The sequence below is a fragment of the Lactuca virosa genome, chromosome 2 (genome assembly GCF_052849685.1).
Source record: "Lactuca virosa cultivar CGN04683 chromosome 2, Lactuca_virosa_CGN04683_v6, whole genome shotgun sequence".
NCBI lineage: Eukaryota > Viridiplantae > Streptophyta > Magnoliopsida > Asterales > Asteraceae > Lactuca > Lactuca virosa.
Genome location: NC_136427.1, coordinates 138132454 through 138204542, shown reverse-complemented (window position 1 = coordinate 138204542; position 72089 = coordinate 138132454). Strand labels below are relative to the sequence as shown.

General features: G+C 35.8%; 2 protein-coding genes, 2 long non-coding RNA genes and 1 other non-coding gene across 6 annotated transcripts; 2 read left to right on the top strand and 3 right to left on the bottom strand.

The window, feature by feature from the left end:
• Positions 1-34222: 34222 nt before the first annotated feature.
• On the top strand, positions 34223-34329 carry LOC145161967 (small nucleolar RNA R71). Its single transcript, XR_013738822.1, has one exon. It is a non-coding gene; the product is annotated as a small nucleolar RNA R71 (small nucleolar RNA).
• A 1705-nt stretch (positions 34330-36034) lies between these two features.
• LOC145159535 (uncharacterized) lies at positions 36035-37519 on the bottom strand. The gene is made up of 3 exons (XR_013737772.1): positions 37303-37519; positions 36586-36708; positions 36035-36402 (listed from the first exon to the last, which is right to left on the bottom strand). It is a non-coding gene; the product is annotated as an uncharacterized LOC145159535 (long non-coding RNA).
• Positions 37520-38045: 526 nt separating this feature from the next.
• Positions 38046-39071, bottom strand: LOC145156535 (uncharacterized). Its single transcript, XR_013736770.1, has 3 exons — positions 38805-39071; positions 38396-38472; positions 38046-38178 (listed from the first exon to the last, which is right to left on the bottom strand). It is a non-coding gene; the product is annotated as an uncharacterized LOC145156535 (long non-coding RNA).
• A 3085-nt stretch (positions 39072-42156) lies between these two features.
• LOC145159534 (transcription factor FAMA-like) lies at positions 42157-44202 on the bottom strand. 2 transcript variants are annotated; one of them, XM_079078540.1, is made up of 4 exons: positions 43926-44202; positions 43154-43849; positions 42632-43069; positions 42157-42537 (listed from the first exon to the last, which is right to left on the bottom strand). In XM_079078540.1, exons 1-4 carry the CDS (start codon positions 43950-43952, stop codon positions 42448-42450), a joined length of 1251 nt encoding a protein of 416 aa, XP_078934666.1. In that variant the 5' UTR covers positions 43953-44202; the 3' UTR covers positions 42157-42447. The 2 variants fall into 2 exon arrangements, with proteins under 2 accessions (XP_078934666.1, XP_078934665.1); XM_079078539.1 differs by having other exon boundaries at positions 43154-44202.
• A 3075-nt stretch (positions 44203-47277) lies between these two features.
• On the top strand, positions 47278-54463 carry LOC145157805 (uncharacterized). The gene is made up of 11 exons (XM_079076795.1): positions 47278-47354; positions 52013-52082; positions 52488-52527; positions 52644-52737; positions 52819-52946; positions 53022-53106; positions 53319-53454; positions 53575-53741; positions 53855-53945; positions 54032-54205; positions 54386-54463. The coding sequence occupies exons 1-11, from the start codon at positions 47278-47280 to the stop codon at positions 54461-54463; spliced, it is 1140 nt and encodes a 379-aa protein (XP_078932921.1).
• Positions 54464-72089: the final 17626 nt, after the last annotated feature.

The following is a 72089-nucleotide window of genomic DNA, read 5'->3' as shown; positions in this document are numbered from 1 at the left end:
TTCCATTTTAGGCCCAATATGGCCCAAATGTTAAATCTCATGAAGGTGGGTTAAATTAGAGCCCAATTACGAGTTCTAAGCCCAAACTAGTCAAATTGGAGACTTATTGGTCCATTAGGCCCAATAAGAAAATCCTAGTCCATATTGGACTTAACCGGGATTTTTAGGGTTTCCAATCTTTTGTTGACTATTTGAAGTGTTTGTATAGAGGGTTTGATGGAATTTTGGTGTCATTGAATGAACATCATGCATGTTTTCAAAATTTTGGTTACAAATGTTATCATCATTATTGTTACAAAAGCATAGAATTCCTAGTTGTGACAGTTATGTAGTCATATTAGGGATAAATATAGCCTGATCAACTATATTTATTAAGAATATGACCAACATGTGTTCGGGAGTAATCATAGCGGGAAATGAATCCAAAAGCCTACCTCACTCTCTAATAACTCTAGGAAACCCAAACTTAAATAACTAAAAATATACTATAGGGATAATTAAAACGTGATTTATTTATGCACTCTCGTGCGGTCAGTATGGCTGGTTTCCACCTCCCTGGAGATCCTTATTTTCCCTATCAGGGAAATAACGGATGTCTAGAAGAATCTGAAGAGGAACCTGAAGAGGACCCTGAGGAAGAGGAAGAACCGGAAGAAGAAATTGAAGAGGAACCTGCGGAACCTGTGGCAGATGTTGGAGAAGAAGAGTCTGGGGACGACAGCGATGATGATTCGGACGCGGAGTCCATAGTCATCAACCCACCGTACCTAGTGAGGGTGCCAACTCACCGAATGGGCCCTAGTGGCCCTACACCTCCCTGGGGTATCGATATTTGGAGGGGGAACAGACAACAGGGACAACGACCCCCGTTTGGCATGGCTCGAGAGTTCTATGACTTGAGGGATGGAGGATCGGCTAACCGAGCACTTCCAGTCATGGTGAGACGATTGAGGGATACTGGCGATCTGGCTCAGAGCACCACCTATCAGATGCACCAGATGCGAACTAGGGTTGCGAGGGAAGAGCAGGAAACGCGAGAGGTTATCCGGTAATTCCACAAGAGGCAGGTGAGGTGGGAGGCTCGACATCGAGACGCGGAGCGACAGGCGGCTCGCCTTCAGGGAGCATCCACTTCCTCAGCACCACCCCCTGGCACATCCCACCATGACTAGGACCAGCCGTATCTTTCGTTAGTATTATGTTTATGTGATCTATGCTATGTACTATCGACTCTATGTTTAAGTGACCACACTACTCATAGGGTCGTCATGCTGCCGAATTTTATATTTCCCCATGTAATGTATGCCTTCTGGCAAAATTTCATGTATCAAAACTATTAGTATTAATGAAAATGCTCTATGTTTTATCATGGCGTTGTCATCTGCTATGTGTTTTAGTTCCTTGTTTTATGTTAATGCATAAAATTAATTAAATACACACACTATACGCCTAGTCTATGGGATTCCAAACTCGCAAAACAATAGGCACTCAACATCTTTCCGTTCCATGACAGAAAGATGCCTCAAAGACCCAACCGTGGAAACAACGCAACCCCGACCCCACCTGAGATAAACTCGGTTGCATTCCAGGCAACAGTGTCTGCTGCGGTCACTGCAGCACTTGCGCAGATTCGCAATGGAAACAACGGAGAAGGCAAAGGGCAGGGAGCCGGAAGCACAAATGAAGGAACGAACCACGAAGCCGCTCGAACATGCACCTACAAGGACTTCACCAACGCCAAACCTCGAACCTTTAATGGGACAGGAGGCGTAATAGCCCTGAAGCGATGGATTGAGAAAGTAGAATCCGTTTTGGAAATCTGCGGGTGCCCAGATGAGTGTAAGGTCAAGTTCGCAGCCTGCACATTCTTTGACCAAGCCCTCTCCTGGTGGAATGGCCACATAGAGGCCATGACACTCCCGGTGGAAAACGCGATACCCTGGGAAATCCAGAAGATGGAACACAAAGGGAAAGCAAAACTCGAAATCATCTAAGAAGCAACAAACTGTGACAGTCCATGCTGCAACTCAAGCTACCACCACACCACATGCTCCAACCTCATCCATGCCAAATGCTCCAAAGCAGTATTCAGGAAATCTCCCCAAGTGTAACAAATGCAACTTCCACCATCACGGGGAGTGCAGAGAGATGAATTGCACAAGGTGCAACCAGAAGGGCCATACATCAAAGTATTGTAGGGCTCAGCTTCAACAGAACCAGATGACAAACAACAACAACAACAACAACAACAACAACAACAATAACAACAACACCAATACTGGGGCCAGTTATACCTGTTATGGATGTGGGAAAACCGGGCATTTCAGGCGAAACTGCCCCAACACAAACAATCAAGGGGCAGGATCAGCAGGGAGAGTGCTGACAATGGGTCAGGGTGAAGCAGTGCAGGACCCAGCCGTTGTCACCAGTACGTTCCTACTTAACAACTCGTATGCATGCATCTTATTTGATAGTGGGGCGGAACGAAGTTTCGTTAGTAATAAATTCAAATACTTGCTAAATCAACAACCCCAGAAGCTCAACGAAGCCTTTACGGTGGAAATGGCTAATGGGAAAACGGAAACAACCAAAGATATCTATATAGGATGTACGTTAGCACTAAACAACCACTCTTTCCAAATAAATTTGATGCCAGTAAATATTAGGAGTTTTGATGTGATCATCGACATGGATTGGTTAAACCCCCATCATGCCGATATTATGTGTCACGAGAAGGTCGTTCGCCTTCATCTCCCTAATCTCGAAACCCTAATAATCTACGGAGATAAACCTGGTGCAAACCTTCGCCTTATCTCATGTATCAAGGAACAAAAGTGTCTACAAAAGAAGAACTACACATTCCTTGCTCATGTGGTGGATAAAACCAAAGAGGAAGCGAGCATTCACAACATCCCAGTGGCGTGTGACTTCCGGGATGTGTTACCAGAAGATCTTCCGGGAATACCCCCAGAACAACAAATCGAATTCCGAATCGATCTAGTGCCTGGAGCCACTCCAATAGCCAAATCACCCTATAGGTTGGCTCCTGCTGAAATGCAAGAATTATCAAGCCAACTAAGCGAACTCCTGAGTAAAGGATTTATCAGACCCATCTTCTCGTCATGGGGAGCTCCGGTTCTTTTCGTTAAATAGAAAGACGGATCCTTCAGGATGTGCATCGACTATAGGGAATTAAATAAAATCACCATCAAAAACCGGTATCCACTTCCACGAATCGATGATCTATTTGACTAGCTTCAAGGGGCTAGTTACTTTTCAAAGATAGATCTGAGATCCGGTTATCATCAACTCAAATTCCGAGATGAGGACATTCCTAAGATTGCTTTCCGAACTCGTTACGGTCATTACGAATTCATCGTAATGCCCTTCGGTCTAACAAATGCCCCCGTTGCATTTATGGACCTTATGAATCGAGTCTGCCGCCGATTCCTTGACAAATTCATAATCGTTTTCATCGATGATATTCTCGTATACTCTCGAAGCGAAGAAGATCATAGCCAACACCTCCGACAGATTTTAGAAACCATGCGGGCTGAAAGGTTATATGCGAAACTCTCCAAGTGTAAGTTCTAGCTCCGCAGTGTGAACTTTCTGGGCCATGTAGTCAGTCAGGAAGGGATACATGTGGACCTCTCCAAGATCAAATCAATCGAAAACTGGGCAAATCCGTCAACGCCAATAGAAATTCGCCAATTCTTGGGTCTTGCAGGCTACCACCGAAGATTCAGTCAGAACTTTTCCAAGATAGCCAAACCCCTCACCACATTGACGCAAAAAGGCGTACCCTTCAACTGGACCAAGAAGCAAGAGCTCGCCTTCCAAACCTTGAACCAAGCCCTCTGTAGTGCGCCAGTGCTATCCTTACCGGAGGGAACCGAAGATTTCATAGTTTACTGTGATGCTTCGAATCAAGGTCTAGGATGTGTCCTTATACAACGCGAGAAAGTAATTGCATATGCATCCAGACAACTGAAAACACATGAAGTAAATTATACCATGCATGATCTTGAACTGGGGGCAGTGGTCATCGCCTTTAAAATTTGGAGGCACTACCTATATGGTGCCAAGTGCACCATCTTTACAGACCACAAGATCCTCTAGCACATTCTAAATCAAAAGGAACTAAACATGAGGCAACGGAGATGTGTTGAACTGTTAAACGATTATGAGTGCGAGATCAAATACCATCCATGTAAGGCTAACGTGGTAGCCGATGCCCTGAGCCGAAAGGAGTATTCAAGTCATCGTGTGAAGACTCTGTCAATCACCATCCAATCTCATCTAGCCTCACAAATCAAGGAAGCCCAATTGGACGCATTAAAGCCGGAGAATGTCGCTAGTGAATCACTATGTGGAATGGAGAAGGAGCTCGAAGTTAAAAACGACGGAAGTTACTATTTCATGAATAGAATCTGGGTTCCCAAAATTAGGGGATTCAGAGAGGTAGTCATGCATGAAGCCCACAAGACACGATATTCTATTCATCTGGGGTCAGATAAAATGTATTTGGATATCAAGCAGCATTATTGGTGGCCTAATATGAAGGAAGAGATAGCCACTTTCGTGGGCAAGTGTCTTACTTGCGCCAAAGTGAAAGTGGAATACCAAAATCCCTCGGGACTATTGCAACAACCGGTGATACCCGAGTGGAAATGGGAAAGGATTACTATGGACTTCATGACCAAATTGCCTAAGACAGCAGACGGATTGGATGCTATATGGGTAATTGTCGATAGATTAACAAAATCCGCTCATTTCCTGCCAATAAAAGAGCCCTACAATATGGAAAATCTGACCCGAATCTACGTCAAGGAGGTTGTAAGACTCCATGGAGTGCCAGTATCTATTATCTCAGATCGAGATAGCAAATTCACTTCAAGATTCTGGCAATCTCTTCAGAGAGCAATGGGAACACAGCTAGATATGAGCACTGCCTACCACCCACAGACGGATGGTCAGAGTGAGCGCACCATCCAGACACTCAAGGATATGCTCCGAGCTTGCGTGATTGATTTCGTAAAATCATCGTATGCCCACTTGCCTCTGATCGAATTTTCTTATAACAACAGTTACCACACGAGCATCAAGGTTGCTCCCTTCGAGGCTCTTTATGGTCGTAAATGCAGATCGCCCCTATGCTGGGCCGAGGTGGGTGATACTCAACTAGCAAAAGGGGAATTGTCGGCCAGTGCTCTTACAGGACCCGAAATCATTCGTGAAATGACCGAAAAGATAGTCCAAATCAAAGCTCGACTTCAGACATCGCGAGACCGAGAGAAGAGCTATGCTGACAAGCGGCGAAAGCCATTAGAATTTCAAGTCGGGGATCGCGTGTTGTTAAAGGTCTATCCTTGGAAGGGAATGATTGGCTTTGGGAAACGAGGAAAATTGAACCCGTGATACATTGGACCGTTCGAGATTCTTGCCCGGATTGGTCCAGTGGCTTACAAGCTGCAGCTACCTGCCGAGCTCAGCAACATACACCCAGTGTTCCACGTCTCGAATCTGAAAAAGTGTCTATCAGATGAAATCCTTGTCGTTCCTTTGGAAGAGATTGAGATAAACGAGAATCTCTTGTTCGTCGAAGAACCAGTCGAGATTATGGATAGGGAGGTGAAGCGTACAAAGCAAAGTCGCATTCCAATTGTGAAGGTTCGATGGAGCACTAAACATGGACAGGAATTCACGTGGGAACGTGAAGACCAAATGAAGCAAAAGTACCCTCACTTATTCTTTCCTTCACAAACCTAGTTTTCAAAAGAATTTCGGGACGGAATTCCCTATAACGGGGGGGATGATGTCACAACTAGCATTTTAGCTAGGAAATTCTATTCTTGTGTAATCATTCAACCATTATAAAACATATACTCTAAGTAAATATCACCTAGTGCTCATTTAAATTCCCCTCTCACGTTCAACAAAGAGTCTGAAAACCCTAAGAATCCCGGTTTAAGTCCATATTGGATTAGGATTTCCTTATTGGGCCTAATGGGTCAATAAGCATTCAATTCAACTATTTTGGGCTTGGAAACCCTATTTGGATTCTAAATGGACCAAATTCACATATCTATAACATTTTGGACCATTTGGGCCTAGAATGATTCATTCTAACGCTAATGGGCCTTATTGGGCCATAACTAATCCAATTAACCCTAGTAAGCCATAAATCTATTATTTTATGCCATTTTGGGCTGTGAACTACCCTACAGGCCCAATGGGCCGAAAACTTCTCTATGGGCCTCATGATTTCGAGTAAGGATCAAGATTGGGCCAAAAATAATTCATCTTCTCATTCTTAATTTAATTCTCGGCCCATGAGTAAAAAAAAAGAGAAATGACTAATTAATCCAAATCATGACACATCACTTTTGTTTAAAGGATAACAAAGCTTAATACATCACATACATCTAGACAAGTCCCATATATCCATGCACACTCTTCTCTTTCCTCTCTTCTTCTACTCACGGTCGAGAGGCAAAACACACACACACACACTCTTTCAAATCCTCTCCAAACACTCTCCAAGATCATCCTCCTTCCTCCAAGATCTCGAAATTTTGCTTGAGTTCTAAGGATCTTCATCAAGTAATTCCAATCTTTGGTAAGTTATTATCAAACACAAACATCTCCTTTCATTTTAACATGAAAAACTCCTTCTTACATAGCTTTATTCCATGGTCACACCTTAGAAGCTTCATAAGCTCGAAAACTACTTCAATGTGTTGCTAGGACCAAAAATCTCTTCATCTCTTCTTCAAAACCGAAACATCAAAGCAAAGGTGAGTTCATACCCCCTTGTTTTCGGTTTTTACATGATTTTTGAGGGAGAATACAAGTAAAATGTGTAGATCTATGTGTTATATGCGTGTCTTGTGTGATTTCTTAGTTTATTTTGTAAAAATGTGTTAGATCTTAACATATCTCGACCCCTTAAGCAACATTAAGTAAAAAGTATATGAACTAAGACATCTTATACATCATATTATCAAGCTAAAAGTGTTCATATGTTTAAGACATAAAAACTTAAGGCAAAAACCTTGTTAAGGGTCAAAATTGTCAAGAAAACAAAAGATAAGGACAAAAAGTGACATTTATGTTTTTATAAGGATCAAACAGGTCCTAGTTGTATAAAAATGGATTTTTATGATAAACATGCTTTCCAAAGGGGCAAAAATGTAAATTTTAGCTTGATGGGCCAAACATTTGGGCCTCACGGTTTTAGGCCCAAATTTGAGAAAAAATGAAAGTTTTGGGATTAAAAGTATTATTTGACCAAAGTTTGAGTCATAAATGTAAATAAACCAAATTTAAGGGTGAAAATAACATTTATTTCTAAATTGGACCAAAAATGTAATTTTTATCAAAATTGGGCCGAAAGTGTCAAATTTTACAAACAAGGGGCTGAAAAGCCAATTCTCTGCATAACTGGGCTATAAATGTCAAAATATAAAATTTTCGACCAAAACTGGGAATTTCTAAACATTTGGGACGGAATTACAAATTTTTATAAGTTATGGACTATAGTGTTATTTTTACAAAACTTTGGGCTTTAATTGAAAATTTGAGGCTTATTGGCCAAGAACATCGTTTTTACAAAAAGAGGACTTTCTATAATCAATTTGGCAAACTTTGAGCTAAAACAAACAACGAAACAATAAAGAATTGACGAAATACATCGATAACAATTTTATTGGGCCTAATATTCACATTACATGGCCAATGGGCCTTAAGGGCCCATTCAAATGTATATTGAGCCCAATATCTTCCATGACATGTTGATTGGGCCTTGCGACCCATGTACATGTTAATTTGGGCCTGAGCTATGGGTCACATGTTTGTTGGGCCTTGGTGGTCCATTTACATGCCTATTGGGCCCAAATTACCCTCTTACATGTTATTGGGCCTTTGTGGTCCATTTACATGCTAGTTGGACTTGGATTGAAATTCACATGCTTAGTAGATCGTAACAATACCTTTGCATAATTATTGAACTTCGTATACTTATATATGTACCTTTTGAATATGAAAACATACAACATACACGTGAACATTAAACATAGTACAAACGGTTGAGAATCTAGTGAGACGTGTCGTTTGGCACCTTTGAGTGTACAATCGTAGCCTGTAGTTATAACTAGAGTTTCCTGGAGGGAGAGTGGGAGTTTGTGTAAAAATCTATACGGGGTGACCCCCCACGCCTTAACTGTTCGCTACAGCTAGACTAGGCCAGTCTAGGGTGACAAAACCTTGAGCAAATACCAGCATTTGGAAAAATGCCAAGACAGGCAACCTAGTCATTATCGTGTATGGTTATAACGACTCATATAGAGATCCAATATCAATTTAACATTTCGGAGATTAACCCTTCGATTGTGTCAATACAAAAAAACTTTTTTAATGATACCAGAACCTTGACAATATTATAAATCAGAAAATATCGGATTTTCTGGGGAAATATTAATATTCAATTATCACTTACTTACAATACAAAGAAATCTAAACTACATTCATATATGTTACTACTATGAAATTCACACATGCATCTATACTTGATTTTCACATCATTTTCAGACATTTTACACAAAAATATCGAATTTTCTGGGTTTTTACGAACGATACAAAGACTTTTATTCAAACATACTTATGAACTCACCAACATTATATATGTTGACCGTTTATAAAATAATGTGTATTCTCAGGTAATCGTTAAGCAGGAAGATTTTCAAGTATGTATGGTTTCATTTTATGTAACATCGCTCATCGTACTATTAATACTTTGAACTTATGTAATTTATAACAATGTACTTGATGTGAACAATGTTGGTTGTTATATGTAATGTTGGTGATGAATGTGTTATGCTTCATGTATATTCATTGTGATGATAATTCAATTGTTAGTCACACGAGCCCCCAGACGTTTCCGCCGTCTGGTTCGGGGGTGTGACAAATATATATATATATATATATATATATATATATATATATATATATATATATATATATATATATATATATATAATAACAAGCCAGTCTTACCATTAGTAGGCCTCATTCACGAAGTCGGTCTATAAGGGGGGTATAAGGTTGTTGCCTATAAAATGGCAGCTTAATTGGTGTCCACTCTCACCCACCGCTTCCTTGACTGGTGGAGGGTTGTTAGCCGAACGGGTAGGACAAGGACTATAATTCTCATTAAAAGTATAATAATAAATATAAAGTAACTAAATCTTTTCTAAATTCTCAATCTTAGTTACTTTAGGAAAATGTGAAATTGATGCTAACCCATGAAATTACAGTTTGCACTTTGCTAAGTCGTTAGTGGAGGGTGTGTGGTTAACCGGCACACTAACTTGGACTAACAAGGGTGGCAAAGGGTGGCTTAAGGTTTATTACAGATCGGTGGAGCGTGTGTGGTTAACCGACACATCGATTAGGTGATAAAATTAAGAGTACCAAGTTAATTTGCATGGTTATTCACACCTTGTTTGTGATCCTCGGTATCACAGTCACAAACTTGAAGGACATAATCGAGATTTAAACATGTCATTGAATTGTTCAGTGGATCTCAAATGATCTAGGAGTTTCAATCCAATTAAAACCTAATAATTTGTTTCGTTTTTCATGGTGGAAATTGGTAAATCATCATTTACCTACCTTCAAATATTTTGTAGCTTGGATTACGGCATCCCTCTTCCAAGTTATAAAATATTGTGTTGGGCCCTAGCCTTAATATTTCATTTGGGTGTCTTATTAAGGACTCTTTATCTAATCTAAACTTGTCTTTCTTCCTTTTCAGATATCTTCCAAAAATGCTTATGGCTCAAACCCTACTGGCTCCTTTTCTCTCATGAATCTTTGTGGGAGAGTCGTCTTTGATGGGACTAATTTTAATGATTGGATTAGGAACATAAGGATGGTCACTCGCTATGAAGACAAGGAGTATGTCCTTGATAAGGAGCTAAAGGTTATTGATGAGTCTTCTGCTACTCCAGAGGAGATTGCTGAGTACACTTCCCATGAGAAGGATGCCACTAAGGTGTCTTGTATCATGTTGGCTAGCATGACAGCAGAACTCCAGAAATCCTATGAAGATTTCTACCCTTATGAGATGCACCAAGACCTGATGGAAAGATACCATCAAAGTGCTCGTCAGGAAAGGTATGAAATCATCACCTCCATGATAACAACGAAAATGAAGGATGGAGAATCCTATTGGGTTTTAGTATACTACAACATCCTATGGTGCACATACAACCCTAAATACCTTGGATCTATGATTTCTATATTATACATGCAAATGGTTTCCAAGGCATTAAACTTATAACTAGCATGCATTTGACATAAACCATATAATATACTAGTTAGGGAAACATACCTTTTATGTGGCTTGAAGTCTTGATGTATTTGGCCTTAAGAGCTTAGCACCAATAGTATGAAATGCCTCAAATGGAATCACAACACACCTAGGACAAAGGTGGCTCTTGAGAGAGAATTACATGCACCAAAACACCTCCATATTTCTCTAAGAAAAGAAGTGGTGATTTTGGCTATGGAGTAACCTATTTATATGTAGGATTCCAAGGGTCATGGGTATAACCCATAATCCATACCCATGGGTTTTATGATCCATGGTTCATGTGGCCCAACTCTTTATGTATCCATACATAAACTTGGTCCAACATGGATCATAAGCCCAACACATATAAATATAACTAATTATCATAATTAGTCCCCATAGATTTAATTAGTCTCTTTTGATCACTAAATTAATTCCAAATTAATTCTTGATCGATACTAATTAAAACATATGATTTCATATTAATATATTATAACTTATAATATATTAATAAACCATAAATAATCTTCTCTCAAAAGTCCATCCTAACAAATTGTCCTGATGATATGCAACCCAAATGGACCATGCTACTCTCGGGTCAAGTACATACCAATAATAGTTATGGGCTTAGACATCTAATCCAACAGTCTCCCACTTGGATAAGTCTAAAACTATTATTGCAAGTACGACTTCATAACCCGACTAGCAATCATAGCTCTTAAAGCCGCTGTCGAACTCTGAACAAATCAATGACGCGTCCATTAGATAAGGGATCATATATTCCTCCATTCTAGATATCATATGGACTGAGACATGGATTATAATCATTCTCTCTATCCATTTGTTGTTTCCCGATTTTCGATTTATGATGACTGACTGATTGAACAAATCAAATCAGTCCTGGCTTGGCCAAGCACTCACATGTGTCATCGCTAAATCATCGAGGGGCCCACAGATATCGCTTTTATCCCGAAGGAAAAAGGAATGGATAAACTTCGACTCATATGGCTTGTTCTACTACTTGTTGAATCATACACAAAGGCACGTTTTATAACATCGAGTTACCAAATGCGTTTTCGTGCAATCAATGTATAACCAACTCATAGTAACAACTCATATCTCTAGGTTTGAAGAATATAAGATATTATCGTCTCATGATCACTCGTGATAAAATCCATGAAGTGATTCAAATGAGCGCGGGTTGAATCCAATACTCAGAACTTATGAGCACTCATGAGTGTTGTAGCACCACTTTGTCCACCAACTTGGACCTCTACAAACCAACCCATGACAGTCTTGATTCATATCTACTTCCAACATATGACCGACTATGGATGGTTTGAATAACTTAATCATTCAGGAAGAGCGACTTAGTTATTCTGGAAGTCAAAACATGCAAAGTGAAACACAAGAATAAATGAATCAAATATGGTATCAAACCCTATGAATATAAATAAACACTTTTATTTATCACCCTACTGATTACTCATTATTCATTGTTTCGGTTTTATCAACTTTATACTTGAATTAAAAACACTAGTTGTCCCATGCTCCAAGCATGTACACTATGTTTTTCTTAAACAATAGCTTTGCCATACACCAAGTATGCACTCTATGTTTGTCTATGATCCTTACTTTGTGAAATAAACCAATTGAACATAATTTCAATGATTCTAATTTCACACTCCCAAATCCTTATCGAAAAATGTGAGAATTTCAAATTCCTATCATTTATCGAAATCTGTTTAGATTTTAAACTTATATGCACTGACCCTCCTGTAATGAATATGTACAAAGTCACAAAGACTTGTCAACAGTCATTATAAGGTATTCCAATGGAGATCAACTCCATGGAAACTAAGTCTCATATTCACAGTACATTTCTTTGGACATGCTTCTTGCATTAAGTTTTCTAATCTTACACAGATAACTTCCACCTATGGAGACAACTCCATATTCTCATTTTGACTATCACTTCTGAATAAGAGATGCCTCTTTTCAGAATATGTCAATATGGTCCTTCCAAAATTAGCACTATACTTCCAACTGTCCCTGAGCAACCAATCTTTGGTAAACCTCAGATTGTCCTCGACAATTGCTTAATCATTTTAGTCATATCTAATTCTAGACCTTTTCCCTTCTTAATGCCTCTGGGCATTTGGAAAAATTTAGAAATGACAAATATTATAGCACATGCAATCGATCCTATACCCAAAGCAAATGGTACACGATTCATGATGTCTCACATAGGTCTCAATCATAATCGAATTTTGAGAACGCAATATATAGAATTTCCTTAAGTTGAACCAATCCAACATGAAATTCATATATATATTCTTGACTAAAGATGATTAAGGTCTCAATCTAAGCCTTTAGATCTAAAATGAAGTATACATCCTCTCCCTTAATTATAGCAAAACAACTTTTTCAATCCCTGCAGCCTCACGAATTGAAACTTTTGTTTTCTATAATTAACATTGCTAACTTGCAACACTAACAATAATTATCATGCTCCCACTAACATGATGATTATTAGCATAACACTTATGCTCCCACTAGCTTTGACATGTACTCAGAAATCAGCTGGACTTCTAGAAATCAATACTTTATTGACTTTCTTACCAAAGTTCAGATTTCTGATACGAGATGCTTTGATAAAACTTTATCAAAATCATACACCTTTCCTTAGATAGCATGCATGTGTGTCTAAACAATTTCAGAACTATGAAAAGGGATGTCGTAATCATAGTCTCAATTGTTTAGACCTTTTGCCATCTGCTTCAAATCTACTTGGTGGAAGTGTTTCCTCACCATCATTTTCATGAATCGGAGAGAAACCTTATGACCCTTAGATTTTACGGTGTATGTGTTCTTATCCATGTGAATCGTCAAAAGCATAGTCACAAGACAAGGATAATGACAAATCCAAACTCATATGGACTGAACTTATGCAATCTTAACTTCTTGCCACCTGGCAGTACAGGGCCTGCCATTGCTTCCAAGTTATTATGCAACCAATTGAGAACTTTCAAAACTCCTATGCAAAGCCAACTTTAGCTGGAATGGGCACAGAATATGTCAACACGATAGGTTATAAACCTCAAGTCGTGTGCTAGTGAAGAACCTCAGATTTTATTCTTGATTAGTTCTTGAAATTCTTTTTAGGATCTTTAAGACTCCCACTATCCTCTTGACGTATAAGACTATCTTGCCAAATATTCAAGAGATAGTGCGGATTCTTTATCAAGACAAACACTTCACACAATTGGCCTTAGTTGGTCTTTGTTTTATCCAAAACATCACAACTTACCAATTTCAAATGTACAAGAGTAGGACACTTTTACTCTTATATTTGACAAGTGTTTTAAACCTTTCTTTAAGATATGTCACTCAAGTTACAATCTTGGAGTATGACTCTAAGAATTGTTTTGGAACGAAGTATGACTCATCTTCCTGATCTAACCATTTCAACAATTCATGACTCCTCTTCTTAATCATAAGAATGCACTAAGATGACCTTTAGAGGACTAATTGTGATATGATTTCTAAATCATTAAGATGATCACAAACATGATACTAAAGTACTCTCCCATCTTTTCAGATTTGAGAAAATTTTATCTTTCTGCCTAATTTGATTCTTCCCATTCGTTCTGCCATACATTGAGACTTTTCCAATGTTTCAGAATTATACTTAAACTTGTAAGTATAACCATATTTACTAAACTTTAGTAAATCAAATAGTCTTAACGAGCTTTGTGGTGGACATGACCAATGCACAAGAATGTGTACTCGATCCCTTTATTCCTTCACTTGACTCACACATCCATGTGAACAAGTAATTAGTCTTGATTTTCCAATGCTTGAAAGTTCTCATTCATCATACTATTCAACTTGCATGATTCCAAGTTTCGGTCCAATTGAAACTTGGGCGATGAGGAACTTTACTGATTTGGTAAATTTTGACACTACCACAAACGAAAATTATAATAATAGTATAAGGGTTGAATTTTAAACTTTTAAAATTCTAAGGTCTAGTTTGGAATTAAAGTATACATGGGGGGTAACTTTACAAATTCCAAAACTTGAGGACAAGTTTTGAAACCTTTCAAAACTCTTGGATTTTTCATAACTTATGAGTTTAATTAAGGTTTAATGTAAAAAAAAGTTCAAGTTCCATAACTTGAGGACAAGTTATGGAAGACATTAAATCATTTAATGATGACATTAAAAATAGTGACTCTTCTATTTTCATAACCTATGAGACTTAATGACACTTTAAAAAGAAAAACTCTTCACTTTCCATAACTTGAGGACAAGTTATGGAGTTCATAAAAACCATTAAGATCAAATATTCCAATTAACACAATAATCAAATAATTTTTCTATGATCTAGATGAAACTCATAAGTAAAGATAACTCACATAAACAATTTTCAATAAATTAGATAATCATATAAACTAATACAAATCTTGAAACTTTGACAATTATCCTTTGAAGACTCTTGGAATTCATAACCTAAAGAGTTAATAAATGAGACATTTCACATCCATAACTTATGGAAGTTTCAAAACTCTTAAGATCATAACTTTAAAAAAAACTTTTGAGTTCCAAAATTTTATGACAAAATTTGTAACTCCTTAAAACCATTTAGATCAAACTTTTAAAACAAATAAAATAATCATATCATTCTATCTTTTAATAAATTGACCTAATTCAACTCTTGTAGTAAAGTGACTCAAATTTTATAAATAATTAGTTTTTCATAAAATCAAGTAATTATCATAAAATTTGACAAACTTCATGTTTTTTTTTCTTTTTTTTTTTCCTTCAACTTGAAAAAAAAAATACATTTGCATCAAATATAATAGAAAACAACCCACGGCTCTGATACCACTGTTGGGTTTTAGTATATTACAACATCCTATGGTGCACATACAACCCTAAATACCTTGGATCTATGTTTTCTCTATTATACATGCAAATGGTTTCCAAGGCATTAAACCTATAACTAGCATGCATTTGACATAAACCATATAATATACTAGTTAGGGAAACATACCTTTTATGTGGCTTGAAGTCTTGATGTATTTGGCCTTAAGAGCTTAGCACCAATAGTATGAAATGCCTCAAATGGAATCACAACACACCTAGGACAAAGGTGGCTCTTGAGAGAGAATTCCATGCACCAAAACACCTCCATATTTCTCTAAGAAAAGAAGTGGTGATTTTGGCTATGGAGTAACCTATTTATATGTAGGATTCCAAGGGTCATGGGTATAACCCATAATCCATACCCATGGGTTTTATGATCCATGGTTCATGTGGCCCAACTTTTTATGTATCCATACATAAACTTGGTCCAACATGGATCATAAGCCCAACACATATAAATATACCTAATTATCATAATTAGTCCCCATAGATTTAATTAGTCTCTTTTGATCACTAAATTAATTCCAAATTAATTCTTGATCGATACTAATTAAAACATATGATTTCATATTAATATATTATAACTTATAATATATTAATAAACCATAAATAACCTTCTCTCAAAAGTCCATCCTAACAAATTGTCCTGATGATATGCAACCCAAATGGACCATGCTACTCTCGGGTCAAGTACATACCAATAATAGTTATGGGCGTAGACATCTAATCCAACAAATCCATCACGGTCTACCTGCAGAAAATGCAAAGATTTGTAGACTGTTTGCTAAAGTTAAATGTGAACTTTGACGAGGAGTTAGCAATAGATATTATTCTATACTCCCTACCCTTCTGTTATGATTCGTTCCGCATGACCTATCATATGAACAAGGAGGAGGTCACACTTAGCAAACTTCAAGGACGTTTGAGGACTGCTGAAAGTAGTCTCAAAGGTAAGAATGTTGTTAGCACTCCTACCACCGTCCTTGTTCTAGCAATCAGGCATGGTATAGGGAAAAAGAGGAAGACCCCTTCGAAGGGTACCAAGGGAAATTCTCTTGATGGCTCCTCTTCGAGTGGAACCAAAGGTGGTTCTGCCACTCCCTCTTCCAACCCGAAGGATGCACAATGCTTCTACTGTCAGGAAAAAGGGCACTGGAAGCGAAGCTGCCCCAAGTACTTGCAGGATCTTAAGGATGGAAAAGTGAAACCCACCCATGCAGGTATTTACACTATATTGTCTAATAACTCACCACACACTAATTCTTGGGTCCTTGATATAGGGTGTGGAATTCACATTTGTTCTGATTTGCAGGGCCTAAAAAGAAGTGAGGATGTGGAGCACGGGAAGATAAACTTGATCATGGGGAATAGGAAAGTTTCACCTGTCACCAAGATTAGAGTTTATTCTTTATTGCTTAGTAGTGGATTAGTATTAGATTTGAATAAATGTTGTTACTCGTCTGAAATGGCGAAAATATTATTTCTTTTCATGGTTTGTACAAACAAGGATTTACTTTTTCATTTGATAATGAATGTGGTGGTATTAATGCTTTTTATAATGGTGTTCTTTATTTTAAAGCATTACCTTGTGATGGTGTATATGAAACTGTGTCGGTTGTAGACCACTTAGGAAATAATGTATTGCATATTGATTCTTCCACTAGTTTGGATAAGGCATCCTTGTGGCATTGTCGTCTTGGACATGTCAACAAGAAGCGTATAGGCCAACTCCAAAAGGCTGGAGTCTTGGAGTCATTTGAATTAAAGTCTGATGATAGTTGCGAATCTTGTTTACTTGAAAAAATGACTAGGTCACCCTTCACTGGTACTTGTGATAGGGGTGAATGTTTGTTGAACCTCATACACACTGATATGTGTGGACCCTTCAGAACCGCCACAAGGGATTCTAACCGCTTCTATGTGACTTTTACTGATGATTATAATAGATATGGCTATGTCTACATAATCAAGCATAAGTCAGAAACCTTTGAGAAATGCAAAGAGTTTAAACAGTAACTGGAGAATCAGTTGGGCAGGAAGATAAAAATGCTCCGATCCGATCGAGGTGGTGAGTATTTTAGTATCAAGTTCCTTGACTATCTTAAGGAATGTGGAATTGTTTCACAATTGACACCTCCTAGGACACCACAACTGAATGGTGTGGATGAGAGGCGCAATCGAACCTTATTAGACATGGTTCGTTCCATGATGAGTCGAGCTTCGTTACCAATCTCATTTTGGGGGTATGCCTTAGAGACTACTGCCCATATCTTTAATCTAGTCCCTACCAAGAAGGTTGCCAAAACACCTCACGAGATGTGGACTGGGAAAGTTCCCACTTTAGACCACATCAAGATTTGGGGTTGCGAGGCTTTCGTGAGGCGCAAGACTCACGACAAGCTCGAACCTTGAAGTGAGCGGTGTATTTTCATCGGCTACCCACATAAATCTTTTGGTTATCTCTTCTACAAACCGAGTGACAATGTTATCTTCGTGGCGAGGAAAGGAGTCTTTCGTGAGAGAGAATTGATAAGCCAAGGAAATAGTGGGAGGCAAATTGACCTTGAAGAACTTCAAGAGTCGAGCGGTGAAGGAACCTCAAACACTAGCAATGAACCTGAGGAGGAAACTCATGTTGAGCCGATTGATGAGTCTGTACCTCTGAGGTGTTCCGCGAGAGTTAGGAACACACCTGAGTTTTATTATGGTTACCATATTACTACAGAAGGTGATGCATTTATCAGTGATAGTACACTGATAAATTTGGATGAACCTAACAACTTCAAGGAAGCCATGGCAGGCCCTGAGTCTACCAAATGGAAGGAGGATATGGACAGCGAGATTCAGTCCATGTATTACAATCAAGTTTCGGACTTGGTTGACAATGTACCAGGGCGTAAGACAGTCGGGTGCAAATGGATCTTCAAGAAGAAGACCGACATGGATGGGAAGGTACACACTTATAAGGCGCGATTGGTTGCGAAGGGCTTTACTCAAACTCCAGGAGTTGACTATGATGAGACCTTCTCACCAGTAGCGAAGATTAAGTCTGTTAGGGTAATGCTAGCCATTCCTGCATTTCATGATTATGAAATATGGCAAATGGATGTCAAAACTACTTTCCTTAATGGAAAGTTGGTTGAGGATGTTTACATGAGTCAGCCAGAGGGTTTTGTCGATGCAAAGTACCCTAATAGAGTGTGTAAGCTTGATAAATCCATCTATGGATTAAAACAAGCATCTCGCAGATGGAATCTTTGTTTCGATGAGAAAGTCAAAGAGTTTGGGTTTTCGAGGAGCGAGGATGAGTCATGTGTATATGTTAAGGCTAGTGGGAGTATAGTTAGCTTTTTGGTATTGTATGTGGATGACATACTACTCATAGGAAATGACATCCCAACCTTACAGGAGGTTAAGTCCTGGCTTGGGAAGTGTTTTATGAAGGACCTTGGAGAAGCTGCCTATATCCTAGCGATAAGGATATTGAGCGACAAGAGTAAGAGACTAATTGGACTTAGTCAAAGTACCTACTTGGATAAGGTGCTGAAAAGATTCAGCATGTAGGATTCCAAGAAAGGTGACTTGCCGATCCAGAGTAACGCCAAACTGAGTAAGACTCAGAGCCCGAGTACAGAGGCTGATATAGCTGAGATGAGTCGAGTACCATATGCTTCTGATGTAGGCTCGATCATGTATGCTATGACTAATACTCGTCCTGATGTGGCCTTTACCTTGAGCATGGTCAACAGATATCAAGGGATCCTGGCAAGGCTCACTGGACTGTGGTAAAGAACATTCTCAAGTACCTGCGGAGGACTAAGGACTGGGTCCTTACCCTTGGTGGGAGTGATGACTTGAGAGTAGTAGGGTATAGTGATGCCAGCTTTCAGACAGACATGGATAATTTCCGCTCTCAGTTGGGCTGTGTCTTTACGCTAAATGGAGGAGCAATTACTTGGAAAAGTTCCAAGCAGGAGATAGTAGCTGATTCAACTTGTGAATCAGATTATATAGCAGCAAGTGAGGCGGCGAAGGAGGAAATATGGCTGAAGAACTTCATTGGAGACCTTGGAGTTGTTCCAGCTATAAAGGAGCCTATGGAGATTTTCTGTGATAACGATAGTGCAGTTGCCTTAGCCAAGGAACCAAGGGATCACAACAGATCCATGCACATTGACAGAAAATACCACTTCATTAGACATCGAATAGAAGAAGGACTCCTTGTGGCAAAGAGGGTATCATCAGATGAGAACCCAGCAGATCCCCTCACGAAGGGACAGTGTAGGGTTAAGCATTTACAGCATGCGCAGCACATTGGTACTGTCTTGTGTCAATCTTTTAGATAGCTTTCGAAACTTGTAATAGTTGAAATGTAATTGACATTTGATGTTTAAATAAAAGGCGTTTTTATTTACTAGTATGGTACTGTCTTGTGTCAATCTTTTAATGTTGTTTCATTTTGCATGTTTTGACTTCCAGAATAACTATCCACAGTCGATCATACTTTGGAAGTAGGTATTGAAATAAGACTGTCGTGAATTAGGTTTGTAAATTTGTCTGAATTGTATTAGACATAGCAATTTTTGCTGCAACATTCATGAGTGCTCATAAGTTCTGAGTATTGGATTCAACCCACGCTCACTTGTATCACTTCATGGAATTTATCTCGAGTGATCGTGAGACGGTAATATCATATAGGTCTTCAAACCAAGAGATATGCATTGTTGACTATGAGTTGGTTGTACATTGATAGTACGAAAACACATCAGTAACATGATGTTATAAAACGTGCTATTGTATATAATTTGATGATTAGTCAGTACAAGCATATGAGTCGAAGTTTATCTGTTCCTTTTAGTCCTTGGAGGATTAGAAACAATATCTTGGGCCCCTCGATGATTTTGTTTTGACTTATGTGTCGAGCCCGGTCAGAACTGAATCGATGTGTTCGATTGAGTTCTATGTCAAACAAATCGGAAATCGGAAAACAAACTGCTGGACAATAAGTACGACATTGTTCCATGTATTTTTCCGGAAGATATCTTGAACAGAGGATTATATGATCACTTATCTAAAATGGTGAAACTTAGTTCCGCAAGACTTTGAAAGAGCTACGATTGCTGGTTGGATCTTGAAGTCATACTTGCAGCTATAGTTATTAGACTTATCCAAGTGGGAGACTGTTGGATAAGGTGTCTAAGTCCATAACTATATTTGGTATGTACTTGACCCGATTTGGCATGGTCCATTTGGGTTGCATGGCATCAGAACAATTTGGATAGACTTTTATGAGAAGAGGATATTTATGGTTTATTAATATATTATAAGTTCTAATATATTAATATGAATTATTTAATTAGTATTGATCAAGTATTAGTTTGGAATTAATTTTGTGATCAAAAGAGACTAATTAAATAAATGGGGATTGATTTGGTAAATCATTCATTCTTATATAGTGGGCTTATGATCCATAGTTCTTCATGATGGGCTAAACCCACGTGGTGACCCATGGATGCTCCATGGAGTCTAAAACCCATGGATCATGAGGAATGTGGAAAAGGCATGAGTTACATAGTGTAACCCTAATGTGTACACTATATAAAGAAGCCTCACTCTAGCAAAATCGACACTTAAGGATACACAAGTGATGGCTAGCCGATTTTGGTGCATAATAATCTTCTCTCAAGTTATTCCAATTGTTGGTGGTGTTGTGTGAAGCATTTGAGGCATCACATTTGGGGTGCTAGGCTCACAAAGTCTTAAGGAATCAAAGCTACAAGAAAGGTATGTCATTCTAATAGTTTTTATATTACATATACCCCATGATATGCTAGTTAGGATGAAACCTTGGAAAAATGAAATTTTGCATGTATAATAGAGAAAACATAGATCCAAGGTTTCTAGGGTTGCATGCACACCATAGGAGTGTTAGAATGCTCAAACCCCAACAAGTATAACTCGAATAGACATCATATTCACAACTGGCAAAAAATATAAACAAATTCGATTCCTTCTTTTTGTTGGAAACTTTTGACAACGAGTCTCGCCTTTTACTTCATGGTATTTCCCTTTCCATCTTTCTTTAACTTGAAAACCCACTTGTTTTTTAAGGTTCTCTTTAATTTGGGGAGTTTCACCAACTCATAAGTTTGATTCTTCTGTAAAGAATTCATTTCTTCTTCCATGGTCTTCACCCAATTTGCTTTGTTAATATGAGACTGAGCCTATTAAAAGATCTCTAGCTCCCCCTCGCTGGTAAGAAGGATGTAGTTTGAAGTCGGATATCTTGTTGATGGAGCGCGAACTCGTTCGGATCATCGAACTAGAGTTCTTTTATTTGCAACTTCTGGAAATGGATCTGAGGTATCATGGGGTGGAAGCTCCCCATGCTCAACACTTTCTTGATCTGCATCATCAACTTCTTCATCATCTTCTTCAATGGAAACAACATATTTATTTTAAGATATTATATATCTAAAACTTTGGAGTTTTGGAGTTTTGTCGCTCGCTAACCGGTGCCTTGAAATCATGATACTGGTTCTCATAAAAAAACCACATTTATGCTTCCAATAACTTTCTTCAGTTCTAGGTCCCATAGCCTGTACCCGAACTCTTCATCTCCATATCCAATAAAGATGGATGGAGTGGATTTGAGGTCCAGCTTCTTCCGCAATTCACTTGATACACGTGCAAATGCCTTGCACCCAAATACTCTGAGGTGAGAATATGAGTTATCTTTACCCGTCCATATCTTCTCCGGAACTTCAAAATTTAGCGGAACAGAAGGTGACATATTTATTAGATAGCAAGTTGTCAATACAACTCACCCCAGAATGGCTTTGGGAATTTATCCATGCTGATCATGCGCAGAAATTTATCAACAATGGTTCGATTCATCCGTTTTGCTACACCATTGAGTTGTGGGGTTCGTGGGAGAGTATTTTCATGTCTGATACCATGTTCCGTGCAGTATGTAGAGAACTCACGGGAATAGTACTCGCCTCCACTATCTGACCGAAGATATTTCAACTACTTGCATGTTTGTCTTTCCACCATTTCATGAAAATCTTTGAAGCGGTCCAATACTTGGTCCTTCGATCTGAGACGGTATGCCCATACCTTTCCATGATAATGATTCAATTCCATATTCGAAAGATTCATAATTCTTCCACTGTTTAACAAGAATCTACATTCAATTCCTTCTTTTTGTTTCAAATTACACAATCATTTCTTGATTTTCAAAACAAAATCATTTCTTGATTTTCATTTCTTTTCTACAGTTACATTCTCCTCTCGATTATATATATATATATATATATATATATATATATATATATATATATATATATATATATATATATATCTGCAACTAATATTTTCCAAACGATTCCATCTATCTATCATTGTTGTTGTTTTATCGTATTTCTTGTGGTTCATCATTCCTGTATCGTCTCTATTCACAAGTAAGACCTCGAATCCTCCTATTTTCTGTAATCAATTGTATTTTTTATTGTTTTTATGTTAGGGTTGGAAAAATCTTCTATTCAACATGAAAATAGAATTACAGTACAAGGAGCAACTCTCACGCTCAAACATTACAAAAAACAACCACATATTCTAACACTCTCACTCTAAGTGTCATGCTTGAAGTCTTTGTGTTTGGGATGCATACAACTGAATAACGAAACTTGTATTTATAGTCTTGGCAACCCCTTTGGTTGTGGGTAATGTGTAATAGTTTTCTTCGGCCATGATGTGGTGAAGCCTCACCACAGTGTGGTGATAAGCTTTTGCCGCGGGAGTTTAATGACCCACCACAGCGTGGTGATATTTGCCACGGCGTGGTGGCGGATGTTGGAGAAAACCCTAAATTTTAAGTGTTAAGCCCTATTTAAACTCTTTAACCCCTCATAGTCTCCCTCCTATTAGCCTCCATTTCTCCAAATCGTCCGTTGCAAACCCTAGATCCCTTGTGTAAGTTTTAGCCTTAAAGTGTGTGTGTTTGGTGCTTGTGAAGAAAATAAGTGGTGGAAGATCATATTGGGTGTCCAAAGCAACGTAGGTCCAGGAGTTTATCTTCCTCAAGCATATCAAGAAGGTATAAAGTCTTCATCTTGATGAGTTAGTTGATAGATCTATGGATTTTTCCCACTTTTCTCTATGACTTGTTGTTTTGGAAGGCTGAATCTCATAAAGCTTGCAACTTTAAAAATCTTCAGGCCATTTGGAGCATTTGGCTCTTTGGATCTGATTTAGATTTGAGTTTTGAGGCCATGCATGGAATCTTGGCCCTTTTTGCCCTAATTTGACCTAGTAAGAGTTCAAGACATACATTGGACATGTAAATCACAGATTTTTATGATGTGTTTGGTGTTAGAGACTCTTCTGGAGCTTTTAGTCAAGTAACCTTATGGATTGAGTGATTATTGCTTATGACATGTAGTGTTTTGGACTTAAGTTGAGATCTATACACTTTGGAGGGTTCTATTGGATAAAGTTGGAAACATTATCCATCTAGACCCTATTATGGACCAGATCTGAGTTGGAGACCCTTTAGAATCGAAGAAAATGGTTGAATGCGTTAAGCTGCTGAAAACCCTATTACCATGACGTGGTGGCGGGGCTGATCACGACTATTTTATTGTTTTTGACACCCCCAACGTGGTAAAGGGCTACCATGGCGTGGTAGTCAGTTGAGTTGGTTCTTTTTGACATGGTTTGACTCATGGGGGTATTTTGGGTACTCTAGATTATGTTTGAGAATTGGCCTTTTTGATGGTTAGGCGTTGGTTAGAGCTGAGATTCGGAGGCGGAACGTCATCAGCTATTGTTCAGATTCAGAGGTGAGTCTCCTCACTGTTCTCATGGGTCGAAGGCACCAATGCCGACCCACTAGGTTCTGATATGTTAGATGTCTTTGTGACTCTTGCATGATATGTTGGGCTAGGCCCATTTGTATGTTAGGCTAGGCCGAAGGATCAGGAAGGGCTAGGTTCATTGTATGTTAGGCAGGTGCTAACTATCTTTGTGACTTTTGCATTTATATTATTAGGCTGGGCACATTGATCTGGCAGGGCTAGGCCCATTATGGTGGGTTGGGCCCAATGTACGGGTTGGGCCTAATGTGAGGGTTAGGCCCAAAGGTATGTATGGTATGTGGTATTTTGGGGGAACTCACTAAGGTTTGTTTTTACGGTTTTTATGGTTATGGTTTCACTTACTTCTGGTTCGAAAGGGAAGGGCCTAGCGCATCCACCCATGTTCCGCATTATGATGATTTTGAGATTGTACTCTGCTAACTATTTTCTTATAAAGTACTTTTGCATATTTAGAAAAAGGAGAATGAATGTTTGACTTAAAGATTATTAATGTTTTGGTTGAATTAAAAATGAAATTTTTACTTCATAATTTTTGGAACGTTACAGGTAGGCTTCTAGATGGAGGCTAGAAGTCAAAATTTTATACATTTTCATTTTTACTTTTATCTTTGTGTGATAGACAATTACATAATATATTCACATCTGTGTTACTGTACTCCATATCTACTTCATCTACTGTATTCATCTCTGGCTGTATTTCATCTTTTTTTTTTTGATAAAGTATCAAGATTTCTCTTTACATGCATGTGTATAAATGTTTTGGTTTGGATTTATTGTTGGGAATGTGCAATCAATCCTTTTACACCAAATGTTTGTGTTTTTGCCTATGTGGTATTGTTTTTTATTTGCCAACGCGATTTGTTTTTTGTTCATTCTTATTACCACTAGTGTTTGTTTTGAAGATAAGATAAAAGCCCATAAATTACTAAAAGCGATAATTAATAAGTTACAAAAAACCATATTATAAAATTTAATAAGTTAATACATGTAATAAGTTACAAAAAATCCATTAAAGGCTATTTATATCATATTACAAAATTTATTTTCCAATTCCTTTGTGAAATCAGCAAACCAAACAGAAAACATATTTTATTCCATGCCAACCAAATGCCAGAAAACATATTTTATTCCATGCCAACCAAATGCCAGAAAACATATTTTATTCCATGCCAACCAAATGCATTTCAGCTTCTAGTAAAATCATTTTCTAATTCCTTCATATTCCAATTCATTTGATATATTCCATTCATTTCAAATACATTCTACGAACGAAACGCCCCTTAAATGATTGAAAATGTGATGACCGGGGTGACTAAGACATTGACGCCAGATAGGCAAGACGGTAGGATTGGAAGCTTCATTTAAAGGAATTGCAATAGGCTTTGATGTCACCTGTGATATCACATCACAAAAGGTTTTTGTTGGAGAAAGCATATTGAGACAAGGAGATAGAAAGAGAGATTCTTGTACAGAAAACAAAAGCTTTTATTAGTCACCAATCAATACAATTTACATAATATTATTACATGTATATATAGAGAGTATACGATACATTCTTGTATTGATTGGTGATTAATAAAATTTACATAATATTATATACGTATAATAATATTATATAATAATATTATGTAAATTTTATTGATTGGTGATTAATAAAATTTACATAATATTATTACATGTATATATGAAGAGTATATGACACATTCTTGAACCATCATAATGGTTGACATATTCTCGACTGATCACAATGGTTATGTAACCGTTGCAACCCTTAGAGCAATAACTATCAACTTGTAACCGCCCCATCTTTCTTTAAACGACATTTAATAAACACTAAATCTAGCTTAATATTTCAACAGTTTTATGACTCCAAAAATGTTTCACAGAAAAACTCAATTCATCAAATTCAGTTAAAATTTTATTTTCACAACTAAACCAACAACTCTACTAGAAACATGGGTTGAGACGGACGAATCCGTCACTAAAGAATGTTTGCGACGGATCAACTACAAAGTTACTCCATAACCAATTAAAGTGTGGCTAATGACCTAACGAGAGTTTTAACGACAGATCAGACTTTTCTCGCGACGACCATAGCGACAGAATATCCATCGCAAATTGGTCACTCGATACGGTTATTTAGAACATTAGCGACAAAACTTAATACAATATGTCTTTCGCTAATATCTTGCAAAATTCTATCTTTTTTTATTATTTATTATTTATTATTTTATTTCCGTTGCTAATCCCTCGCAAATTTAAGATGTGATTTTTTTTCTTTCCGTAGTTAATCCCTCACAAATATATAATATCAGATTCTTTTTTTTTTTTTGTGAATGTAAAACAAAATTACCAAAAACATCAAATAATTATGCAATACCAAACCAAACATTAACATTTAAATACCAAACATATCAAATAATTATACGATCCAAACACTAACATTAAAATACCAAAAACATCCATCAAACTTTAACATTGATTAATATTTGTTTTCAAAGTATAATCTACCATAATTCTCACTTTAATCTCATATTTTTTGCATTTCCGCATAGATCTTTTCCATTGCTTGATATCTTCCATCCGAAAGAAGGATAGGAGTGAAACTCGATTTCGATTCCCATTTAGTCCCATGGAATTAGGCGGGCCAAATGCCACTTACTTTTTCCTGCTTTTTGTTAGATTAGGGCCTTTGTTGGAAGCAAAACTTTTATGTTGAAACCAAATGCAGGACTGGAATGGAACTGAATTCCGATTCCGACCAAAAAGTAAACGATAATACCGTGTTTGCAGATTGGTCTACACCGACATAACCTTCCATCAATATATGCAACCATACCTGCATTACTACTCTCCTCTTATTTTGCTATTTCTTTTAGTGGGCCCCCCTTAAACCTGTCCCCCCAATTGATTTTAGCCGTTAGATCACCTGCCTGCTCTCTCAGCCACCTGATTGAAAAATTCACAAACAGATGCTCATACAAAGTCAAAATCGTTGGCCTGATTCTCCATTCCTAAAAAAAAGAAATCAGATGTCATATGTAATGAGGGCATTTATGTCTTTTCCACGAGGAAGAGGCTTGTCCCACCCTTTTAGAGTGTAGACTTACGTTTTTTCCACGAAGGTGATGTAAGGGATGTGAGATAGAGGAGTCTCCTTTCAATAATGCCTTGCTGATGAGGAAGCCCTTCACGTGATCCATAATTTCATCTATCTAACACTGTTTGGTGGTAGATTCTTTAGAACAACCTACAAAATACAAAACAACATTTTTAATTGGAATTAAATTAACATATCACATATGATATAAAATTACTGATACCTGCTCATCAATGACTCTGACTCTGACTCTGACTCTGAGATATTCGTGTTTATACAATGTATCCAACATAGCTTGCAAATATCCTTCGATAAATATCTATCAAATTCCAAGCATATTGATGTGCACAAAAGTACCCACTAATTTTATATTTATAACCTAACTAACTTAACTAACTAAAATGCACCTAGGCAGTGTACCTAGTCGAATTATAGAATAGTTGGGTAAGTTGGGTGTCGATCACAGGGAACGGTGTTAACTAATTAATTTACTTACTACTAAATTAACCTAATTATTAACAGTTAAAAGGGTTTTATCTGATTTTGCAAGACCAGACGAACTTAAATCACAAAATTCAATCAATTAATTAAAAACACTCCTGTCTAGTTTGAATCCACTTCTTTATTTATGTTTAGCAAATAATTATGGATTATCAAAGTTGATCACCAATTATTATGTAATTATCAATTCAAGTCCAAATTTACTAATCTTTTTACCAATTCATGAACTACCTTGTATGGTCACACATAAGCAAAACACAGAATTACTCATAATAACAAGTAAGCAAAAACAAATCAAATTATCAAACATGTTCATAACTATCAAACTAATTAATTAATTTTGAACCTTTACTCCTTTTGATGTTGAAAGCCTTTTCCAGAACTCTTCTTCTGCTCAAAATCATCTTCAGGTAACCTTCCAATCAGCCAAAAAATTCTCCAAGTCATAATGGGCAAGGGAATTTATAGTTTTCTGATTTCCCGAGTTCACGTCGTGAACCATACGGATTCACGTCGTGAATGCGATCTTTTCGTATTCGACAAGGACTCTTTCACCCGGATGCATATCTTCTGGAATACTCTGCTCACGTCGTGAATCGTGAACTATTCACGTCGTGAGTACGTTTTTTCTGAGTTTTTCATTCTTCTTCCCTTCAAGCCTCCAAAGTTCCAAATGTTGTCAGTTTCAGTCCCTATCTTCGAGAATGCTTCTATTTTGGCTGCAAATAACAATTTATCCTTATAAGTACCATTATTCTATGCAAATAACCAAAATATTAATAAAAATGTAAATAAATATTGCCTAAATATATGTGTAACTATGGCAATATCAAAATACCCCACACGTGTGCTTTGCTTGCCCTCAAGCAAATCTAATTATTTTTAAACTTAAACCTTCATCACCAACATCACATAGAACGATCCAACTCAAACTCATCCATTATGCCAAGACCTCAACGCATGCATTTGTGTCTAAAATTTTTCCTAAGTAACCCCCCTCAATTCTAAATACTCATAATCCTCATAAACACTCGCTCACTTCTTTCGAACAATGCTCATTTTATGTAACCCTCCGAATCCATCCGCAGAAAACTTTCTAACCTCAAGGTATTTTTGTAAAGCCACCCAAGCATACATAAACTAGAGAATTACAACTTTTAGAAGATACCACAATATGGAGATCTTGAATTCTTCACTTCTTGATATTTTGATCTTTGATTTCTTTGAATTCACCAACTTTTATGTTTGATTTTGATATCTTCAACTTTTGAAACTTCAGAATTTTCGATCTTTGATCTTCATACTTTGATACTTTTATGCTCCAAAAACTCTTCAACTTTTTCACTTTTTTTGTAATTTCTCTCTCTTTTTTTACATGTACCCACTTTTTTATATCACTCAAAAACCTACATGCTTATGCAGGGGCGCTTTACTTCAACCCTTATTGGTTAAGGATATTAATTTTCCTGGATACATTTCAGGTTTAGGCTGCTAAACATATCGCATCCCTCAAACTAAGCGAGGTTGTGTTTTTGTCCCATGATTTCACTAGAATAAAGGAGGCCACAAATGCACTATAACGTATATTGGCTCAACTAAACATTTGAGCCTTTATCAGATCATCCCAACGCAACACTAGCAACTTAAGTTCAAATTATTATTACTAGAACTAATATTAGATTATTATTTCAAACCCATGAAAATTTTTAAATACCCTAAGATTTCTAGCAAATTTACTAATTTACTTTTTCGACCTCCTACCCCACACTTACTACATACAATGCCCTCATTGTATGCATAAACTAAATTAAAAGCAATGAAAAGGGAGGAAAAAGGAACAGACTCCCATGGGATAGAAGTGGCAAGATCGAACTCCAAACGTGTAGTTGACATGTGCATCTTGAATATGGAACTTCATCTAAATGGAAACTTGGACTTGAACTCGCGAAAGATGTAAGTGAGGCCACTTTGTATAGTAGAGGAAACAGCCAGCATGCTCGTGATAAAAAAAACCCCAAATATAGTGAAAATGGGAAACTCACGACGTGAGGTCGCAGGAATGCAGAATCTGAAATCTATAATAACTCAACTCACGACGTGAATAGTGTATGCTCACGTCGTGAAAACTGGGCGACTGAAAAATGAAACAGCCCATTATTCTTATTACTTTTGGCATCCCATTCCAATTTCGAAATTGATAAAGACACTTCTGAATGCAGAATTTCTATGATTCCTTGCTAATGTCATCCTCTCTCTCGACTCACCCCACACTTATTTTTAATTGTGGGTCTCGACTCTTAACTCTAGACTTGTAACGACCCTTAACTAGACGATCACAACTCTTGACTCGACTTTACTCCCTTCCCAAGACTCCTTAGCAAGCTGTAATCAAACAACCAAAAGAAAATAAAAGTAACATAATAATAAACCAACAATTGTTCAACAATCCGTACAAAGTGTTCGAACCAAACAACTAAAACCAAATAAACAAGAAACTTATAAACTAAAATACATAAAACCAAACTAGCAATCAATCATCTTCCTCTTCATCCCGAGCTCCACTAGTGCCTGCCCCATCTCCTCCTTGGCCTCGATACTCGCTCATCCTAGGGAAAATTGGGTAATAATACCCTAAATGAGGAGGCTGCTCCACATGTAAATGTTGCACCAAATTCTCCATTGTACCCCCAATCCAATTCACGCTTAACGAAAGTTGATCAAAATAGCCAGTCATATCACCCCCAAAATGTGGTCCTCCAATGGGTGCTTGTTGGTGCACCGGTTGTCCTTGTTCACCTCTCCCTCTCATATTCCTTCGCCTTGGCCGTGGTTGTGGCTGATGCTCGAGTTGTTCACCCGACTGGTCACCACCCTCAACATCGGATGCCAAAATACCCCAGTGAGATCCAAAGTTCTGAACAACCCGCATTGTCTCCAAATAACCCATGCTAAACTCATGCCCATCCATGCAAGTCATGGAACGGGTAATGCCGGGAACAAACAAACCATACGATCGGGCCAAACGTATAATGAATTGCCCTCCACAGATAGGGCTCCCAGGACGAGAACTAGCAGCAGAATCACCTAGGAAGCGTGCCAAAAAGTAAGGAATGTTGCAACACACTTCCGGCTGTAAGATACACCATAAGAAAAATAGATTCTGCTTCGTTACTTTATCCCCATGCCTCATGTGGTTGATGGAAAACATGATAAATCGGTGGAGTAATCGGTGGATAGGGGACCGAATGCTGCTCTCCGGTGATATCCCGGATGCAATATTGTGCCAGAAACCAAACCCAGTGACATCATACGCATACCCTCTAGCTGCATCCCTCAAAAACATGCCAAACTCGCCTCTTGGGGATTATATATCCCCACCCTCCAAGAAAATTCCATGAGGCTGCATTCCCGATACTCACCCCCGAGACGGAATACCAAAGCTTGTTGATAATGGGGGTCTTGGACATTCTCTTGGAATGTAACTGTTGAAAAAAACTCAACACAAAACTCCTTATATACTCGCTCTTGGATGCGAAAAAGGTTGAGCCATCCCGAGCAAGTGAACGAATAACCATTTCCAATAAATATTTTGGTCAGGAACGGGGACAGCCTATCCATGAGTCCAACTTCCCTCAACCGTGTCCAATTGATGGTGGGTGCGACTGCAATCTCCCGATTGTAAAGCCACCCCAACTGATTGTTCCATCGGGTCAAGACTTCTCGGGACATCGTTGTTGGGAAATTGTAGAACGGGTGTAAACTCGCCACTCCAATCGGTACTTCCCTTCTAGGAGCCATTTCTATTTTGGAGGATTACGTAAGCAAAAGAGGATTAAAGAACGTATGTTGGCCGAAATCGAACAAGGGGGGACCAGTCGCCTCTTTCACTTCGTGGGAATAAAGAAATGTTTTGGTCAAAGAGGGTTGTGTGTTCTTTAATCTGTGGTCCCGAGTATTTCAGGATTCACGTCGTGAATCCTAAAAGGTTCACGTCGTGAATTCATTCTGGGCTTAAAAACTGGGCCATTCAATCTATACCAAAATTGGACTGGACTAAAAATAATGGGCCATTAATTTAATAGAAAATGGGCTAATTATGGATTAATGATATATTGTCCGTTACATCCTGAACTCACGTCGTGAATACTGTAAAATTTTTATTAATTCCAAAATTGTCTATTAACTAGATTCTTAATTATTACCACTTAATTTTTAGGGACCTCACACTCAGTGTTTTATTATGAATATAGTGATTCGGACGATATGATCGATTTCCTAAAAACTAAAAATGCAAAAAGAAAAAGAAAGAAAATGCAAACCAAACTCGGGTTGCCTCCCGAGAAGCGCTTCTTTTTTAGGAGTCGTGAGCTGGACTCCGTGCCTCCTATGTTGATTCGTCAGAAGAGTCCACCATCAGGATCTTCTGCTCCTTGAAACGCCTCTTGTAAGCTTGCACTCGACGAATATACGCCTTTTTAGAATTCTCATTTTTAGCCTTGACTTCGTTTCCATTGAGCTTGCGTTTGATCCCTTGAGTCTTCAATTTTTCATCATTTTTAAGCTTCATAATATCCTCCTCCTCCTTCACCACTGGGCTAGTCACCTTTGATGTAACCTCCTCTTCATCACTAGACATGTCATCACTTTCCTTACTTATCAAAGATGTTGGTTTTGTAAAGGCAATGACTTCAACGAAAAACAGAACATATGTTCTTGGTTTAGTGCGTTTGACTTGTTGAATTGTTTTGATTTCTTCTTCCATAAGCTTCTCTAATTCTTCAAGCTCATCATCATCTTCATCAATATTGAACACTTCACCTTTAACATCATATCCTCGAAATCCATCTTGTACTCCAAAGTCTTCCTTATCATCACCAACCCTCAATGTAAGCTTAGATTCACGAACATCAACTAGAGCGCCAGCAGTATTTAGCAAAGGGCGACCAAAAATGATTGGGATATTTGCATCCTCTTTCATATCCATAATTACAAAATCAACTGGGAAAACAAACTTCCCAATTTTAACAAGGATGTCTTCTATAAATCCTCTTCGACGCGTCACCGAACGATTGGCCATGTGGATGGTCATTTTTGTTGCCTTCATTTTATGAATACTTAGCTTTTGGTAGAACGAAAAAGGCATCAAATTTATGCTAGCCCCGGAATCGGCTAAAGCATAAGTCTTCAAATTGTTACCAAACTCACATGGAAGAGTGAGGCGTCCGGGATGTCCCATCTTCTTAGGTAACTCTTCCAATACAGCTCTTGAACTTTTCTCACTAAGAATCACTTGAGAATTCTTCCTTAACTCATGTCGAGTGTCTATGAGATCTTATAGGAGCTTCACGTATTCTGGAATTTTTGATAATGAATTAATAAAAGGAGTATTAATAGGAATACCCTTTATTTGTTGAATAAACTCCAGATGTTCCATTTCCAGTGGACTAAGACTAGCTCGGGACGGGAATGGCAAAGGCGGATTATAAGCTGGAACAAATATGGAATTTTTCTGTTCAGACTGGGTCCACGACGTGAGCATAGCGGGCTCATGACGTGAACCGGGTATTCCAACAGATTCTTCATTTTCGAGTTTCGGCTTCTTCGGCTTTGGATCGGGCTGCGTTGGTTCCACTTCTAATGCCTCCAAAAATTCAGAGATTTCCTTTTCTTCGGTATCAATAGCCATAACATGAGGTTGAGCTTTCTTTTCAGGAAGTTGTGAAGATAATTTATTAGTCACCAAAGTAGTGAGTTGACCGACTTGGACTTCTAGATTATTGATTGATGCTTGCTGATTCTTTAATGAAGCTTGCTGGTCAATCATCATTTTGTGCTGTTCTTTCATCATATTCATGTGTTCCTTTAGCACTGCATCAGTATCATCATGTCTTCTCTCGGATGCTTCCATAAATCGGGTCAACATATTTTCCAAGTCTACTTTCTTTTCGGCCGGTGGTTGCTCTTTTTGATAGAAGCCTCGCCCTGTCTGCTTATATTTTTCTTCTTTTTGCCTCTTGTACTCATCGTAAGGCAGCCACTCTTTCTTTGGTTTTCTCCAGTCTTCATCATACTTGTCCCCACTTGAGTAGCAAACTTGAGCCTTCTTGTTCCCATGTTCATCCAAATGGCAATCCTTAGTCAAGTGTGGCCCACTACACCTTTCACATCCAACCCTTATTGCATGAATTGATTGGTCCATTTGGGTCAATCTCCGGTCCATAGTATTCAGCATCGCCATCATAGCTGCTATCTCTTCAGATTGTGCACCTCCACTGCCTTTTACTCCATCTTGTCTTGGGTTGTGGTACTCTCGAGAGTGTCTTGCGAATTCTTCAATTAACTCCTTGACCTCCCTTGGGGTTCTTCTTTGTCAATGGCCCTTGAGAGTCAAGGAGTTGTCTTGTCATAACATTGACTCCATCATAGAAAATAGACATCTCTTGTTGGATATTTAGGTCATGTTGAGGACAATTCCTTAATAACCCCTTGTAGCGCTCCTAAGCTTCGTATAATGACTCCCCCGGTTGTTGCTCAAAGTTGGCTATTGCCTTCTTGAGTTTAGCTATCTTGGAAGGTGGGCAAAACTGATCTAGAAACTGCTCACGCATTTGAGCCCAAGTAGTAACTGTACCAGGAGGAAGTGCTTTCAACTAGTCTTTTGCAGCTCCTTTGAAAGTGACTGGTAGCATCCTTAGTAAGATGATGTCTCTGTTAACATTAGGGACATTGAAATAGTCAGCAATGTCGCTGACTTCATCTAGATGCTTAAATGCATCCTCATGATCCTTCCCATAAAATGGGATATCCTTTAGTGCAGTGAGGATATGTCCCTTCAATGTTTGCCATTTCGTTCCTTGACTCGTTCTTGGGTTCACTTGTATAAAGTCCAAACTCGACTTCGAATTCGTATTCGGATTCGTTCGGGATAAATGTTGGATTGATGCTCTCAGCTTGTCACTTGTCCTTTGAAGATGAACTGGACTCTCCCGTTTTCTTTCCCGACTTCTTTGAGAATACTGACTTGAATTCTTGTAAGGGCTTCTTCTTTGGTGTTTGATCTTCTTTCACGTTCTTATCTTTCTTTTTGTGAAGGGCGGACTCCGGATCTTCAAGAGGTGGCACCAATGGTGTGTTAGAACCCCTGGTCATGAACTCCTGCAAATAGAAAAAATAAAAACGTAAAACTGAACTAAGAAAGACAAACTAAACTAAGAAAACGAGGAATCACAGGATTCACGTCGTGAGCCTATAAAGCTCACGTCGTGAGTTCTGTATTGCCAGAAAAATGAAACTGAAAAATAACTCTTTGCATGTTTTACCCCACAAAAAGGATCGATTAATTTAAAGCAAATAAATTAGCAATTACTAAGCCGTTCCCCGGCAACGGCGCCAAAAACTTGATGTGCACAAAAGTACCCACAATTTTATATTTATAACCTAACTAACTTAACTAACTAAAATGCACCTAGGCAGTGTACCTAGTCGAATTATAGAATAGTTGGGTAAGTTGGGTGTCGATCACAGGGAACGGTGTTAACTAATTAATTTACTTACTACTAAATTAACCTAAGTATTAACAGTTAAAAGGGTTTTATCTGATTTTGCAAGACCAGACGAACTTAAATCACAGAATTCAATCAATTAATTAAAAACACTCCTGTCTAGTTTGAATCCACTTCTTTATTTATGTTTAGCTAATAATTATGGATTATCAAAGTTGGTCACCAATTATTATGTAATTATCAATTCAAGTCCAAATTTACTAATCTTTTTACCAATTCATGAACTACCTTGTATGGTCACACATAAGCAAAACACAAAATTAGTTATTAATTATAAGTGAGCTATGTAAGATTTATCTAAGCAAACACAATTATGGTCAAAAATTATGTCCTCTAGCACAGCTAAATTAGTTACTTTTATCACTTATCTAAGATTTTGGTCGATCCTAGCTCTAGCAATTCAGTGTTCACTAAATCACTAGGTTTCAAGTTCATGTAATTTAATGTTCACTAACTACACAGAACATGAACTTAAGAAACTAAGAAACTAAAATAACATGCTAGGTAATGATAATCAAACACAAGCAATTTACCAACTAATCAAATTCAATAGTCATTGAGCTAAAACATAATTCAGAAGCTTCATCTAGCTAGACAAGAGCTGCTAGATTCAGCTACTCATAATAACAAGTAAGCAAAAACAAATCAAATTATCAAACATGTTCATAACTATCAAACTAATTAATTAATTTTGAACCTTTACTCCTTTTGATGTTGAAAGCCTTTTCCAGAACTCTTCTTCTGCTCAAAATCGTCTTCAGGTAACCTTCCAATCAGCCAAAAAATTCTCCAAGTCGTAATGGGCAAGGGAATTTATAGTTTTCTGATTTCCCGAGTTCACATCGTGAACCATACGGATTCACGTCGTGAATGCGATCTTTTCGTATTCGACAAGGACTCTTTCACCCGGATGCATATGTTCTGGAATACTCTGCTCACGTCGTGAATCATGAACTATTCACGTCGTGAGTACGTTTTTTTCTGAGTTTTTAATCCTTCTTCCCTTCAAGCCTCCAAAGTTCCAAATGTTGTCAGTTTCAGTCCCTATCTTCGAGAATGCTTCTATTTTGGCTGCAAATAACAATTTATCCTTATAAGTACCATTATTCTATGCAAATAACCAAAATATTAATAAAAATGTAAATAAATATTGCATAAAAATATGTATAACTATGGCAATATCACATATTATATTCAGAATTCAGATAAAAAAATAGATTAAAATAATTAAATAAATAAATATAAATCAGGTACCTCTTCAATACCAGGATTACGATCAAGCTTAATTTTTCTATCTGGGCCACATTCTGTAAAAGCACTCCCCAATATGGAAGGCTCCACTGCCAGTTTCAGTACTCCTTGTTGAAACCCACCAAACTACATACATCAACATAACATAAAAAAATATGGTCAACCTTTTACCTTAGTTTCAACTTTCAAGATAAAAAGACTAAATTTTACAAATTTAGTCCTTGTGCTATACCCTTTTTCTTTGTCCTGGATATGGTCCAAATACAAACTTTCTTGCTTTTTTAATCCACATGTTTCTTTTCGTTTTGGATTTCGTCCCTACCCCTCATGCAATCTAGACCCATGTTAAATGACTATTTTGCCCCTCTTTTAATAGTTTTTAATCATTTACTCCCCCAGAAAGGAAAGAGAATCACAAGAACATCTACGACATACAAAAATAGTTGCCTTCATATGAAGAGCAAAATGGTCATTTTACAAAAACATTGATTTTGGGCGGCATGATGGGTAGGGACCAAATCCAAAACAGAACAAAATCACGGATCAAAAAAACAAGACATTAAATGGAGAAATTATAACCGTATGTCCCCTTTTCCTCCCTCCTCTAGTAATGATGTAATAGTAAATCTATTCATTTAATATCCGTGTAAAGTAGGGTGATTATATAATAATGATGTTATATGACCATAAACATTATTATGAGTGATTCATATTTCATACCAAGGAAACCAATCACCATCAATGTTTTAAATCACTACCCTTCTGAAAACAGAAGTCCCATCTGCAAGAATAAAAGAATTGACACTTTAAAGTGCTTAAAGAAATTACAATTAAAATAAAAAGTAAACTTTATACTTACTATGATCTTGAAGAACCAACAAATATAAGAATCTGGAAAATGATATTTGGGGTTCTTTGCATCACATTAACAGATGCTAAAGCAGGATGGCTACCACTATAGAACATAAAAATAAAAAAATAAAAACACACCTTTAACATGGAAGGGTAGTATTGGAAAATGAACATGATATCAAGTTACCAACCTTACGATTATCTTCTTGATATCTTCCTTGTTTAAATGGACTGATCTCTAAAGCAAGAAACATACTTTTAAGTGTCATCAATTAATTACAATGTATGCTCTAGGATCCATGATTAGGCTAAAGAGAGGATGTCATTAATTAATTACAATGTATGATTCAGAGAAACTATATTTACTTTCATTAAGAGAAAGATATTTACTTTCATTAAGAGAAAGATATGTGTACCTTGATGTGGGAATCATAGTTTGAAGTGTCATAAAGCATGGAAATAAAGAAGACCTGAATTAGGCATAATGATGCAGTTTGTAAGAAGTAACAAACTAAAGACACAACATCTTTTAGAAAACTAGTTTGGGTAAGACTAAGATGAAATCCATAAGAAATTACCAAACATGCATAAATTATGAATCTTTGGAATATCAATATATAGCTTAATCTAACAAAGTTGCTTAAAATACATAAACTATTTGATACATGTCCTTGAATGCATTTCCTCCGACCCATTGTCCACTACATGAGTTCTTGACTCCACAATTATACTTATAATTGGATCCTGAAACAAGGAACAAGATTTCTACTGGTCACATTATTCAAATATTGAGATACTTAAATGATAATTGCTCTCTATGGAAGATTAGATGTTAACTCTTTAAATATCACACAACATGAACAAAGCTCTAACTCAATAGCTATATCCTTGACCTAAAAGTCAAACATGAATCCTACAAAGAAGATAGGAATAAAGAATACAAGAGTATTAAAAAAAATACCGATAATCAATCCAAACATTCTGGAAATCGTGATTGATGTCGTTTTGAAATTGAGCCCTTTGTCAAAGGCATACACCCTGTACCAAATTCGTATCAGTTTAAATATAGGAAATAACTCATATGCTAATTTATGTAATCCATAATATTACGATCATCAGGAAGTAGAAATTAGACTTAAGATGATAATCAATATAAAATATCTCATTGACTAAAGGTAAAACATCATAAAAAACATCCAGATACCAAGGGTTTTAAACTGTAATAACAAAAACCAAATATATATAAACAATGAGAAAACCCTAGGAAAACCAAAATTAAGAACTTGAGGAAGGTAGAGCTTAGAAAAAGAGTTGTGATTTGAGCTAAAAATGTAATATAAGTAAGAGAGTTACATGGATATGGAACTTACATGCTACTAGAAAACATAATTGGAAGTCGATGAAGACTAATTTAGATTTGCTCTACTTTATAAGAGAGGATGAACTGACAGATCAAATGGTGTTGCAAGGAAACGGAGAGTTAAAAAGGTAGACCGACGGACCGAGATGAATGCCAACGAGGATGTGATTTATGAGGTTTTCCAATACTCTTCAAGCATACTTCAAAGATGGGCGATGCAGGTGGACGGTGACGGAAGTGATTTTCAAGCGGAGGAGGGATTTGAATCAACAGAGGTTCGATTATGGTTTTGGGAGGAAATGATTTATAGTTTGGGAAGAAATCAGAGAATGAAAATAAAACGAGGCATGAAAAAAAGGGGGAATGAAAATAAAACGAGGGAACAGAAAAAGAAGGAAAAGCGGGGAACAAAAAAAAAGGAGACGTCAATTTTTTTGCAAGCGATTGGCGAGGGCCAAGGGGAAAAAGACATGTGATTTTAGTAATCTGTCGCTGTTACATCGTTTAGGGGTTTTAATTTGCGACAGATTAGCGAGGGAACATTTTTTTGTCGATAAATTCTTACCAATCCGTCGTTGATCCCTCGTTAATACCTCTCTAAAATTTTATAATTATTTTGGTTAAAATATTTGCGCGTTCCGTTACTAATCCCTCGCTAAACCGTCACTGATTAGCTACTAATAGAATCCGTCACTGATTTCGTAGCTGAATGTCAGATTTCTAGTAGTGCAAGCATACATTAGTTTTTTAATATTTTTGGAGTGACATGGGTGTGATTTAATGATAAGGTGTGATAAGATTGATTTACTAAAGTGTGGTGTGACCGATATGACATTCAAGAATCTTTGATCCGTCCGAACTAATACAAACATATATGAAGAGATAATAAATACAACATGACTTAAGTATACTATTGGCATGGAGATTATATGTTTCCTCAGAATCTATATACCATCAGCTATTTGCATGGTCGCTCAATCATATGTCATTGAACAATTATGCCATGGCAGTCTCTTAGTCTTGTTAATTATAGGCCGAAAACCAAGGTAGTGTTTGTTTTTTGTCTGAAGATCTGCGTGGCATCTTCTGTCTGCGTCGCGCAGACCACGCGCAGACATTAGTTTTCGCAGACTGTTTGTTTTTTTGAAGACTGCAGACCTAAAAATGTCTACGCGTCCTCTTCTTGGCGCAGATGTGGACCAGAGTCTTCTAAAATCTTCAGACATCTTCTAACCTAAAAAAACATATATATCTTTATTTTTTTAAAATTTTTTTTTTTAATTTATTTTTTTTTCCAACTTTATTAATGATAAACAATTTGAAAAAAAAATTACAAAACTTAAAAAAAACGTTCGGCGATACAAACATTATATTTTTGACAAATTTATAAATAAATATCTATTTCAATAATAGTCGTTGAAGTTGTTTATATAAATATGAAAAAAAATCTATATTCATATATTTTTTTGCCAAATTTTGTAAAACATTATTTAATACAGTATCATCAATTTCTGGAGAAAAAATATTTATGGTACGTTTTTAATGGATTTAATTGAAAAAATCGAAGTTTATTTCCATCCATTTATGTATCAAATTCTTTGATCACTAATTATAATGTTTAGTTATAACTTTGCAACCAAAGTTGTTGGTTTTTATCAAATATATACGTTAATTCATACCATTTTTATTTTTATTTTTTATACAATAATACATAAAAGTTGATCTAGATTCGTTAATTATTTATAACAAAGTCATAAAAATATTAAAAAATTACTTTGAAGTTAAAAAAAATCAGTTTATTTAGATTTCAGTTTATTTTAGTAGCCCGCAGATGTTAAAAAACAGTCTTTTTTTTTAGACTGCAGACGTTTGGTTCACCTCTTCTACTGCAGAGGTCTACAGATGTGGTCCGCAGACTGCAGACATTTTGCCGCAGACTGCAAAGTAACCATGGCCCCATGGCCTGCCGAATTCATCTATACCCATCGATATTTATGTATCTGCTGTAAAGATACAAACTCATTTTTGTCCATAATACATTGCCAATTTTTCTTTCTACAAATCTCTAAATTAAAACCGGCACGTGTTCAAAAAATTCCAGATTTTATCCGAAGCGAAAACCATGTGATATTTGAATATTGTATTAAAATTGTTGGGTGAATGTATTACAGATGACTTTGTTACAAAGTAGCTCGCCCTCTTATTGAGATATTTTTGTTGCTATTGATCACTTGGTTACAAAGTTCTTGGTTACAAGATGGTTGGGTATTTGGCACATAACATTGAAAGTAAAGAGTGCCAGATGGGTTTATTGGAATGGGTTTCTTTGCAACTTGCAAGCTTCAAGTTCTTGATCGCTGAATGTATGGAACTACAATGGAGTTTGTGAGTTGTTGGGGTTTTGAGTTTCACTTCACGATTTGATGTTAGTTTTTAGCTTAAAGTTCATTGCCTCTTGGATAGTTGGTGTATCTCTTCATTTTACTTTCATTGTTGGAGAATTTTCATGTATTTCATGAAATTTATGTTATTTGATGTTTTTGAAGAAGATAGTTTAAGGTAAAATGATCTTTTTTATTATTTAGCACAAGCACAATAATTCAGAAGTTTCAACTCTAAGTTTCAACCCTAAGTTATTGACATTCTTAAAATTTAAATTGTAAGAATTCAAATTCTAGCAAACAATCCCTAAGTTATCTTGGACTAAATGGCCAAAAAAACACAAATGTTGCTATTGACATTTTGTAAAGTTATGTTGTTTTTGAGGGCTAGCAGTTTGCTAGACTGCGTAAAAATACTTCATTAAACGAGACAAAACTTTCCAAATCAAACCCTTTATGCACATTAATGTATTGTAAAATATCTATGTTTATTTAGACTTATCTACATAAAGATAAACTGTTTTCCCAATAAAAAATCACGAGTTAAATAAATCATAGAAATACATCAAAATAGTAGGGACAATGCATATGGGTGGGTTCAGATGTTTGGAAATGGAAAGGGTAATAGCTCCAAATTCATTAATTCTGACGAGTCAAACCTCTTCCATGTCAAACTTGTACCTTACCTTAGATACCCAACACCCCTGTCCCCCGTTGACATTTTTATATAAAATATTCATATTTTTATTGCACCAAGTACTATCATCACAAATCTACGGGCGTTCAGGTCATGTAAAACAACTTATTACAATTATGTTTCATTCGAATCTGAGCTTGCGTTATGTTAATTTGCCAAAATGATACCTCTGTACGAACAAATTAATTAAATGCATGTAATTCTAGTATATCAGATAATATGATTAACACATCCCCACATATATCTTTATGGACTTTTTGACATGAACTGTGACTTACGTTGACTATAATAATTCCACGTATTTTAATATATAGAATAAATCCTCACAAAATAGTATACGCTATGCTTTAACGTACATGTAAATATGTAATGTAAAATACCCATATATAAAATATATTGAATATTGCAACTAAAGAATCTGATACTTATGCCTATGAAAACTGTCATTCTTGAGGGACTTAGCTATTGGAATGGCTTGTATCTGTTGGAAATGAAGATTAAAACGGACGAATATTTTTATGGTTACTCGCCCGAATGACATACTGTTATGTAATATTTAGTGGAGAGTTTCATCATCAACTACTGATATTTGCATGCACAAAACTAATAATTTGTTGTACCGAATTTGCTATATCTTCAGCAGAAAACCTCGGTTCGCTAGCAACCTACAAGTTCATTGATTATCAAACATGTTAGATACTGATTTGAACGGAAAAAAGAGGAAGAACGCAAGTGTGAATCGAGGAGAAGTGATGATACCTTGACATTGAATGAATAGAGCACAGTCTGTTCAATGGTGGTGATGTTGGTATGGAGGATATTGAACTGTAAATCTTCAAGTGCAGCAATGATTTTAATAAGCTGACCAGACCTTCTCCGACACAAAATCTTGATCATGGCGTCAAACCCTAAAAGTCTCACTTCGACATCAGCCAAGCATGACTTGCTCTCCGCCATCTCCTCCTTCAGTCCACCGTCGAATTCAACCAGCTTCATCTGATCATCAGGCGGTGGGTAGAACACTCCCGGTGGACCTTGTTGAGCTTGCTGAAGGATTGGAAGAGATGATGAATCTCCGACGACCCTGGGAGTGTCGCCATAGAGTCTTCGTCGTTTTTGTGACTCCAGACATTGAAGAAGTTGTTCTAACTCCCTCACAAACTCGATTGCACCACCGATAATTGAAGCTTGATCACCCTACAGTTAAAGTAATCGTCAAAAACAGTTGTTTTTGCAGAGATTCAGCTTTAGAAAGCTAAAGATAAATTGATAAATTTATACCCTTTGAACATAAGATCCGGGCATGAGAGACCTAAGAACACGTAGATGTTCGTTCATTTGTTTTCTTCTGTTTCTTTCGACTGCGATATGAGTCATTCTTTGGCTCTCAACTTCCTCACTCGTCTTTATAGTTCTTGGTCTTTTTCTCTTGTTCTTTCCATCACCGACTAGGGTTTTATGAGCATCTTCACCTATAAATTGAAGTCGAACAGACGTACCCTCAGAAACCCTACCTTCTTCATCTCTTTCTCCTCCTTCAATCACTACTCGAGTCTCGTTTTCATCGTCTCCAAAAGGAGCAAGTAGACTCTGATGATCTTCTTGAATATTCTTCTCGTTTAAAACTGGGAATTTTAAGAAGTAAACCGGATCTATCCCATTTTCTTGATCTTCGTCATGATGATGGCTTGTTTTATTTTGGTTCAAAGCCAACTTGGGTCCAAGATCTGCAAACTGCATCACATCTGCAAAACTTAACTTATCCAACGAGCTTGAGCTACAAAAACCACCAGAATTAGGTAGTTGTTGTATCGGATTATTGATTAAGTAATCCACCATTTGGTTCCCATTCTCGTATGTGTTTTTAACCATGAACTGCTGCTGCTGCTGGTGCTGATTGTGGTGCTGCTGATGTTGATGAAGATGATGATGGCCATGGTCATGATCACCATTGAAGTCCACCCCAAGAAAACCTCCCTGCAAGAGTTCGAATTCCGTGTAAAACAACATGGTGATGAAAAAAGACGGATATTTATGGTTCATATGTTCATACCGAGTAGTTGGTATCATCTTTCTCCATGGGTATATATATACAAAACAAGAAAGACTTTGACCAATAATCGAAACCAAAAAGACAAACTCTTATGTAATTTGCAGTATAATATGGGTCCAGAATTTAGTAAAATAGTAATCAATTAGTAAATGATGGAGATAACGGAGTGGGGTTAGGCCAAGAACATATGGACAAAGAAGGGGGAGCTAGGCAGAGCTATATATGGTCTTAAATATGCATGATGATCAAGATTGTGGCGAGGTTTATCTCTATGTAACGTGCCATAGTTGGTCTGCTAGGGATAGCTTTGACTTTATATGTATACATTGTACACGAATATTTTTTTTAACATAAAAAAATAAAGAAATTAAAATTATTATTTTTATGTGAAAGAGGAGCCTTTGGATTGATTAATAAGCAGCTCACAAGATCACCTCGCAAATTTTACACCACCTTTTTAATTAATGTGAATCACAAGCACACAACGCTCTTTACCACCATCACCTTCTCTTCTCATGACACGCTTAATTCATTAAGACGCTCACCTTTTCAACATTTGAATTTTGAAATTTCAGTTTGACGTAAACTTATGTATTATTCAATAAATTGTAAAAATTATTTTATACTATTAATTAATAAACAGCAGAAAATAAGGTGTATATTTAGAACCCTCTACATCCTTGGGAACGTAGTTCTCTACACTCTCATTTACTAGAGAACGGCTTTTGCAACAAGCCAGGGGATGGAAGATGTAAGAAAATGCGAAGATTTCTATATATATAAACTTTAATTGTTTTAATTTCATTTATGCAACTCATTGTTATATTAGGACAAATAAACATGTGATCAGCTAAGAAATGTATATCCACACCCTTTTTTAATCATCATAAACAGCTGATTATTTTTTTACATTAATTGTAGAACTATAGGTCCATAATGGACGCAAATCATAGTCATTTTGATTTCACGGGTTTTTAGAGGTAGATCGGTTTATAATATAGCTACTTAGGTCATTTACTTATGTTATTTCTCCCTTCATCCATGAACAATCAAATGGAATGTTGATTATGCAACCTATGTGCGTCCTACATGCATGACATTTACAAGAATTTTTTAGATGTAGGCAGACTAAAGGACTAAATCTGTAAAAGTAGAGGATGATATATCTTAAAACATCTACAATGCACTAAACTTATTATACTTTAATGGATTGACACATCATAATTTTATTTACTATACAACTCTAGATTAATTTTCCTACAATACATTGAACTCAATAAAATGCTAACATGACATCCAACAATGATAGAGTTTAATCCATTAAATGCCAATTAACCATGTCACCTCATTCAACTCTCACTACAAGAAACAGAGTCTTTAGCGGCGACATCAATAGCGGCGACAGGGAGCTTTAGCAGTGACAAATTAAAAAGTCGCCGCTAAAGGCATATGTCGCCGCTAAAGGCTGAATGACACCGATCCGCTCTTTGACATTTTGGCAAACACAAATCGTCCGATCGTGGTTCTAATCCAACGGCTAGGGTGCTCGTGGAACGCATAAAGGAAATACCGGCGACTTCTGTCGCCGCTGAAGATCCAAAAAAGTCGCCACTAATAATTCCCTCCTGATAGTCGCCGCTATTGATAGTTGTCGCCGCTAAAGACCAATTTGTCGCCGGTAAAGGTGTCGCCGCTAAAGGCCGACGCAGTTAACCCCAAAAAACTCGATCTTTTTCCTTTTGCTCTTTCTGTTTCACTTCCTTCGCCTCTTTCTCTTCTCTCGTCTGCATCTTACTTCGCCGATTATTGTGGGATACCAGTGAGAATTATCAATTTTGGGTGTGTGAAATTGTCCACAAAGAAGATACCACCGGTGGAGAAAGATTTTCCGGTGAGGACCAAGCTTTTCCGGCGACACCAAGCTTTTTTCGGCGACACCAAGCTATTTCCAGGTCAATTTTCGGTCCCTTTTCTCTTGTAACATCGATTTTAAGCTTATTGGAGTGATTAATTGTAAAAATTGTCAATTTTAGTTTTGTTAATTGTGTTACTACGTTCCCGACCACCACCCGCGACTACCGCCACCACTGGACCATTTTCATTGATTTCCGCCACCACAGGTTCTATTTACTTCTATTTATTGTGAAATTTTAGTTTAATTGCAAAATATATGTAGTTGTCTCAATTATTTGAAAATTGTCATATGTATGTATATTTGATATCGGCCGTAAACCTTCTGCTCTCCCACCGATTTCACAGATGTCGCAACCACCACCACAATCATCACAACCATCACAAGTAAAACAAGATTATTTAATTTCAATAAATGCATGTTGAGTTGGTAATTTTTGTTGGTGGTGATTATTTTCTAAAAGCTTTGGTAATTAGTTTTTTGTCCCAAGTGCAACAAATAGCAATGTACTTTGGTTTTTTGTCTTAGTTTAAAAATAGCAATGTACTTTGGTATCATAAAATGCATGTTGATTTGGTCATTTTGGTTTTGTGGTGATTATTTGCTAAAAGGTTTGGTAATTGGGTTTTTTGTCCCAAGTGCAACAAATAGCAATGTACTTTGGTTTTTGTCTTAGTTTAAAAATAACGATGTACTTTGGTATCATAAAATGCATGTTGATTTGGTCATTTTGGTTTTGTGGTGATTATTTGCTAAAAGGTTTGGTAATTGGGTTTTTGTCCCAAGTGCAATAAATAACAATGTACTTTGGTTATTTAGCTTACTTTAAAAATAGAAATGTAGTTTGGCATCATAAAATGTATGTTGATTTGGTCATTTTGGTTTTTGGTGAGTATTTGCTAAAAGCTTTGGTATTTAAGTTTTTGTCCCATATGTAAGAAATAACAATGTACTTTGCTTTTTTTGTCTTAGTTTAAAAATAGCAATGTACTTTGGCGTCATAAAATGCATGTGGATTTGGTAATTGTGTTTTCGTCCCTAGTTGGAAAATTGAACTTATAATTTATATATGTTGTTATTTATTATGTAGTTGGAAAATCTTCGGGCATTGCTCAACGACCCGGCATGTAGGGAGGAGCTTTATTCGTTTTTTCAATCACAAAATAATCAAGGAGGAAATGATGGGAACGAAGATGATGATATGTAGGGAGGAGCTTTATTTGTCTGTTATACTTGTCACACTTTGCTATTTGTTAGAATTGTAAAACTTACTTTGCTACTTGTTAGAATTATCAAACTTTTGGTTGTTTTATTTTGGTATTAAATTAATTATAACAGTATTTGGTATTTAATTTGATGTTGTTATGTAATTTTTGGTATAGAATAATTATAACAATATTTGGAATAAATTATACCCAAAATCGCAAATATAAAAAAAAAATGAAAAACGTTATTACCGGCGACACTATTACCGACGACGTGACTATTACCGACGACATTCTCTTTAGCGGCGATAGGTACATTAGCGGCGACTCTTTACCGGCGACGTGTCGCCGCTATTAGCTTTAGCGGCGACTTCTCGACCCTTTACCGGCGACTTTTGTCGCCGCTAATTGCTCATTTCCTTGTAGTGTCTCTCATTAAACTATACATTATGGATGCTCTTAGGGCTAATGACCATAAAAGTCTCTAAGTTTCTCATTTAAATTTAATTTGGGTATTTATAGTTCATTAAAATTGATGTTTTTAACATTTTTTGTCAAGTTTACCTACGTTACATAGGCGTTGACATGGTGATTATTTATTTTTTTTATATATTTTTATGAATGCATGTATATACTTTGATTCAAATATATTTTTAAATGTATAAATATATTTTTAAAGCAAAAAATATGTGTTAAAAATATAAATATACTTTAAAGGTATTTACACGTTTAAAAAACATATTTATACATTTATAATGTATTTATATATCAAAAATTTATATTTATTAGTATTTAATAGGTATAAATATATATTTATTTCCTATAAAAAAAATATTGTTTAAAATCTATTAGTGTGTTTTATATTGATAAACTGCATATATATATATATATATATATATATATATATATATATATATATATATATATATATATATATATATATATATATCAAGGTTCTAAAAAGATCACCATGGCTTCGTCATGGCGGGTCATGACTCCAAGGCTTGTACATGTCGTCAAGCTTTAACAAAATGTCGCCTTAAGTCATATATGTATATGAAACGAATAATAGTAGAAAAAATATATATAATTATTAATTATATACAAAATTGTCGTCTTAAGTCACGCCTTACAAACGACGTGGCTCATACGGCTTGAAAAAGCTTAGGGTTTGACATTGCCGCCCAGTCATGTCTTACGTTATTTAGAACATATATATATATATATATATATATATATATATATATATATATATATATATATATATATATATAAGCGTAAATTACACAAATCATTTCTCGTGTAGGTGACATAATGCACGTTCAGTCGTTTGTTTTTCAAAAATTAACTCGGTCCGTCTCACATATCATTAAATGTTGCATGTTTCGTCCTTTTTTGCATGAAATAACTATATTGTGCTTTCATCGTTTTATTTTGTTTTTTTTAATATTTACTTATTATTTATAAATTGAATTAAATTGAATTAATATGATTTTTAGTGGGTGTCATTAGCTCCCACACTCCCCTTCTCCTTTTTCTTCGCCCTCCATATCGTTCACCTATAGGCACCACCACTACCCATATATTCTGGCACCACCCTCCACCCTCAACCATCTCGTCTCATCTCAACCAACATATGAAAAACTGCAGCTTGAGTGAGAATATTTTCTATCTTTTTGTCCCCTAAATCAACATCCAAAACATTTTTCATTCCATACTTTAATAGAAGTAAAAGAATGGTGAGAAAGGAGATAGATGGTTGTAATGCCATAAATTTAGCCTAACAAAATGTCACTGAGATAGATCTATTGAAACCACCGTCGACTACCATCATCACCAGATCTATAGAAACCATCATCGACTAACACAAGAAGCTGCTTCTCTCCACTGGAAAACCACGTCTTCGTCAGAGATATGGACCACCAGAAAGTAGCATACATATTCTCTCGATGTCTTCAAGTTATTGTTTTTCCTCTCTTCACCAGATCAACATAACCACTACCTCAAATCTAAGGTTTTGAACAGACGTTTCGATAGTTACGGTTTCAGGCAGCGTTAGGGTTTTAGTAAAGATCTAGGGTGGTGATGATGGATCACAAGTGGTTTAAGCGCACAGGTGGTGATGTCTGCTTATATGTAGTGATAGTTTAAAGAAGTGTAAATCTGCGAGGTCACCTTATTCGATGAGGCGATGGCTTCAGATATCGCTAGAAGTGGCTTCAGACATCGATAGTTAGGATGTGAGTATGTGTGAGGGAGTTGGATAGAGATGGTAAAAGATATTGAGATAAGTTTTGTTCGAGGGTGGAGACGGTGATGGTGGTCGGTGACTAGTCGGCGGGTTGTAGATCTCATCTTTCCCTCACATCGAGTTTGTATGTGTGTGTGTATGTTTATGTGTTTTGTTTTTCTCTGTTCTCTCATATCAATAACACAATGAAGGGAGTAGATAGAGTGGGGAAGTGAAGGGGGAGGGTTGGTGTAGTGTAGTGGGGCTTTAATTTTTTTTAATTAAAAATAATAATAATAATAACATCAAATATATTAAAAAAATAAAAACATAAGGTTATTATGGTTATTTAAAGCCTTGTTCCCGAGTTTTTTTTGTAAATTCAATAAAGGAAAGGGAAGAAAAATTTTCACAGAAAGAAAGGGAGGGGAAGGAAAATATTCATTATTCCATGTTCCCAAGTTCGAAGAAAATGAAAGGAAATTTTTAAATTTTTGTGTTCCCGAGTTAGGAGGAGCAAGAAAATAAAACTTCAAATTTTTTTCCCCTTACTTTCTTCCTAAATCCGCCCAATTTGAGAGGAAAATTTGAAAGGAAAATATGGCTCTAAAATCCATTCCTTCCCCTCACTTTCCTTCCATTAATGAAACTCGGGAACACGATTTTCCTTCGACACCCCTCACTTTCCCTCCGCATCCTTACATTTTCCTACATAAGTAGAACTCGGGAACAAGCCATAAGTTCTCGCATAGACTAAGGTTGCAACACATTCGTCTTTCAGGGATGAAGTGTGCGAGCTTAAACCAAACAAGGAACGGTCCGAGTTAATGTTTGAAAATATAGATTGAGTGTATCTTTTGACACGTGCGCAAAGGACTATTCGTGTAATTTAATCTACATATAAATATGTGTTTTATACAATATAAACCATACTTTTATATGAAATAAATATATATTTGTATATGTATATTTTTAATATATATATATATATATATATATATATATATATATATATATATATATATATAAAGTTATACATATGATGTCAAATGTATAAATGCGTAGTTAAATATTTAAATAAGTTTTTAAATGAATAATTACCTTTAAAATACATTTATATCTTTGAAAACATATCTTTTTATCTTTAAAAATATTGTATACATTTAAAAAAAATATTTAAATAATATAGGTATACATGCATAATAATAATAATAATAATAATAATAATAATAATAAAAAAGTGTATATATATATATATATATATATATATATATATATATATATATATATATATTCTTAATAAAAGAGTCTTTAAAAGGACACGGGTCCTCTTTTGCATCTTATTGTTTGCCACGTGTCAATCCACTAAAGCTTTACACTCTAATTTTCCCGCCTAGGAAAATACTGCATCATTTGATCATCAAGTTCCTACATAGCGTCATTTTAGTTTTGATTAATTAAAGGATTTATCTCATAGCCGAAATTACCTGCATCAAAACCATAAAATCAGCGGTTGTTATTTTAAATTTGATCTTTCACCAAAATATCAACATCCAACATAAAAGGAATTCGACAATATATTTATATTAGTTGATATCTCATATCTGAAAATGCAATCAAATAATTTTAGAACTTATCTCTTCAAATACAAAAATTCAAAAATATATAGATTTCGTTTGACTAAATCGTTTCAAAGAAAGTTTTGGTATTTTGAATTTTGATTTACTATATCCCTTAAAATCTGCATTTATTTTTAAATATATTAATCTTATACCAAATATACATCATTTCCGTTTATTTGATCGTGTTATAAAAACCGAACCCTAAAACAAAATTATTTTCTCCTTGAAATTTTATCTTCTTTTGGCGTTTTTTTCTTTTCAGTCTGCACCTGTTCTGTGTTCAATCCATCAAGTATGCTGCTTTTTATTTTCTGAAAATGCAATCAAAAGTCCATTTTATATCATTTTATATTCGTGTATACGATAAACAGTAACTATGTTTGAGTGTTTCTGTGATTTGAATGCTTTATGTTATTTTGTTTTTGTTATTGGTACTGCATGTGTTTGTGTGACAACCAAACAAATTTTTTCTCCTTAATAAAAGAATGTTTAACAAAAAATTCCGAAATTCTTCCTTTATTTTTTCATATTTTACCTTTTTCTAATCAAAGGCCAAAAAGGGCACGACAAACAGTAACTATGTTTGAGTGTTTCTGTGATTTGAATGCTTTATGTGATTTATTTTTACATTTATAGCATCATACTTTCTGTTGCAACAGTTATATAACATAAATTTGTATTATTTCAATTTTGTACTCAAAGGTAAAAAAAAGATTTATTTTATGTTGTCTTATTAATTGATGATTTGGATTCTTTCCGTTGTCTTATTAATTGATGATTTGGATTCTTTCTTCATTTATTTTTTTGTATTGTACATTTTTCTAATCAAAGGCCAAAAAGGGTTGTTTACTTTCATTTATAGCAGATATTTATTTTCACATTTATAGCATCATACTTTCTGTTGCATCACTTATATAACACAAATTTGTATTATTTCAATTTTGTACTCAAAAGGAAAAAAGATCTATTTTCTGTTGTCTTACTAATTGATGATTTTATAACAAAGTTTTATTTTTTCATTTATAACATCTTACTTTCTGTTGCAACAGTTACATAACACAAAAAGGGCATTTAACTCTTATTGTAAATATTTTATTGACTTTGATTTTTCTTTGCAGATCGATGGAACAGCCAAATGTTACTTTGATTGCAAATTTGGATGTACTTAAAGATGATTCGACTATCAAAGTTAGAGTGATAAACCTATGGAACCTTTTTTCATTCTATAACAAGGACGAACTTTTCTCCATTGATTAATCTTAATAGATGAACATGTATCTTACAGCCTAACACTATATATTCATTACACATGCAAAATGTAATATGATTTAATTATAATTTTATATATTCTACTTTTTTTAGGGTACCAAGATCCAAGCAAATATATTAAGAAAAAACATCTATCGATTCAAAAACATTCTAAACGATGGCTTGACATTTTACATATAATTTCCAAGTTTTGCATCTCAAAGGATGGGTGGTTTTACTTTAACTCGGCAAGATCATAAACTTACTTTTCTCCATAACACTGTTGTTACGGAGTGTCATGACTTTTCTGGACCTACATTTGGTTTTGATTTTGTTGATTACCAGTCTCTTATCTCATTGGTCCATCCTGAAAACACCGCTATCGGTTAGTTGTATTTTATTATATATTAATTATGGTCAATTTTATTGTTTGAATAGAAATAGAATATCATATTTTTAAATTCATAACAATATTTAATTGATCTTTTTTGTTGTTCATAGATGTTATTGGATTAGTCGTTGCAATTGGTAAGATGGGGCGAGACAATGATGATATGAAAAAACACAGGCTAAACATCCAAATCCAAGATGCAAAGTTTGTTATTTTATATTTTTATTTTTGGATATTAGATTATATAGTAATCATTTCATTTAATTTAAAACTTTTATTTGGCAGTGGTTTGCAATTAAGTGTCAATTTGTGGGGTGATTTTGTTTACAAAATGCAAGGCTTTCTTGATAACAATCCACACAATCTTCGTATCATTGTTATCCTTCAATTTGCAAAACTTAGTATTTGGAGAGGTATACTGTATTATTTTGTTATTAAATATTATTTTTTAATCATTAAAATAACATTTAGTAAAATCTTTTTTATAGATCGTCCCACAGTTAACACCTACTTTTCTGTGTCGAAGCTGTTCATTAACACGGACATTGATGAAATCAATGTTTTTAAGAAAATGTAATTTATTTTATATCATTCTAATTTCTACAATTAACTTTTATGTGACTATATTAGTTATATGTGACTAATATTAGTTATTTATGTTATTTCATTCTAAATTCTACACTTAACTTTTATGTGACTAATAATAGTTAATTTATGTTATTTCATTCTAATTTCTACAATTAACTTTTATGTGACTAATATTATTTTATTTTTTTAACAACCAGTTTGGATGGAAATGATCGCCCCGATTCATCCATAAATACATTCACACTTATGAAGTCTAATAAAGTTTCTGAACATGATGATTTCATGGTTAAGTTTCAGTTCAAGACAATTGTTGATGTTTCTGAACCCGTGGAGGTGTGGTTTTTATATATTTTATAATCAAAATAAACCTACTTTTTTTATTATATATATTGAATTATCAAAATAAAATTAATATGCAGAAAAAATACATTCATTATCGTGGGCACTATAAAGGGAATTTTACAAAATGAACCATGGCATTATTTGGCATGTACAAATTGCAACTACAAAGCAGTTCGGCGTTGTGGTGCACACGATCAACCTAATGCTGATGGATTAACTAATGGTTATGAATGTCATAATAAGGAGTGCACAAAAACTGAAACTTCAGTTATTCTGAGGTTATTAATTTCCTACTTAATTAGTAAAACTTATATTATATTTCATATATATAAATATTATTTTGTATTTTCATTTTTTTTATATTTATGATTCTGATACGTGTGCAAGACAGTACTGGTACTATTACCTTAACCATGTTTGAAAGAGATGGAAATTATCTTTTGAAGAAATCAGCCAAGGATCTGTTTAATAAAACATTAAAGGTGGTGCACCTTAATTAAAATTAATTAATACATTCACTTAATCTATTCACTTTAACCAAACTTTTTTTTAACTTTTTTTATTGTAGCTTGGTTTTAGTACTGCTTTTTATCCCGGAGAGATAAATGCACTAAAAGGTTTGAAATTGGCGTTTAAAATATCAATCAATCACTTCAACGTCTCAAAAAGGAACAACGAATATAGTATATGTAGAGTCAGTGATGATGAAAAGTTGATTGAAGAACTTGAAAATAAGTTTACCGTTACACAGATTATTATTATTATTATTATTATTATTATTATTATTATTATTATTATTATTATTTATATGTATACATAAACTCTATTGTATTTACTAAATAATAGGGTTTATGGTATTAATGTTTACAGGTTTATTTAGGATGCTGATATATGTTCATATTTTTTATTATTTATTATGCAGGTTGATACTTCACAGTCATTTGATATTGGTGAAGCTAATTTTGAATCACAAGATAATAGGATTTTGAAGGTTATATAGACATTATATTTGCATCGAATTATGTTAGTTTTATTACTTCACTTTATAAATAAATTAAGTACACCTGTTATTTTTAAGATGCAATTTCTGGGACAGACAACAACATAACACATTCGACTGTTGATAAAACTCAGCAACAAGTCCCAAGAAGAGTTTGAATACACCAACAGCTTTGAAGAGAAATTTGGAAGAAGTATTTGATTTGGAGTTGAATGAAAAGTTATCATCATCCAAAAAATCCAAAAATTTCATCGGAAGGACGCATTAACAAAATTGTGAAGGTAAAGTTGGAAAAAAGTGGCTGAGTTTTTATTTTAAGGTGAAGTTTCATAAGGTAGTGGATTATGATTTTTAAACAATGATTATGCATTTTATTTTTCATTCGGTACTTTGACATTGTGGTTTTGAAGTTTCAAATTTTGGTTGGGGATGATTTTTTTTAATGGTATGTTTATCCTACATTCATAATATATTATGACAATGAATTTATGATTTAGAAATTTTTTGGTTGTTTAATTTATATTTTTAAATCTGTTTTTCATGTTATCAACATTTTAAGCTAATGGCTATACATTAAAATCATAAGGACTCAAGTTAGCACATAAAGAGATTCCCATTTTTGTAATCATGCATATAAACCCATAGGACATTACTACATTCAGATTTAAAGAAACTTACCATGTTTCTCAAGAAATCTTAGACCTTTTTCATGAAAATATGGGCCTCTATCTATCTGTTCAATAGCTAACAATATTGGACGCCCAACAACCAAAGATTTGATTGGTCTTTTATACCTCCCTACAAAAAAATTTCAAAATGAAATGAATAACTTTTGAATCTAAAAAGAAATAAGTAAAAATATTGTTTTGTAAAGGAAAAGGATAATGTCACCGCATATGTCACTTCTTTTGTTACATTTTGACCAAGGAAAATACTCATTTAAACGCAGTGACAAACACAGTGAACAAACAAGCAATAACTTCAGTCTTCTTTCACCATATTCTAAAAAGTGAACAAACATGATCAACGCGGTGACAAACACAGTGGCAAAATTGACTTAATTTTTAGCACGGCAAAATTTAAATTCTTATTGCTCAAACATTGTCACCATTACCAATAACATAAACAATTAAATTTCCTTTCAAACTTTGTGAAAATCCCAATTCAACAACATATAAAGTGAAAACAAAACCACTAATACTTTTTTGAAATATCAACACACACAAATATGATTGATTGTATTTAGAATCAAAACTATGGAAAAAACCGAAAAACCATGCCAAGAAACTGGAACAATAATGACACTTACAGTAGAGATACACTAAAGGGTAAAATCGTCAAATTACAAAATAGGCATAATGACACAAATATAATTGATTGTACGAATAAGCATAATTTTGTAAATATGATTTTGAAAATAAGAAAAATGCAAACAATATAAATAAATTATCACAAATATGTACAAATGCACTAAAGGGTAAAATCGTCAAATAACAAAACTGTTGGAGGTTCGCAGCCATCTCTTCTATTGTTATACTTTCTCTTTTGTTTTAATTAATATCCGCTAAGATATATGTAAGAACAAATCAATTTTTTGGTGTTTGGGTGTGGTTTTAACTTCAATATTGGACTTATTTCTCAGACTTAACAGAAGCTCTATAAGTTGCTATAGTTGAAAATAACACCTGTAGAAATATCACCACTTTAAGTGGTTATTGTGTGTGTGATTTAATGGAACGGATAGAGATCATATGTATTATACCTAAAATTGAAACCCTTAAAGTGGTGATATACAAATGTCATATAATTTGGAAGGTATATTAACTAAAGTGAGTGTTTTATTTACTAATATGATACCATGATTAATTTAGCACCAAATAATGTATAAATTTTAGCAAATTCAAAATTCAAATTTTTAAACAAATACTCAAATTTCAAAATTCGAACCAAAATCATATCTACCTGATTGTGTTTCCGTTCTTAAAGAATTTCAGGGTATTCCTTTGAACAGCTTCAGTTTTCGCTAATATCTTCAGATACAACATTTCTACCCGTGCCAGAGAAACATGACCCTTGTTTGGTCTTTTTTGGTGTTTCAGCTCCGGCGAAGCTCCAATATGCTCTAGTTACATCCAAAGTCTTATAGAATACTACTCCACTACAAATTACATCAAATAGACATCAAAACATGAGTAGTACGTGCATTCTGATAAAATACATGAGTTGATCATTATTTAAACCAATGCGGACACAAATACATAAAATTTGATGCAAAATAATACTAAAAACTAATATAAAAGATGCATAAAATGGCATCTAACAGTGATAAAAGTTACCATATTGAAAGTAGTTTCCTATAATAGGAAACTATAATAAATAATAACTAATAATGTTATAATCAAAATGAAATAAAATAAAAATGATACAATGGTATTGTAAGCTAATGATTAACAATAAAACGTTTAATATGTGGTGTGTGTCATGTACGTGTATGTGAATTACAAATAAAGGTAAAAGAGTTAAAAGAAGCCTAAAAGTTTCTATCAAGATTAAGTATGTAGTTTGTAAGAAATATGTATCTTTGAATATCTAATAGGGTCATGTGTGTAATGTATCTTAATACCAAGTATGTTATAGCATTCCTTAGATACAGGAAATTGAGAAGAAATGACCGACTGCGGAAGCATCGATTAAGTTTATTAACATAAGTAACAGGATGTGGTTATTATATATGTCACAAGTCTGTTAATTATTTCGATATATGTCTAGTAGTGTAATGATTGCTATTATAGTTTTGCATAATATAGTAGATATGGTCGTGTGGATATGCTTGGCGTATAATGTTGCACTAATGCAAGTTTCCAAACATATATTTTAGAAAATGAGATGTTACACTTATATATGAATCTAATAATGTGGATATGCACAATGGCAATCAATCATGATTGGCATCTCCTACATGAAAGAAACCTACATATCAAAAGTACAATCCAACAAACTCATATTGTTTTTAGGTTAATTATTTTAGTCTAATTGGGTCCTCTTTGGAGTTTGTTAAAATGTATTTTGTTTTTCGGTTGTGTTTATGAATCTATGAAACTTTCATGATTGGTTCATGTGAGTTAGAAAAATTCGCATGGCAAGGAAATTTATCGAAACAACTGCATGTTTGGTCAATGTGGTTTCTAAACCTTACATGCTTGATCCTTTACAAATGTAAAATGACATTTATATTCTTTTTAATTTATTTTATATCTTTTTAACTAATTATATTAAGTAATTGTTAAATATGGTTCACTACCTATCCCACTATAATACCACCGAAGACTATCTCTCTTTCAACCGCCTCCCCTTATTCCACTTATTCGCCTCCCATTCTGATTCCCCCTCTCCTCCATGTCTGAAATTGAAAACCTAGTTTTTTTTGGTTTCAATGTTCTTGAAGTCAAGAAAAGGGTTCTATTGAAGGCAGATGTAGGGAAAATCAAAAACCAAATTAACATCAGTTTAAATCTAAATCTATGTCCATGTTCTTACTCATGTTCCGAAATTCAAAAAGCATCTTTAAATCCAGGGATAATCATATCCTCAAAACCCGATGTAGAGGACAACCTTCTTTAACCTATTTTTCTTCAAAACCTTTGATGTGTAAATATATTCATAACTCAAAACTAATATCTAGAAAATTACATCAACCCAATAATATATTTGAACCACATCGGGTAATTTTGTGATGTTTGAATAACATGATGTCACAATAGCATGAACGCACACTATACCCAGACTTCATCATTTCCCACATGAACATGTATGGCGGTTCAGATTTACAACACAAGTTGTTTTAAAATCAAATACTTGAAAAATGTTGAACGGGAATAGAGACGGGATCTCAGGCGGGATCTTTGTTGCTTGCCACCGAACACACTTTTGCATCCTCTTGTGAAACACCATCTTTACATACGGGGTAAGTATGTAGTTAACCTCCCTGAAATGTAAATATTATCATTTATGGTTTTTGTACAAGTAAAAAATAATTCAATATTTTACGGTATTTTACCTCCTATGAAATTGCGTTCAACAAAATTATGTTGCATATTGGCAAAAATTTCTTCAGTGAGCGTTGTTATTGGTATATTTCGTTGAATAAGCGATAACACCAACATAAATTGGGAAATATTAATGTTCATTACATCCAAACGGATGTTAGGGAAATAGGGTCTTGCCCATTTCACAATACTGAAGTTGGCAAGCACCTAATGTGCATCATGGGTAATTAGCCGACGAAATGCTTGTTGAAAATCAGACATAGTATATGATTTGCATGCAGGGGTGAACAAATGTTCTAATTCTCGGTTTCCACCAATTCATGTTTGTAGCTACATGAACACACTCTTACACCAATACCAATGATAAGAATCAAAGAATACCTTACCTATGCAAGAACTAATGATATCGTTCATATTGATTAGGAACAATACTTCCCTACCCTCTCTGAGAGCTTCCTTTAACCTCATTAGGAACCAGGTATAAAAGTCGACATTATTTGCCACGTCCATACCAAATGCTAAAAGGAGGGTCTGGTTGTTCCCGTCCATAGCAACTGCTACGAAAATTGTGTTTAGGTAGTCCCCTCTTAGACGAATAATACCTACGAAGATGACAGACAGTAAGCAACCTATGAATGCATGGAGCTATTTTTTTGGGAACACAAAACAATTAGTTTAGTTGTAGAAACGTCCTCAGTTTTAAGGAAACAATAAAAATATGGAAAAATTTATACTACACATCCAATAGCCACAAAATAGACTTGGAAATGATTCATTACATCAGTTTTGATGTTCGTGTAAGTATGTGAGTTGGTTCGCTTAAGGTTGTGTAGGTAAATAGACAGATTGAAAAACTTTCTTTGTACTTACTCTTTGAGAAACTCATCTTGAAGCAGTTATAAGAAATAATTATGGATGATCCGAAGTAAGCGTCTAACTACATGCGGTAACATTTATATATATGGGGATGAAAAATGATTTTTTTAATCCTAAATAACTATTCAGAACGTGTGTCCGTGACTCTATTCTTTCACTTCAAAGTACGAACCTGACAATCGTATATAGATTCGTTTTTCAGACAATGGTACTCTGTAAGTCTGAAATATATGAAGATTCTTATTTCGCACTAGAGCTTCGAAATGAATACCCTTACGTTCTATTCAAGAGAAAATGGTTATTTTATAAAATAATAATAATAATAATTAAATAAGTTGGTTATTATTATTATTAAAATACTTATGTATTAATATATAGATATTAAAGCATATGGACTTAAGGAACAGGAAAGTTGATGTGTTTAGGAGTTTGGCAACAACAATTTTCGAAATTGACAGTTCTAGTCCCTCATTGCTTGGTTTTGTTGAATTTCACCCTCTTTACTTTCATTCTTTTGGGTTTTGACCAAACCATTTTGTAAATGTTACACTTTTGGTCCTCCTTTTATAAATTAATGCATAAACTCTTAGGGAATAGTAAAGTTTCATTCTTTTTGGTTTTGACCACACCACTTTGTAAAGGTTTCACTTTTGGTTATCCTTCTTTTATACTTTTGGCCTAATACTTATTATACTTTAACATATGTGGTTTTTTTTGGTTTTATTAGGTATTGAATTTGTGGTGAATTTCTTTTGACAAAACTGCACAAATGGTCCATGTGGTTAGCTAAAAATTGTCACTTTAGTCCAAAAAAGTTTGGACTAGCACCAGAAGTCCAAACTTTTCATTTTGTTGCGAGTTTGGTCCATTTTGCTTTGAACTTTTTTATAATGACGATTTTACCCTTACTTTTTTCTTTTTCATTATTTTTAATTTATTTAAATACTTTTCTAATTAAAAGAAAAATAAAAAAGAAAAATTTTCCTTTATATTTTATTTTTTTTAATTTTTATAATAGAAAAAATACTCTCTCTCTCTCTCTCTCTCTCTCTCTCTCTCTCTCTCTCTCTCTCTCTCTCCAGATCTTGTATGAATGGATGAATGAAAGGGCTGTTGATTTCTAAAGATAATCAATGTTTTGAATGAACTTCTCAAAATTCGACTTCGGTTTAAGAATACTAAAAGGGTGTAAACTTAGGTCTTCAATTTCAGTAGAGTGGAGAAATGGATGAAAGGGTGTTCGTCTTCACCAGAAAAGACAACCACCAATATATAAGAACACTACCAGCACCACCATCAGCCACCAGTCTCCTAGAAACCTCTGATCTGAATACCCTTGATTTTCAGGCGAAGACAAAGAAATCCTCCGATCTGAAAATGACACATAGTCGACAAAGAGATCTCCAGATCCTCAGTCGAAACCTGATGTCGCTTCCTTCCCCGTTTTCGTTTTTTGCTTCAAGCTGTCGATTAGGGTTTTTTTTCAAGATCTGAATTAGCAATCAGTCATCACCGCCTAGTAATCAATTGCCGAAAACTCTAGCAATCAGCAGCCGCCGCCATTCTGACGAACGCTAGGGTTTCAAACGGTGATGTCGTCGGATCTATCTCTAACCCTAATGAAAATTCATCTCTACAATCGAGATCTGAAGCCGAAACCAGATTTGAAGGCACAGTATCGATTTCTGGAATGTATATATATGTTCGTGTTTCAAGGCAAGAAATCGATTTTTTTCCCCTGAATTCTTGCATTTGTGTATTAGCTATGAGATGAACACAAGATCTTCATCTTCATATTTCTCCTGATTTCTTCATCTTCATCTGGTTCCTAAATATTCATCTTGTCCAGCCTTGTTTGTATGTGTATGAATCAGGAAGAGAGAGATAGAGAGAATATGAATCTAGTTCAAATCTTCATCATATGGTGGTGGTGATGTTACATTTTTTTGAAAATCATAATGATCAAGATGGGTTTTGTGGGGGTGAGAGAGAGAGAGAGAGAGGTAGAGAGAGTTATTTTTGTGTTTATTTTTAATTGTTTTTTTTAAATGTTGTAATAAAAGAAAAATATAAAATAAAATAATAAGGGTAAACTCGTCATTATAAAAAGTTTCAAAAAAATTGGACTAAACTCGCAACAAAATGAAAAGTTTGGACTTCTGGTGCCAGTCCAAACTTTTTTAGACCAAAGTGACAATTTCAGCTAACCATAGGGACCATTTGTGCAGTTTTATCTTTGCTTTTTAATCGATGAATTTAAAGGCCCCGATGCTTTGGTTTATTTTAAAACTAAAAGTAAAAAAAAAACAAAAAAAACAAAAAAATTCTAGTCCAGCGATATCCGGTGTTGCACTCTGTCCTTGAGGTCTAGGGTTTAAGTCCCACTATGGACATATTTGGAATAATTTAGGAGTAGTTTAGTATATATTTGTATTTTAAGTTATTATTAACATACGGTGTATGTATAGATTAGATTACTCAGTTTCCCATATTTATGTGGCTTTTAAAGTTTGATAGCCCGACTTCCTAGGCAACAATGGGTTTAACCTAATTACACTTATGGATACTTCATATTTGACAAAGTTCTCCCCGTTCAAGAGAAATATATAAAATTCTTCAAAAAATGAACCATGAATCTTTTTTTTTTTTTTTTCTAATTAACTCAACCGCCATCAGCACCAGGGTCTGCTGGAACCATGGGATGGATGATGAGCCTCAGCAACCTCAACCATATGCATAATGCATCCAGTACATGAATATGATCATGTCTTGAAGCTAAATGCCAATTAAAAAACCAATACAAAAACTGTTTTTTTTGTTATAGTTGTATATTTTTTTTTCTTGATGTAATTCCTGTTAGATGAAATGAGATAAAGATTTCTTTCATCCACCATTAATTCGTACCCGTCAATGTCATTTTCATAGAAAATAAAAGTAATAGGCGAGTCGGGGTGTACGGTGAATCTTTAAACTATGTAACCATCATATCTAACTTTTTAGAGTTGCAAGGACATGCTAATCATGTGACGATGTTTAGATTTTGATCATTGGTTATGAGTTTTAGTAAGCAATTTCACCAACCCATTATGAATTCAAATTCATTAGGATTAGGAATTGTATTCTAATTTCAATCACGCGAGAAATATGGGATTTGTCATTGGCTTCCGCTGATGATCATATTTGTTTTCCACGATTGTTTTTTTGTTATAAATTTATAAAAATGATCTAATTTGCAACAATTTTCCTTTATTTTACAAATTTTCATTTTCATTTGTTAAAGTGGGGTCCACCGGTCCACTGATCATCAACCTCTCATTTTCGATGAACAGGGGAATTTCAATTTTTTTTTAATTCTTTGTGTGATCACTGATTTGGATAAGATGTTGGCTTGGGTGTGATGATTAAGGTGGTGGTTGGCGGTGGGTTATGTAAAGTGTTGACGGTGGCTGTTGATGAATGGATATAAATGTGATTATGGTGGTAATGAATTCCAGGTGAGATGGCTTTAGTGATGCCGGTGGTTGTGTAATTTTTTTTATTGATGAAGGCTAATTCGAGTAAAAATAGGTGGTGGTTGATGGTTGTGGGCAGTGGTGATGGTCCGACAGTGGTGATTTTGTTAAAGAATTTAGGGGGGAAAGATGGTTTAGAAGGGAAGCTAGTATAAGGTGGGTGGGGTGGGGTTTTTGATTTTATTTTGTATATCATAAATAATTGTAAGAAAAATAAAATAAATGAAAAAAAGAATAAAAAGGGTAAAATAGTCATTTCATGTCTTGTAAGGGATTAACGTGCAAATAAAAACCGACGAGGGATGACATGTGCAACTCTTAACCAAAGCAGAGACTGTCCGAATTAATTTTTGAAAATAGGGACTAAACATGCTTTTTGGCATGTGTACGAGGGACGATTGATGTAATTTACCCCAAATGTTAATGATTACCATGTGAAATGTTATAAAAGTCCTTAAGTTTTCAAGAAATGTTCGGTTTTACCCTTTGCGTAAAAAAATTCATTTATGCCCTTTTAGCCGGTTACTCGGTTACCAACAATTCACCTACAAATGACTTGAAAACTGAAGTATAAAAACGAATATTTTTTAAAAACTTAAGGACTTTTATGACATTAGCCCAAAAATATATAAAAACATTTTTATACGTATAAAAAACGCATTTATATATATCTAAATGTATTGTAAAAATATTTATCGTATCTCTATATTTACAATACGTATAAAACTTTATTATATGAATTTAAAAATCATATAGGGGATGATTGGACCAACGTTGACGTGTTTCCTTCAATTTAAAATCAAATCATTGAAGGGAAGTATCTGAGGCTGTGAGCCCAATGGCTCGAATCCATGACCACCGCTCGAAAAAGCCAACGCCCCTACCCATACACCATCATGCCTATTTGGTTTTACATTCTACATAAAAATTACATATCGTATTTATATAAATACGTCGAAAAAAATATAAAAACATTTTTATATGTATTTAATAATATATATATATATATATATATATATATATATATTTGTATATGTATTTAAACATATAAAACCGCATACATACATATAAAAATATATATTTAAAGATATAAATACTTTTTAAATATACAAAATACCTACCAGAGATGTTCAGGTCTATTAAGACCACGTTGATTGAGACATTCGATGAACGATATGTTGCTGTCACGGAGGTTGTTGTTGTTGCAACCACCGCAGCCGTAGCTGTTGTGAGGCCACAAGGAGGTGACTCGTTGTTGTTTTGAGAGTTCAGCAACATGAACTCACCAGAGTTTAACGGGACCCAGGACCCGATTGCGGCCATGAGATGGATCTCCGACATTGAGGGGTGTTTCTATACGTGTTCATGTCCGGAGCACTTGAGAGTTCGGTTCGCAATGAACCAGCTTCGCTTGGGAACGAAGGACTGGTGGAAGTTTGTGACGACTGATTTTACCCATGCAGATCATGTTACAGTGACTTGGGAGAGGTTTACCAAGTTATTCAGAGATGAATATGTTCCCCAGGTGGAGAGGGAAAGTTTGGCACAAGAGTTTCTGTCTCTCAAGCATAAGACAGAGTCAGTGACAGAGACTACGAGGATGTTCCATGAAAGGGTGTTGTTCTGCCCTGAGCACTTGTCTACTGAGCAGGCACGTATGAGTCGATATTTGAGCATCTTGAGGAGAGATATACGGGAGTTCGTGGCGAACTCGTCATATCGGACATTGGCTGATTTGTAGACCAATGTCATGAGGAGAGAAATTAAGCTGGAGATTTAGACCAGAAAGGAGGGAGAGCAGCAGGGGAGAGACAGGAGACCAGTGCAGTCGCAGCCGGCAACAAAGCCAGCGAAGCCCGCTGATTCGAGAGCAGGAGACCAGAAGGGCCGCACTTGTGGCAAGTGCGACAAGAGCCATGAGGGATCTTGCCGAGTAGGGATTTGCTACAAATGTGGAAAGGAGGGCACATCGCAAGGGACTTCCCCAAGGGATTTTCGGTTTGCTTTCATTACAACCAGACTGGCCACCGGAAGGCCGAGTGTCCTCAGCTCACTCAGGGATCAACCTAGGCTTCTGCTCCTGCTGCTTTACATGTTACCGATGGTCGGACGGGGAAGGCCGAGGCTCAGAGAGCTCGTGGGAGAGCATTCCAGCTGACTACGGAGGAGCTCCGCGCAGCGCCTGATGGTGTTGCTCGTACGTATCTCCTTATTTATGTTCTTTTGAGATTTGTTATGCTTATATTGTGCTACATATAGGTACTTTTCTTGTGAGTTATGTGCCTGCTTTGGTGTTATTTGACTCGAGTGCGAGTCGATCTTTCGTATCTTTATCCTTTAGTCGTCACATTAGTGTTAGGAACGAGGCGTTGATTCGACCACTGAGGGTTTCTATAGCCGATGAGCATGCGGTTTTTGCCACTGATGTATTCCGAGGGTGTGTTTTAGAGATTTTTGATGTTGAGTTTCCGATAGATCTGGTGCCGATAGCGATGAGTGATGTCTGTGTCATAGTGGGCATGGATTGGTTGAGCCGGTTTGGAGCCGTGATTGACTGCGAGTGGTAGATGGTGACCATACGAGACCCTAGTGGGGGAGTACTTACTATGTATGGAGAGGGAACTAGATCGGAATCAGCTTTCTGCTCTGCCGCCAGGGCGAGGCATAGTTTACGACAGGGATGCATGGGGTTTTTAGCGTAAGTGATGGATACACGAGTTGCCACTGAGAGGCCGAGTTCTATTTCTGATGTTCCGGTAGTATTGGAGTTCCCGGATGTTTTCCCCGAGGAATTGTCGGGTGTGCCTCCTGAGAGACAGGTGGAGTTCCGGATCGATCTGATTCCGGGGGCGGCGCCTATCGCCAAGGCACCTTATCGCCTTTCGCCGCCTGAGATGCAGAAGTTTGTTGGATTAGTGTCTAAATCCATAACTATAATTGGTATGTACTTGACCCGATTTGGCATGGTCCATTTGGGTTGCATGTGTGACATCCCCATTTTCACAGCCAGAAAAGACCGATTTTGTTTATGCTTTATAAAATCAGAGTACCTTTTTTAATAAAAATGTTGCGGAATTTGTTCCCAGAAAACATGATAAATAGGTTATCAAAGCATTTCCGAATAAATGTATTTTTATTCATTTTCAAAACATTGGGATGTCATCGTCAATACAGAAACATAAGCATAAACAGAACTTACATTTATTTACACTAGTGATCTACATCTCCTTTAAATCTCTCAGTGTAAAGTAGCTTCGTATCGACACCTGTGATACAAATAAGCTGAGTGGGTCAGGTTGGGAAACCTGGTGAGTACATAGGTTTTCAACCCACAACAATATAATTATTTATGTTTAAACAACAAACAATCAACCCAATTACCCATCCCCATTATCTTCCTCACTCTTAAGGGTCCACCCTAAGGGTAATCTATCTTGCATTCGTTCATTCCGAAGTCCATTGCTTCCAGGGTTTATAAGATAGGCACTAAGTCCATAGCTGCCAATGCTCATTTGTAAAGCACTAAATCCATAGCTGCTAAAGTTCATTCATCGGGTACTAAATCCATGGCTACCAGTGTTTATATAATAGGTACTAAGTCCATAGCAACCAACGTTTATCTATCAGGTACTAAGTCCATAGTTACCAACGTTTATCCATCAGGTACTAAGTCCATAGCTACCAACGTTTATTTAATAGGCACTAAGTCCATAGCTGCCAATGTTCACTCATATCATATTTTATCTCTCATCCTTCATCTACCCATGTTATACCCAACATATTTGTTGATATAAAATACGTATACAGTTTAAATCATTTAAAACATGTATAAAATCGTTCATCCAACATAGATAGCAAGTTTACATGTTATATGCACACATAGCACGTAATTTATATAAAATACTTCATATCTATGTGTAAGATGAAAGTAACTATGCACTCACAACACGTAATTTACATTAAATACTTCATATCTATGTGTAAGATGAAAGTAACTATGCACTCACAACACATAATTTATATTAAATACTTCATATCTATGTGTAAGATGAAAGTAACTATGCACTCACTTGATAAGGTGGTGACTCGGTACTCGGACAACGCTTCGTTTATTTTAAAATAATTTCCTTCGACGAAACCTAGTATTATTACCACTAGATTTTAGTCTAATATTTACCGTGACTAATTATTAGTCTTATTATTATTATTATTATTATTATTATTATTATATAAGCGTTTAAACAATACTTTCCAACCACTATGTACAGACAGGGGCCAGACATAAAACACCGGAGGGCAGGACCATTTTGGCATATAACACTTCTGAAATCCAACAACCCTATGCGGCCCTTTAAACCAGATTCCCCGCACCGCGAGTAGTTAAAAAGATATTATAACGACACTTATAAAAGTCATAATAATAGCTCAAATATTTATTATAAGTTCATAATAACAATACTAATTTTAAATATAAGCTATATTAAAATAGGTAAGCATAACTTACTTACAAGGGGGTTTTAGCTAGGAGTCGGGCTCTGCAGGGGCAGAACTTCGTCGCTGAATCTTTCTAAGAAAGATTCGTGTAGCGCTTCAGCGCTCACCTTACTATACTAAAACTACAGAAAGAGAAGTCGAATCACAAGGGACCGAAATGCTCGGGGGATAAGAAGAGAAAGACTCTTGAATCAAGAGAATGGTGCAAGAAATATGAGAGCCCAAGCCTCTTATTTATAGTAATTGAATTACAAAAACTACCCTCCATAATTACTTAATGACCTTATAGTTATATAAACGACTAGACACCCCTTCATAATACTATTTTAAATAGATTTAACGATATTTGTACTAAACTAGTGTCGAAACTACTCAACACTAGTCTTATAATAACCGCATCGTCGATACCTTTCTAATGATATATACATTTATATATATATATATATATATATATATATATATATATATGTACGTATATATGATTTATACTTTATTTTAATATGTATATATGCTATTATAATTTGTAACTCGTTCATACGAACTCCATTTTTGACGTTCTTTATACCCACGCGTTGGTATTTACGAGTACTACAACTTTCATTTAGACGCCGTCAGCTAATTCTCATTCTATCTCAGATTTACAAAACTGTATCGAATTTATCGCGCTCGAAGAGTAGGGACCAAGTTTCGTCCATATCTTTAACATACGAGCTCTAATATCGACATTCTTTATATCCACGCTTAGGTAAAAACAAGATCTAAAACTTTCATTTAGACTCCGTCGGCTAATTCTCGACCGATCTTAAATTTAACAGTAGGAGGAGATTATACTGTTAAATGTCCGCGTAAAATTCATAACTTCTACATACGGACTCCGTTTTCTTCTGTATTTTTTACCATCGAGTTCCTATTAATGAGATCTTTAACGCTCATTTAGGTCGCGTCGGCCAAAAACCACTCGAACTAAAATTCGAGTTTCGGGCCGTGCACTGCTATGCCAAATCTTAGAAAATTCATAACTTCCTCATACAAAGTCAGATTTGGGTGTTCTTTTTTTTGTATGTTCTCGGTTTAACGTATACTACAAATTTTGTTTAGATCACTAAGGCTAAAAAGTCTTCTACCGTAAATTCACTATTTACGTCTCCCGGTGTCGTGCCGGTTTTGCCGTAAAACTTCGACGGGCCATAACTTCTTCGTTATAACTCGGATTTCGGCGTTTTTTATATGTATGGAACCCTTGTAACATATACTAAAACTTGGTTAAGATTAATCCTTCTAAATAATCTTCCATCAAAACCACATTTTTGATGCTCATCGTCTCTAAATTGACTAGCCCGGATCTGCGGGCGTTACAGCATGACATCAGAACAATTTGGATAGACTTTTGTGAGAAAAGGATATTTATGATCAAGAATAAATTTGGAATTAATTTTGTGATCAAAAGAGACTAATTAAATATATGGGGATTGATTGTGTAAATCATTCATTCTTATATATATGTGGGCTTATGATCCATAGTTCTTCATGTTGGGCTAAACCCATGGATACTCCATGAAGGTTTTAACCCATGGAGCATGAAGAATATGGAAAGTCATGAGTTACATGGTGTAACCCTAATAGCCACAATATCTAAAGACCTCATAGCTCAAGAAATCGACCCTAAGGATTCATATGAGAGGGCTAGCCGATTTTGAGCATAAGAACTTTTCTCTCAAGTTATTCCAAGTTGTTGGTGGTGTTGTGTGAACCATTTGAGGTGTCACACTTGGGGCACTAGGCTCTTAAGCTCCATGGAATCAAGCTACAACAAAGAGGTATGTTATCCTAACTAGTGTCTTATATTGTTTATGTAAATTGCATGCTAGCTATAGGCTTATTACCTTGGAAACTTCATTGCATGTATAACTAGTGAAAACATAGATCCAAGGTATTTAGGATTGTATGTGCACCATAGGATTTTGTAGTATACTAAAACCCAACAGAGTTGTCCTCGGAGCTCCAGGAGCTGCTGCGGAAGGGTTTTATTAGACCGAGTAGCTCACCGTGGGGAGCGCCGATCCTTTTTGTCAATAAAAAGGATGGTTCAAACTGGATGTGTACATATCTCATAACTGGCGGACTCAGCTTTTTGGTCAATTGTATATTATACTTATGTACATATCTTATAGCCTAGGATTTGAGCTATGCGGTAGCCTATGAGATATGGTTTGTTTTGGGACGAATTAGAGTTATCAGGTATAGCCTTGGGGAAGGTATAGGTAGGTGTGGAAGGTAGTATTGGGCCCGTATTACTGAAAGCACAAGACCTGTACCCGAACTGATGTTAGATCTGGAAGCTCTAAGGAGGACCGGTATGGGAGGATCCCCTTTTTGGATATCCTGATCAATATGATTATGACATTGCATTTAAGTATGGTGGTGACACGACATGGAGTTGGGGGATCACGATCAAGATCTGGATCTGGGTCGGGCGATGGTACCGAACCCATCGACGGGAGGCTGCGTAAGCTCATCGCAGCCGAGGTTACGAGGGCAATCCTTGACGCTACACCAGTTATCTTTGGGACGGTCAAGGAGGATATGATGGAGATCATGGAGGAGAGGCTCTGGGTATTCAGAGCCGATATTGTTGCGAGCCAGGTTGGGGCCCGGACTCCCTCGTTTCGGAAGTTCAAGGCGTGTGGGGGGCCGAAGTTTTTTGGGGTCAAGGACCTCATTGTTAGCCGACGCTGGGTGGCGGATATAGAGAACGCCCATCACACGATTTCTTTCCCTGATGCGACAAAGATGGGTTTTGCTTCATGTATGCTGAGAGACAGAGCCCGAGACTGGTGGGGAGAGGTGACTAGTCAAGTGGGAGCAGCCAGTGTGGCTGAGATGACATGGGCCGAGTTTGTTCGGTGATTTGATTTAGAGTTTGCACCAGCTATTGAGGTGCAGCGTTTGGTGAGGGAGTTCCAGGAGCTCCAGCAGACCAACGAGACTGTGGCGGAGATTACCGCCAACTTTCGGGAACGAGCACTGTTGATCCCATAGTATGCTACAGACGAGGACATGAGGTGGACGAGGTATCATTCCATGTTGAGGGATGATATACAGAAATTTGTGAGCTTCACAGGGTGCAAAATCCTGAATGAGATGGTGGAGAAGGCCCGTGAGCGGGAGATGGAGTTGGACTTCCGCACCAAGCGGAAGCCTGAGCAGGCACAAACAACAGTAGGTCAAGCTAAAAAGCCTAAGACCACGGATTCATCCGGTAGGGGCCGGCAGGGTTGTCGACCTCTGGCTCCATCTTCGACTCTTCTCCTCATCACCTACTAACTTTCTAGGTTCGGAAAGTAGGGGTCTCCCGGTAAGTAAGATCTTGTCATCGTGGCCGTGCGAGAATAGGGGTGAGGTAAGAGGCATATAATAATTATATTCCTTGAATTACTTATAGGGGTTTGATCCTCTTTAGTTACTTTTATGATGACATGGTGCATACTAGTTACATATCTAGGTTATATATAACTTTAGCGTATCCTATTTAGTGATTGTAGACCTACTAGCAAGAATCAGTTTAGTTTTCACATAAGTTATACTACCACAAAATACTCCTATAGTATTTTAAATGTTATGTTTGGTTGTTAACGATTTTCTGGTATGGGTGTTGGTAAGTTGATAGTCTCGTTGTCCACTATGACTATCTCCCGGCACATACTAGTCACTTCTCGGACGAATATAGTTGATCAGGCTATATTCCTCCCAGACTTGATTGCATATCCCAGGGCATATTCACACTGCACAACTCCTCTATTTTTAACTTTTGTGTTTTCCTTAGACGTGGCACTAAACCGATATGCATGTATGTACTTATACTTTTAACAAGAAACTATTTATTTCTAAAAGTATAGTTATTTGAAAATGTTTAAATCAGAGACTTATGTCCCAATGCATTTATAGTTTGTATATCTTATGTGGTTCGATATACTTAGTTCACTATAAACAATGCTCTGATACCAATCTGTCACACCCCCAAACCAAGGATGGCGGAAACGTCCGGGGGTGGAGGACTTCATGTATAGTATCACAACAACGAGTATAATAGTGCCCAAAGTAAATACAACCATCATAAATATAATTGAAAAAGTTATACAATAGTATGTGTTTACATGTTTCCAAACAATTACACTTATGATGACAAAATGAAATGTTTGACGATTTAACGTCCCATCCTCAAAAGCGGTTGATTTCCTGTTTCACTGAATTCCTGAGAATACAAGTAGTTTTGAAAAAGTGTCAACAATTAAGTTGGTGAGTTCATAAGAGTTTTGTTTGAGAAAGAAGCCGTTTTCCTTGTAAAAGCGACAAAGTATGTTTCCAGAAAATTCAATATTTTCTTTATTAAGTGAAATGAATGCTTCTATGTTATGCGATAATGAACCCTAGAGGTACCCATAGATTCCTTCTATAATCGCCCAGTATATATAAGTTATATAAAATTTAAGTTGAATAAACCGTTGAATATAATGGGTCTGCCCTAGGTCCACAACCAAACAAGGAACAGGAGGTGAGGCGGGCCCACCAATTCTAAGTCGATTGTGACTAGATTCTTATATAACTCTATCATATACACTTAACAATTGTAGCTGAAGTCTAACAATTCTAGTTTTATGTAGTTTTAATAGAAATATGTTCCAAAGAAAATCCTATATT

What these genes read in the sequence shown, in the direction of transcription:
- LOC145159534 (XM_079078539.1), bottom strand. Translation starts at nt 43,942, where the DNA reads ATGATACCAACTACTCGGTATGAACATATGAACCATAAATATCCGTCT. An exon ending in CCGGATCTTATGTTCAAAGG is followed by an intron (nt 43,070 to 43,153) that starts GTATAAATTTAT and finishes CTTTAACTGTAG; the next exon opens with GGTGATCAAGCTTCAATTAT. An exon ending in TCTATTCATTCAATGTCAAG is followed by an intron (nt 42,538 to 42,631) that starts GTATCATCACTT and finishes ATGAACTTGTAG; the next exon opens with GTTGCTAGCGAACCGAGGTT.
- LOC145157805 (XM_079076795.1), top strand. Translation starts at nt 47,278, where the DNA reads ATGAAAAACGTTATTACCGGCGACACTATTACCGACGACGTGACTATT. An exon ending in TCCTGAAAACACCGCTATCG is followed by an intron (nt 52,528 to 52,643) that starts GTTAGTTGTATT and finishes TGTTGTTCATAG; the next exon opens with ATGTTATTGGATTAGTCGTT. An exon ending in ATCAATGTTTTTAAGAAAAT is followed by an intron (nt 53,107 to 53,318) that starts GTAATTTATTTT and finishes TTTAACAACCAG; the next exon opens with TTTGGATGGAAATGATCGCC.